The sequence below is a fragment of the Notolepis coatsorum genome (assembly GCF_963971535.1).
Source record: "Notolepis coatsorum genome assembly, chromosome: 3".
Taxonomy (NCBI): Eukaryota; Metazoa; Chordata; class Actinopteri; order Aulopiformes; family Paralepididae; genus Notolepis; species Notolepis coatsorum.
The window spans coordinates 4,672,275-4,744,363 of NC_140167.1; the positions used below are offsets into that span (position 1 = coordinate 4,672,275).

At 44.3% G+C, this 72,089-nt stretch overlaps 2 protein-coding genes across 3 annotated transcripts in view; both read left to right on the forward strand.

The window, feature by feature from the left end:
* The first annotated feature begins 16,446 nt into the window (after positions 1 to 16,446).
* Positions 16,447 to 49,618, forward strand: LOC311224482 (galactocerebrosidase). 2 transcript variants are annotated; one of them, XM_084309497.1, is made up of 17 exons: positions 16,447 to 16,552; positions 18,305 to 18,373; positions 19,900 to 19,963; positions 22,729 to 22,842; positions 23,874 to 24,013; positions 25,007 to 25,045; positions 26,180 to 26,307; positions 36,108 to 36,263; positions 37,157 to 37,281; positions 38,202 to 38,329; positions 38,917 to 39,006; positions 39,392 to 39,481; positions 40,706 to 40,850; positions 41,833 to 42,013; positions 43,000 to 43,163; positions 45,733 to 45,809; positions 47,745 to 49,618. In XM_084309497.1, exons 4-17 carry the CDS (start codon positions 22,749 to 22,751, stop codon positions 47,886 to 47,888), a joined length of 1,701 nt encoding a protein of 566 aa, XP_084165623.1. In that variant the 5' UTR covers positions 16,447 to 16,552; positions 18,305 to 18,373; positions 19,900 to 19,963; positions 22,729 to 22,748; the 3' UTR covers positions 47,889 to 49,618. The 2 variants fall into 2 exon arrangements, with proteins under 2 accessions (XP_084165623.1, XP_084165622.1); XM_084309496.1 differs by lacking the exon at positions 26,180 to 26,307 and adding an exon at positions 30,246 to 30,376.
* Positions 49,619 to 68,682: 19,064 nt separating this feature from the next.
* Positions 68,683 to 72,089, forward strand: part of ak7b (adenylate kinase 7b) — a gene marked incomplete at its 5' end in the record, with an annotated part of 46,076 nt that continues 42,669 nt past the window's right edge. The window contains 4 exons of the mRNA XM_084310340.1: positions 68,683 to 68,985; positions 69,109 to 69,279; positions 69,463 to 69,636; positions 70,107 to 70,328. Of these exons, the coding sequence (XP_084166466.1) occupies positions 68,683 to 68,985; positions 69,109 to 69,279; positions 69,463 to 69,636; positions 70,107 to 70,328 (870 nt within the window). The remainder of the gene's footprint in view (positions 68,986 to 69,108; positions 69,280 to 69,462; positions 69,637 to 70,106; positions 70,329 to 72,089) is intronic.

The window sequence follows — 72,089 nt, forward strand, 5'->3', positions numbered from 1 at the left end:
TTGGGCCAGATTGCTTGGTGTCTGTCCTGAAGCCCTGGTGTTTGTGGGCAGAGATTCATAGCTGGCAGAGGGGACTCTTATCTAGGTTCATCTCTTGGCTCTGAAGGGCTTTGTAGTGGTAGGAGTGTGGGTCACTTGATTGGAGGTGTGTATAAAATTTGATGGCTCGCTTTTGAATTTGAATAATTGGAGGGTATTGGCCAAGTTCTGCCCTGCATGCATTATTGGCAGTGTGTCTATGGTTTTTGCACAATTCTGCATGCAGTACTTCTAATGGATGTTTTTCACATTTTGGGACGTCTTGGTTAGTTAATTGACCCAACACTTCACTGCCATATAATATTATTGGATTTATTACAGAATTTAGAATTTTGAGCCAGGTCCTAATTGGGATGTCAATTGGAATTTTCCTTTTGATGGCATAAAAAGCCCTTCTTCCCTTCTCCTTCAGTTCATTCACAGCCATGTTGAAGTTACCATTATGATTTATTTTCAATCCCAAATATGGGTAACTTTTTGTGTTTTATAATATGTGTGTGCCTAATTTAAATGTATTTTGTGAACTCTGACAATCGTGTCTCCTTTGAAATACCATGACTTTAGGCTTCTTCAGGTTTACGTTCAGAGACCATGTGTGCAGGATGTCTAGGTTCTGTTGTAGACCCTCTTTAGTGGCTGACAGCAGAACCTGATCATCTGCATACATCACCAACAGGGCCGCCTCAGGGGGTGTGCGAGCAGTGCGGTCGCACAGGGCTTCGCGGGGAGGGGGGCCTCGCAAAAAAATAAAAATAAAAAAATAACCCATCACAGACCTAAAATCTAGTTTTGCTTACATGCTTATATATTTCACATTAGACACGTTTGTAGAATGTGTCTGACTTGTTCCGGGCTCTGCGGCTCTGCAGATATACTATTGGAGCTCTGCGGCTCTGCAGCAGATATACTATTGGTTTCAACGAGGGGAGGGGTTACAGGTACGGCGGGGGTGCATCTGACTATTTCCACGGGAGCGCTGTGCAGCATTGGAGCAGAAGAAATAACGCCACGTGCCGTAAGCTTATCAATACCAAGTATAGTGATTAGGTTATGCCAAGACGAAGAGGACGTTCGGCAGATGGACTGAAGATGAAAGTTGTTGCATGTTAGAAAGTTCAGTCAAAACTCTATTACTATTTCCACTCCCAAACGTGATCCGTGTCATTTTCCTGCAGGAGGCCTTCCTGATGGAGACCGAGGAGAGGCTGAGGTCGGAGGTCACCGAGCTGTGTCTCGCCAACGCAGGCCGCGCCGCCGCCGCCACGGCAACCGCGGAGGAGTTGGCGCCCGAGAAACCCACGGGGGAGGCCCCGGGGACGACCGCGCCGTGACATCACACTCCAACACACACACACACACACACATACACACACATACATACACACACACACACACACACACACACACACACGCACACATACATACACACACACACACACACACACACACACACACACATACACACACACACACATATACATACACAACCGCACTAAGAAAGCTGAGGACACTTGACACCCATTTACACCCTACACTCCCACAACACCCCCCCCCCCCCCCCCCCCCCCCCACACACACACACACACACACACACACACGTGTACTACCACAATGACACTGAGACCCTGTGTCCCAGCGTCCGTCCGCCCCCCCCCCCCCCTACCCCGCCAAATCTGGGGTAATAAAGCGCTCGCGGAGCTCCCTAATGAAACACCGCCCACCCGCCCCCCCCCAGCACCCATGTTTGTGTCATGTGTGTGCGTGTGTGAGAGTGTGTTTGTGTCATGTGTGTGCGCATGTGAGAGTGTGTGTGTCGTGTGTGTGTGTGAGAATGTGTGTGTGTCATTGTGTGTGCGCATGTGAGAGTGTGTGTGTCATGTGTGTGTGTGAGAATGTGTTTGTGTCGTTGTGTGTGAGAGTGTGTTTGTGTCGTTGTGTGAGAGTGTGTTTGTGTCGTTGTGTGTGAGAGTGTGTTTGTGTCGTTGTGTGTGAGAGTGTGTTTGTGTCGTTGTGTGTGAGAGTGTGTTTGTGTCGTTGTGTGTGAGAGTGTGTTTGTGTCGTTGTGTGTGAGAGTGTGTTTGTGTCGTTGTGTGTGAGAGTGTGTTTGTGTCGTTGTGTGAGAGTGTGTTTGTGTCGTTGTGTGTGAGAGTGTGTTTGTGTCGTTGTGTGTGAGAGTGTGTTTGTGTCGTTGTGTGTGAGAGTGTGTTTGTGTCGCTGTGTGTGAGTGTGTTTACATTTACATTTTCATTTAGTCATTTAGCTGACACTTTTATCCAAAGCTACTTACAAGTCACTGACTCACTCATTCCCTGCCTCACTCATTCACTCACTCACTCACTCACTCACTCACTCACTCACTCACTCACTCACTCACTCACTCACTCACTCACTCACTCACTCACTCACTCACTCACTCACTCACTCACTCACTCACTCACTCACGGTTGTGTCTTTCTTCTGAGGGCAAAAAGATGAACAGAAATTATATTGACTCTGCATAACATGGGACACGGACTGCCCTGCGTGAAAACAACTGGTACGGTTACCATCGGTAGTGTGATAGTAAAGGGTTAACCTGCTGTCGTGTGGCAGGGAAAGGGTTAACCTTCTGTGTATTGTCGCAGTGAAAGGGTTAACCGCTTGGTAGTACGGCAGTGGAACCCTTTCAGGTCCACCACGACCTCGTGCGAGAAATGTGTATTTTGAGAACCGCACCGACGACGACGTCACAGAGATGGGACTGTGAGGGAAGGCGTACTGAACGGGCTCCCCATGGAACCGCACAAATCCGCTTCAAGGCCCTCGACCTGGCATATCGTGTGGAACCGCTCCCGCCTACCTCCTCCGGTCAATGGTCTCTAACTACACACCCTCAAGACCCCTACGCTCTGCATCTTCTGGCCGCCTCACTCAGACCTACTCCTCCTATCCGAGCTCCAGGAGGGTCATCAAGGAGAAGCCGCCTATTCTCAGTCCTTGCCCCACAATGGTGGAACGAACTGCCCACCCCAGTTAGGACAGCCGACACCCGACCAATCTTTCACCGTCGAGTAGAGACTTCTTCAACCATTATCTGAAGAAAATAATCTAACCCTAACTAACCTTACTGTCATGCACTTGTCCTAATAAACTAACCTACACTGTAGCACTCAACACTTTGATGAACATTGTTACTCAGCTGATAGAGTTGTACCCTTCCTGGTGACTTGTCGTACAGAACTTGTAAGTCACTTTGGATGAAAGCTTTCGGCTAAATGACTAAATGTAAATGTAAATGAACCGGATAAGGACCCCGCAGAATTACTGTGAGGGAAGGCGTAAGAATGAATGAAGTTTATTTTTCGGTCTTGTTCACAGACAAATCAAACACACCCGTGTGGACTTACAAAAGGAAAAGACAAAAGAAAAGAAAATCACAAATGTACACATTCAAGGCGAGCTCACACACAAAATCCAAAATCAACGACTGAATAGGCTGAAGCACATGCTTATTTTTGCCTATCCTTTACAAATTCTTAAAAACTACATATATTTTAATATAAGAAAGAAAAACGTAAAATATGCTACAAGAAAAAAAATGTGAAAGAAAAAACAAATGTTTGATGTTTTACTCAAAACTGTACTCCTGAATTATTTTATCCTTTAAGGCTTTTTTAAATCTCCCCTGAGAAGTACACAACTTCAACTTAATGAAACGGGATGTTCAAGACAGGACTTTATATGTTGGGAGGGACTGGGTCTGAATATTAACCGAAGTTAAATGCCTGACTGGAGACCGATAGGGATGTCAGGCGTCTTTCTGTTGTCAAGGTCCAATATGGCAATTCAGTTTTAAATGAGAGGAGAGGGGAAGTGGGATTGTTTCATTACAAATGTATTAATGAAACAAAAAAGTAAATCAGTGATCATATTTTACTGGATGGAATGTGGTCGAATGGGTTTTTGTGAAACTTTTGAGAATGTTTTTTTGAATGTCATTTTTCACCTTGTGATCTTTTGTGACCTAATCTAAGACTCAACATGGTGATAGAGAGGAAATAAAGCCTCAAATAAACCTTGTTTTCACGTGTCAATCTTGTCAATTCAAGATATGTATGTGTCATATGTACAGACAATTCCACGTACAATACAAATCAGTGGTGGAAAATATTTTTAAGTACTGTAAGTACATTTTCAAGCTACTTGTACTTTTGTGTGAGTATTTAAATTGTAGGGAACTTTATACTTTTACTCTACTACATTTCAAGGGAAATATTGTACATTTATCTGAACCCATCAGTTACTAGTTACTTTGAAGAAAATGATTTTGCATAGAAAACATAATATATACAAAATAAGAAATGTATGAAGATTATATACTTTCACATTTGAAGCCTGTCAACTTCAAGAGGACGTAATCAGAGCGGCATCACTGGACCACATACCACTTTAACATAACCTTTAATCAGAGCAGCATAACTGGACCACATACCACTTTAACATCACCTTTAATCAGAGCAGCATCACTGGACCACATACCACTTTAATATAACCTTTAATCAGAGCAGCATAACTGGACCACATACCACTTTAACATGACCTTTAATCAGAGCAGCATAACTGGACCACACACCACTTTAACATAACCGTTAATCAGAGCAGCATAACTGGACCACATACCACTTTAACATAACCTTTAATCAGAGCAGCATCACTGGACCACATACCACTTTAACATAACCTTTAATCAGAGCAGCATAACTGGACCACATACCACTTTAACATGACCTTTAATCAGAGCAGCATCACTGGAACACATACCACTTTAACATCACCTTTAATCAGAGCAGCATAACTGGACCACATACCACTTTAACATGACCTTTAATCAGCAGCATCACTGGAACACATACCACTTTAACATCACCTTTAATCAGAGCAGCATCACTGGAACACATACCACTTTAACATAACCTTTAATCAGAGCAGCATCACTGGACCACATACCACTTTAACATCACCTTTAATCAGAGCAGCATAACTGGACCACATACCACTTTAACATCACCTTTAATCAGAGCAGCATAACTGGACCACATACCACTTTAACATCACCTTTAATCAGAGCAGCATCACTGGACCGCATACCACTTTAACATAACCTTTAATCAGAGCAGCATCACTGGACCGCATAGCACTTTAACATCACCTATAGAGGTCAATGGATACACAAACGTATGTGTACTTTTTTTTTTTACTTACAGTAAGTAGAATTTTAATGGAGGACTTTTACTTTTACCAGAGTACTCATTTATCTACTTAAGTAAAGGAACTGTGTACTTCTTCCACCACTGATGATAATCTGACTTTGCTAGTCCCCCCCTTCACACAGAATCACAAAATATAGACTTAAACTAGAATTCAAATATTAAAAGAAAATGTTGGTGCGGCCGGGTAGCGCAGTGGACTAAGCGTCTGTCTACCACCACAGAGACAGTGGGATCGAATCCGGCTGTGGTGCTTCCGGCTTGGCCGACCGTCCATACTAACACAATTGGCAGTGTCAGCGGGTGGGAAGCTGGCGTGGGTGATAGTCTCCGCCTTCCCAGACCGACGGTAGGGGGTAGAGTGCGCAACGACCAGGAAGGGGATTGGGAATTGCCATAACGACTAACATTGGGATGGGAGAAAAACGGAAAAAGAAGGGGGGAAAAGATCATTAAAAAGACATTTTTAAAAAGAAATTGTTCAAAAAAAGAAAATGTTGAATGGTAAAACATCTTTAAAAAGATAAATGAAGTAGAAAAAAATGATGTGTGACAGCACCAGCTATATCACTCTTCGAGACTCAAGGGGAGCTTCTATCCCCCCAGGAGCTTCTATCCCCCCAGGCCACCAGGAGCTTCTATCCCCCCAGGAGCTTCTATCCCCCCAGGAGCTTCTATCCCCCCAGGCCACCAGGAGCTTCTATCCCCCCAGGAGCTTCTATCCCCCCAGGAGATTCTATCCCCCCAGGAGCTTCTATCCCCCCAGGAGCTTCTATCCCCCCAGGAGCTTCTATCCCCCCAGGCCACCAGGAGCTTCTATCCCCCCAGGCCACCAGGAGCTTCTATCCCCCCAGGAGCTTCTATCCCCCCAGGCCACCAGGAGCTTCTATCCCCCCAGGAGCTTCTATCCCCCCAGGAGATTCTATCCCCCCAGGAGCTTCTATCCCCCCAGGCCACCAGGAGCTTCTATCCCCCCAGGAGCTTCTATCCCCCCAGGCCACCAGGAGCTTCTATCCCCCCAGGAGCTTCTATCCCCCCAGGCCACCAGGAGCTTCTATCCCCCCAGGAGCTTCTATCCCCCCAGGCCACCAGGAGCTTCTATCCCCCCAGGAGCTTCTATCCCCCCAGGCCACCAGTAGCTTCTATCCCACCAGGAGCTTCTATCCCCCCAGGAGCTTCTATCCCCCCAGGAGTTTCTATCCCCCCAGGAGCTTCTATCCCCCCAGGAGCTTCTATCCCCCCAGGCCACCAGGAGCTTCTATCCCCCCAGGAGCTTCTATCCCCCCAGGCCACCAGGAGCTTCTATCCCCCCAGGAGCTTCTATCCCCCCAGGAGCTTCTATCCCCCCAGGCCACCAGGAGCTTCTATCCCCCCAGGAGCTTCTATCCCCCAGGTCACCAGGAGCTTCTATCCCCCCAGGCCACCAGAAGCTTCTATCCCCCCAGGAGCTTCTATCCCCCCAGGAGCTTCTATCCCCCAGGCCACCAGGAGCTTCTATCCCCCCAGGAGCTTCTATCCCCCCAGGAGCTTCTATCCCCCCAGGCCACCAGGAGCTTCTATCCCCCCAGGAGCTTCTATCCCCCCAGGAGCTTCTATCCCCCCAGGAGCTTCTATCCCCCCAGGAGCTTCTATCCCCCCAGGAGCTTCTATCCCCCCAGGAGCTTCTATCCCCCCAGGCCACCAGGAGCTTCTATCCCCCCAGGAGCTTCTATCCCCCCAGGAGCTTCTATCCCCCCAGGAGCTTCTATCCCCCCCAGGAGCTTCTATCCCCCCAGGAGCTTCTATCCCCCCAGGAGATTCTATCCCCCCAGGAGCTTCTATCCCCCCAGGAGCTTCTATCCCCCCCAGGAGATTCTATCCCCCCAGGAGCTTCTATCCCCCCCAGGAGCTTCTATCCCCCCCAGGAGATTCTATCCCCCCAGGCCACCAGGAGCTTTTTTCTTTTTTGTCTTTGAGCATTAGGAAAAGCGCTATATAAATCTGATGTATTATTTCTTATTATTAGGAATGGTAATGTTATGTTTCTCATCTGGGTAAGAGTTTCTTATCTGGGTAAGAGTGCTCTCGACCACTCTTAGAATTTGATCTTGCCTGAGAGAAAAGCAACAATAAGAAAACATTGCTGAATCCCAGGTAAGAACAAAATAAGAGGAAATGCTAGTTAAGAACGAAATCTCTTCTTATATCGCTTCATGAATGAGGCCCAATGACTCTATGCAACACTATCCATCCATCTACATTCATTGCACACACATCCACAATGCACACACTCACTTTAACCCTGCAAGACCCGGATATATTTCTACTTGCAATTTTTTTCCCTCACCCTTTCAGATGGTGTTGTAGGAGTACTTTGGAGAGGAAAATATAGTGTTTTTTAAAAAATAAATCATTTTTGTAAGGTTGTATTGAACTGTTGGGTGTATCGGGTAGCAGAATTTCATATAGGCCATTTTTACTCACTGTCAGAATAACATGGCAAATGTATAATTCGCTAAAACAACTTAAGGGTTCATTTATATGGCTTATTATTTGGCCTCAGAACAGTGTACATTATGAATAACATTTGGCCTCAGAACAGTGTACATTGTGAATAACATTTGGCCTCAGAACAGTATACATTATGAATAATAACATCAATAAGCCATATTCTTTTTTACAATTGTGATTTTATTAAAAGAACAACAAAATGAAAAACAGTACAATAAATGTACTAAAGAAACCTAATTACAATACTGTCTGGCCAACTCTGATTTGCATTGCTAAAGGTATGCAAACAGCCCTCCACCCCAAGACCAATTCCTGACAATTCACACCTGCTCCTCAAAATGAAACAGGCACCCCCCTCTCATCCTCCAAGTGACTGCAAGTTCTCTAGTTTACCATTTACAATCATTTGCTTTTTAGCAGTGATAGTCTTTTGATTTGTAATTAATTATTCTAATTAGTCACATTTTAATCGCATAACCATTTTAGCCCTATAATCATATTTCAAATGGAATGTGTCCGGATGGCAGAATTCAGTACTGTATCTACAAAACCTTCTGTCTTAATCATCTTCCATTTAGATTTTTCAGGTCTGGTCAATTTTAGCATGGTGTTATTCACAGTCAAAGATTAAAAAAAAAACAGAACTTGATTCTTACCAGAATGAGAGAGGATGCAAGCTGTGCCTGGAGGAGTCTGAGTTTCAGGATGTCTTTCTCTGGGACCTTGAGAGCTTGTAGAGGAGCCAGGCGCTGATCACAGCGAGGGCGATGGTGTGCCAGAAGATGTACATGTACTGCCTGGTTTGGAAACAGCACGGCCCAGGACAGGACGTTCCACGGACGATGCTGTGAACATGGCTCTGCATTATGTCCTGGAACACCTGGACACTGCAGGGACCTACGCCAGGATTCTGTTGGTGGACTTCAGCTCGGCCTTCAACACCATCCTCCCGCACATCCTGGAGCACCAGATGTCCCTGCTGCAGGTGCCGGACTCTACCTGCAGGTGGATCACGGACTTCCTGACTAACAGGTCACAGCGGGTGAAGTTGGGAATCAACATCTCCGATCCCAAGTCCATCAGCACTGGCTCCCCACAGGGCTGTGTTCTGTCCCCACTACTATTCTCCCTGTACACCAACAGCTGCGTCTCTCTGCACCCCTCGGTCAAACTCCTGAAGGGGGGACGAGTCCGCCTACAGGAGGGAGATCGAGAGGCTACTGAGCTGGTGCAGCTGCAACAACCTGGACCTCAACGCCCAGAAAACAGTGGAGATGGTAGTGGACTTCAGGCGGAAGGCAGCCCCCCACCCCGATCACCCTGGGAGGCACCCCGGTGGCCTCTGTGGAGTCCTGCTGCTTCCTCTGCATGACACTCTCCCGGGACCTAAAATGGGAGCTGAACACCATCGCTCTCAATAAAAAGGCCCGGAAGAGGATGTACTTCCTACGTCAGCTGAGGATGTTCAGGCTGCCGAGGACCATGATGGTCCAGTTTTACACCGCCATCATCCAGTCCATCCTCACCCTCTCCATCATCACCTGGTTCCCTGCAGCCACGGTCAGAGACAAGGCCAAGCTGCAGCGGGTGATTCGCTCGGCGGAGAGGGTGATCGGCTGCCCCCTTCCCTCCCTCGAGTCCCTACCCTCCACCAGGGCCTTGAGGAGGGCGAGGAAGATCATGGCAGACCCCGCCCACCCGGGTCACAACCTCTTCAACATGCTCCCCCACGGCAGGCGGCTACGGCTGCCCAAGACACTAAAGTCCCGCCACAGACTGAGTTTCTTCCCCTCAGCAGCTCGCCTGGTAAACGAGTCAGGTGTCCCCCTGCTCCCCCCCCCCCCCTCTATGGCGAGCTGCTAGGGCTGGACTTCTGTACTTGAACCTTGTGTTGCACTGTATCCATGTCCCCAACCACCGCACTTTCACAGTCTTATTGTTGTCTCACTGTTCTGTCCTGTCTTGCACTTTACTTAAATTATTTATTTACTGTTGTATTGTTCTTAATTGTGAAAAAAGTATGCACTGTAATGTCAAAACACGTTCCAAGGTGCAATGAGGTATGAGTTGTAGTGCAAAGAGTCTTTACCAATAAATATAAAGTGTGTTAAAGTGGGTAAAGTGGGTGCTACAGTGAGTTGTTTATTTAAAGTGAGTGTGTGCGTGTGGATGTGTGTGCTGTGAGTGTATTTGATGGTTTGTTACATAGTGTTCTTGTCTGTAGTCAAAGGCACCCCTCCCCTTCTTCGTCAAGCTCTTCGAGGGTGCAGTTCGGTATAGGTGGAGCTGAGTGATTGGCTGAAATGTGAATGAATGGTTTTATTAGTAAGTTTGGCATATGGTACAGAAGCACGTATACAGAAGCAACACTAAAAGGATGACACAAAAGATAGGGCTTGTTTTCATTGTGGTCAATACCGGTCTTGCTGTTCCCACGTAGTGGAGCCTCTCTACCAGTAGAGGAGATGTGTGTGTGTGTGTGTGTGTGTGTGTGTGTGTGTGTGTGCGTGTGTGTGTGTGTGTGTGTGGGTGGGTGTGTGTGTGTGTGGGGGGGGTGTGTGTGTGTGTCTGCCTGTGTGTGTGTGTGTGTGTGTGTGTGTGCGTGCGTGCGTGCGTGTGTGTCTGTGTGTGTGTCTGTCTGGAGCCAACACAGGGCTTACTGTGGCCCATGTAGGTGAGCTGAGACTGCCACCTAGTGGCTCGACGCTGATATTGCATCGCTCCGGGACACAGACACATTCAGGAGGGAGCACAGGTCGCCACTGTCATTGGGCTTGTAGGTGAGCCGAGACTGCCACCTAGTGGCTCGACACTGATATTGACACGGACAGGGTTTATACATGGACCCAGCTCATAACTACCTGCCTCATCATAATAATAATATAATAAACTTTATTTGTATAGCACCTTTCATACAGAAACTGCAGCTCAAAGTGCTTCACAACAGAAAAAAGACTAAAGAAGCATAAAATGAGCACAAAGTGCAGACATATAAAATCACAGTTTTTCACATTAGGATCTAACATCCCAACAGGCCACCTTGTTTATGGTTTGATTCAGTTGTAAATAGACAATAATAAAAAGAGTAAGATAAAATAGACAGAGTAAAATAGTGCAATAGTGCAGTGCAATAAAATAGTAGAGTAGAATAGACATAAAATGAGCACATAAAGTGCAGACATGTACAAAAAAAATGTACAGTCCAATAAACATTTTCTGGATGACTGTTCAACAGTTTAAAGTCATCTTTACCTTCTCTGTTTGGTATCCACAGTTTTATACCCACTTTGACCCTTTGAACCTCCCACTCAGGGCAGACCTCCCTCTCAGGGTGCAGTTCTAGGCCTGGGTCCTACACGGTTTTAAAGCCTGACAGTCTCTCGTTTGATACCCACACAGTTGAATACCTGACAGTTTTGATCCTGTAATAAATAGTAATAGACAGAGTAAAATAGTACAGTGCAATAAAATAGTAGAATAGAATAGTAGATAGTAAAATTATGCAACAGTGCAGTGCAATAAAAAGTTACAGTTACTACAGAAGGTTAACATTTCACTACCACAATATAGACTAGAGGGTTCATCTTTCACTACCACACTACAGACGGTTAACCCTTTCACTACCACACTACAGCAGGTTAACCTTTAACTACCACACTACAGCAGGTTAACTTTTAACTACCACACTACAGACGGTTAACCCTTTCACTACCACACTACAGCAGGTTAACCTTTAACTACCACACTACAGACGGTTAACCCTTTCACTACCACACTACAGCAGGTTAACCTTTAACTACCACACTACAGCAGGTTAACCCTTTCACTACCTCACTAAAGAAGGTTAACCCTTTCACTACAGAAGGTTAACCCTTTCACTACCTTTCACTACCACACTATAGAAGGTTAACCTTTCACTACCACTACTATCCTTACATCCATCTCGAAAGTCATGGAAAAAATATTATACGAACAGGTCGAAAAGTACCTCGCGGAAAAAAATCTAATCTACGAATTCCAATCTGGCTTCAGAACATCCCACTCCACTGACACATGCCTCCTCTATTTAAACGACCACATCAAACAAGAGGTGGATGCGGGCAAATACTGCGGCATGGTCATGCTGGACCTACAAAAGGCCTTCGACACTGTCAATCACTCCATTCTGATTGACAAGCTAAAAGCAATTGGTTTTGATAGCCTATCAGTGAGCTGGATGCAATCCTACCTGGAGGGGAGAGAACAGATGGTAGAGGTAAACGGTAACCTACCCCCCCCCCCCCCCCCCCCCCCCTCCCAGTGAACTGTGGTGTTCCACAAGGAAGCATACTAGGACCGCTACTGTTTATGCAAATGACATGTCGTCAGCTTGTGACTGCAACTTGTTCCTGTTTGCAGACGACTCAGCCCTGCTGGTCCCTGACAAGAACAAGTTACAGGTTGAAAAAACCCTCAGCTCAGAACTCGGCAGAATCTGCACCTGGCTCGCTGATAACAAACTATCATTACACCTGGGTAAAACAGAGTCCATTCTCTTCGGATCAAATAACAAACTCAGCAAGACAGACTGCTTCTAAGTTACAGTGGGTGACAATATTGTCACAAGGAAAGATGAAATTACATACCTAGAGCCGTACTGTATTGTACCCATTCTGCAATCTGTTAAATAAAGTTTTCATTAATTCATTAATTCAGCCTAGGCTTCTAGCTATAGTACCTTCTACCATTATCTGAATAAAAAAAAAAAAAAAAAAAACAATAAAAAAATCTAACCCTAACTAACCGTACTGTCATGCACTTGTCCTAATAAACTAACCTACACTGTAGCACTCAACACTTTGATGAACATTGTTGCTCAGCTGATAGAGTTGTGCCCTTCCTGATGGCTTGTCGTACAGAACTTGTAAGTCGCTTTGGATAAAAGCGTCAGCTAAATGACTAAATGTAAATGTAAATGTACCTTGTCACTCCATAACAGTTAGCCTAGGCTTCTAGCTAGTACCTTGTCACTCCATAACAGTTAGCCTAGGCTTCTAGCTAGTACCTTGTCACTCCATAACAGTTAGCCTAGGCTTCTAGCTAGTACCTTGTCACTCCATAACAGTTAGCATATGCCTCTAGATAGTACCTTGTCACTCCACTCTAGACTAAGACTGAACTAAACAAGTATTTTTTAAACTGGTGATAAAGGAGATCACCTGAATAACACCGTATCAAAGGGAACATTTATATGAACATTTAGTCAGAACCTTAAGTGAGGTGGAGTCCAGTGTTCAATCTGGATGTGAACTGAGCTCCTTTGAGATCCTACTCTGAGCCCTGAGCTCCTCTTCATCATAAAACCACCCTACTCTGAGCCCCGAGCTCCTCTTCATCATAAAACCATCCTACTCTGAGCCCCGAGCTCCTCTTCATCATAAAACCACCCTACTCTGAGCCCCAAGCTCCTCTTCATCATAAAACCATCCTACTCTGAGCCCCGAGCTCCTCTTCATCATAAAACCACCCTACTCTGAGCCCCGAGCTCCTCTTCATCATAAAACCACCCTACTCTGAGCCCTGAGCTCCTCTTCATCATAAAACCACCCTACTCTGAGCCCCGAGCTCCTCTTCATCATAAAACCACCCTACTCTGAGCCCCGAGCTCCTCTTCATCATAAAACCACCCTACTCTGAGCCCCGAGCTCCTCTTCATCATAAAACCACCCTACTCTGAGCCCCGAGCTCCTCTTCATCATAAAACCACCCTACTCTGAGCCCCGAGCTCCTCTTCATCATAAAACCACCCTACTCTGAGCCCCGAGCTCCTCTTCATCATAAAACCATCCTAATCTGAGCTCCTCTTCATCATAAAACCACCCTACTCTGAGCCCTGAGCTCCTCTTCATCATAAAACCACCCTACTCTGAGCCCCGAGCTCCTCTTCATCATAAAACCATCCTAATCTGAGCTCCTCTTCATCATAAAACCAGAACTTAATCGGCGAGATAAAGTCCCTTTTTCAGCACATATACTCCCCATACGCAGATTGGAGTCTGAACGGCACGAGACGACGCGCAAATGAATGTTGAATGTTCCATCAGAGCGGTGGAGCTTGTGGTGGCTATAGACCACTGCACTTAAATATTTAGTCTACCTGGAGACCAGTGTTGCGTTGTTATTATGGACTGAGCCGGCACGCAGGATAATGACGCCGCGCGCACGCGCACACGCACGCGCGGCCCCGCGCGCATGCGCATATGTTCCCTCGCGCACAATAATACACTTTGTTTGTATAGCCTTTCATACAGAAACTGCAGCTCAAAGTGCTTCACAACAGAATTAAGACAGGCATAAAATGAGCACATAAAGTGCAGACATATAAAATCAGTTTTTCACATTAGGATCTAACATCCCAACAGGCAACCTTGTTTATGGTTTGATTCAGTTTTAATATAAATAATAAAAATAAAGAGAAGATTCATTAATTATCTACTCAGTCCCGAAGTTTGTGATGTAGATATGGAATGTCCCGGGTTGCTGCTGTTTGCAGAGTGTGTTGTTGTCCGGGGGTGAGTGGTGGTGGGTGGGGGGTTGAATCAAAACAGTTGTCAATTCGGAATTGACCAGTGGCGAATCCTTATGGAAGCCAACGGAAGCCATGCCTCCCTAATATTAAAATATGAATTAATATCAAATATGAAATATGAAAAAAAAAAATATATATATATATATATAATTTTTTTTCATATAGTTTACATTCTTTTTCATCTGTGCATCTGTGTTATAATTTTTTTTTTTTTTTTTTAAATGTCTCCCTCTTCTCCTTCTCACTCCCTCTAACACACTGTCAGCCTCACTATGCTCACTGCAGCAGGAGAGGAGGCAGATGGTAGGTCTCTTTCTCCAGGCTTCCAGCATTATAGAGTCCAAATCCGATCCTAGCCAATCAGATTCGAGCTGACTGCCACACCCTAAAAGTTTAAAACGGGGCTGTGAGAAGAATCATGAGTGTGGAATCCCCTCTGCACACCTCCCCTCTGCACTCTGAACATTGTATTAACCCGTAACTGTTTCCACGGGCCGAATATTGCCCCGATCCTCGCGAGATTAAATCCACGGGGACCTCTCGGCGTGCCGAAGCTTTTCCTAAATCACTTCCATCATCGAAAACGAGGGGAAAAGGTCGGCTCGCGACCCTGAAAATGTCGCGTGATTTTAAAAACGCTGTATTAAGTGAGCCTATTATGGGATCCACGCGAGCTTTCTATCGTGGAAACATCTGGGCGTCCCGCAACTTTTACTGATTCACATGTAGCCCCTAAAATGCTTAGAAAAGGAAAACAGAAAGCGTGGAATAAACTCGCCGAAACGGAAAAGTGTCCCACGGGCGCGCCGTGATTCCGATCCGTGTGAAAATATTCACGGCCATAGAGGAGACCGTGGGACACCTTTTTGCAACCGAATATGTGTCTCGAATTTGCTCCCACGCGGCGCGCAAAATCGCGCAAGGAAAAATTGGACCAAAAATTAACCAATGCTCCAGCAGTATTAATGACCCTGATGTAAACAAGACAAACGTCTTTCTCTGGTCTGCACTGTACCCATTCTGCAATCTGTTAAATAAATAAAAAGAACGTTTGACTGGCCGCCGAGCCATACTGTAGTGTACATGGTGACTGCTTGACTTTAAAAAAAAAAAGAAAAAAAAAATTATTAATAAAAATATTTAATAATTTTTTTTTAATAATCTTTTTTTGGCTTCCCCTGTTATTTTACCCACGCGACGCCACTGGAATTGACGGCTGTTTTGATTTGGCCCTTCGTTCGCCGTCGTTCACCTTTGGACGGCGGTGCACTCTGTGGGCAGCGGCAACTTGGGACGTTCCATATTTACATCACAAAGAGTCCCAGACTGGTTGAAGACACCAGCCTATAGCGGCTATTGTTATGATAATGCGAGGTAGCGCCGGGGCCCGGGAGGCAGGTAAACACAACGAGCCGAGTCGAGGGCAGCGCGTTCTCGCGAGCGCGTGCATGTGCGTGCACGCGCTTCTGCTCAAATCTTTAATACTCAGTGAGGTAGCTACCCCGTCCCATGAACAACGCATGCCTGCTGGAGACTCAATGAGGTAATTGTAGATGTCGCCATAAGACGCGTCTCTGGCCATTGAGTGGGATAATTTTTCCATTATCCTGTTTGGCTGAAAGGACACTGGCCACGGAAGCAGGCACAAGCTCCCCCCCTCTGATGGAACATTCAACATTCATTCGCACTGCGTCGCGCGCCGTTCAATCTGCGCATGCGTATGGGGAGTAGGTGCTGAAAAGGGGACGTTTAGCTCGGCCGATTTCGTTCCGATCGATTTGGAATGGGTCGCGCCGTGTTCAGGAGATTCAGGCGTATATAAAAGTCTATTGGATCATGTCTCCAGCACCCCCACAGCCGTAGCTGCAGCCACTTACATCAAGGCTCTCATCGACATTCATTCATTTGCTCCCCCGCTATCTCATCCGTGAGCTCAATGTAACGCGGAAGTGCAGTGGTGTCACGTGATATCATCAGAGGGCGTGGCCATCGGTGAACTCGTGATACTCCACCACGTGACACACACACGGCAACAGTGTGATCCCTCGTCACACACGGAGAAGAGATGATGGTCCCCGTGTTCCTGTGCTCCATGGCGCTGGGGTTGTTGGGGCTCCTGGACCCGTGCTCCTGTGAGGAATACGTGCTGGACGACCGGGTGGGACTGGGGAGGGTGTTCGACGGCATCGGAGGTCTGAGCGGCGGCGGGGTGAGTTGTAGTTGTAGTTGTAGCAAAACAGATCCCAGGTCTGTGTTTTTAAACGTGGGTCGCTTCCTGTTTCACAATTACATTGATTGATTGATTGAAAAGTTTATTAACAGATTGCAGAATGGGTACAGTACAGTACGGCTCAATACATACAATTGTTAAGGAGATGCAGACCAGAGAAAGACTTTCGTCTTGTTTACATTCAGGTCCCCCAACACTCATCAAAGTGTTGAGTGCTGTAGTAGGTTAGTTTATTAGGACAAGTGCATGACAGTAAGGTTAGTTACAATTAGTTTTTCTTTTCTTTTTTTACTCAAGTCGTGTTCAGTATTAATAATACAATCGACCAAATATATCAAGTTTGCTTTGATTTGTCACATATAAGGTAAATGTACATTACAGTGAAATGCTTGGTTCTGTATGAGCCTCCTGAGAATGTGCTTCAGATACAGTAACAAAAGTAAGGAAAAGAGGAATAAGTCCCAACACTATAATACAATATACAAACTAAAGTGCAACTAAGTACAACGAAGTAAACATGCAGATAATGAGGTACAAAATGCAGACAATGAGGTACAAAACATGAAAACAACAACAAAAACTAAGAAAAGGCCAAATTATGTATGTATGTATGTAGTGCAAATCTATAATAGATAAATATGATTTAGTGTTTCCAGTGTCTAAAAAGGGAGTGTTTTGTGCATGTGGATGTGTGTGTGCAATGAATGTTCCTTTAGTGAGTGAGTGAGTTTACACATGCTCATTTCTTTAGTCGGGTAGAGTTGACTTGATTTTATTTTATTTTATTAGACATTTAAAAAAAAATACAAGATTCCAGAAAAAACGCCAAGGATGCCACACAAAAGAGTCTAGACTTATTTCCATTGTGGTCCTTGGTCTCAGACAGACGAGCGATACAAAACATGACCACAAATAACAATTTGACAACATAGACATGAACATTTTAAATGCAGAACAAACCGTACTAGCCACAGACAACATTTTCATGCATTTTTAAATCTAGTTGTTGACATTGTCGAGGAGTAGGTGAGGACAGTAGGTGAGTTTACACCCAGTTGCTCCAGACACTGCTGTATATTCAGACAGATGTGGATACATATATATCCGGTAAATATAAATATATATACACTATTATTGTACATGGCTATCAATTGAGTAAATGACAGTGAAGACAGTAGATAGGTAATATTAGGTATACATTGAGTATAAGACTGTTTAGTTTAGGATCCCCATTAGTTGTTACACAACTAGGGCTGGGCAATTAATCGGAAAAAAATCGCGATCTCGATTCATAGACCTATGCAATCTCATTTCTAAGTTATGACGCTTTTTTTATTAAAAAAAAGTTGATTAAATTTTTTTTTTTACTTTTTACATAACTTTTTTAACGATTTTATTGAAAAAATAAGAATCGTGAGAGAATCGTGATCTCAATTCTTAGAGAGAAAAATAGTGATTCACATTTGAGCAAGAATCGCCCAGCCCTAATAACTAACAACTACTCTTCCTAGGGTCCTCTCAAAATAACATAACAACACATTCAAACATAAAATAATTGTACAATCAGAATAAAACAATACTCCCATGCACATTGTCCAAGCAACAACACCGAAACAAAGAATAATAATGACCGTAAAGATCTACAAGTCTACATGAATGAAGCTCCACAGAAGTGGAGAGGTCACAGAGGTCAAATTGTGTTTAATGTTTTACCTGTCCATTTCTTTTTAGGCCACGTCCCGCCTCCTGGTCAATTATGCAGAACCATATCGTAGCCAGATATTGGATTACCTCTTCAAGGTTTGCTGATTTCGCTTTTTGGGGGGTATATGAGAAGGCTGTACACTGACTGCTGACTACTGTACACTGACTGAAGACATTCAAGCTTATTCTACATCTCATTACAATGCTTTTTAGATTAGATTAAAATGTATTGTCATCCTACAGCACAAGTACAGCACAACGAAAAGAAGTTTGGCATCCAACCAGAGTGCAAATGTAACAGTAGTAGTAATATACAATGTACAGGCGATTAAACTGGATATACAATATATTAATTAGTACTACTGAGTAATAGTGCTAATCAGATGTATGTACAGAGTTGTAGTATTAATATGTACAGTGATACAGTGATGCATAAGACATTATGGTAGTAAGTCATACTGCCCAGCAGTGTAACTAGGTAAGGGAGAGTAGGTACGGGATATGTATAGATATCTAGTACAGATTATATGTAGGTTTGTACCGACAGATATATATACAGAATATATATATTAGGGCTGACCTTCGATTATTTTTTGTACATCACTTTGTTTAACTTTGTCAGTGCTTTAAAGTTTAAACCTTTTTAAATCTTAGACAAACAAAACACTTTGCTTTCATGAAATATTGTAAGCCGTCATTTGAGGCTTTATAAAAGCAGCACAATGAACACAAATCTGTCAGTGCCGAGTCCGACCTCATCTTAAATAACAAACAGTATTGCTTGTTGTAATTAACAAAGAGAGGCAGAGTTGATTTTGCAAAGAAAAAAAAAATCATTCTTTCTTTCATTTATTTTTCTTTTTTATAATCAAATTTAATTTTCATATTCGAATCCCATGCCCAATGAACGAAGCTTCGAAGTATTTAAGACAGCCCTAATAATATATATATATATATATATATATATATATATATATATATATATATATATATATATATATATATGCAGTAAATAAATGTGTATATTATATGGTATATACAGCACTATTGTACATGTTTAATGGGTTATATGTAGGGATGTCCGATATTATCGGCCTACCGATATTATCGGCCGATATCGGCATTAAAATGTGATATCCGAAAATATCGGTATCGGTTTTCAAAAAAAGAAAAAAAAAATCTTTTTTCTTTTACATTTCTATAACCTTTATTTACCCAGGCAAGCAAGTAAGAACAAATTATGATTTTATTTATTGTGAAAAGTATGCATAATGTTGTGTTAATTCCACAACAAGAGATATGTAATGTTAATTACCTGAAATTATTCCATTTTTTGGGGGGGAAACCCTGCATATATCGGTATCGGTTGATATCGGTTTATATCGGTATCGGAAATTAAGAGTTGGACAATATTGGTATATCGGTATCGGTAAAAAAGCCAATATCGAGCATCCCTAGTTATATGCAAGTGTATAAGTAGGTAGATAGAATATTTATATATGCAGGTACATTCAGACAAATATGGATATATACCGGTATATGCAGTAAATATATATATGTACTATGTGTATATACAGCACTATTGTACATGCTATCATTTTGCCCCATCTCTCCATCTTCAGCCCAACTTCGGAGCCTCCCTGCACATCCTGAAGGTGGAGATAGGTGGCGACGCACAAACCACTGGTGAGATCAAAGTCCTCTTTAACCCTTTCACTGCCACACTACAGAAGGTTAACCCTTTACTATCACACTACCGACGACGGTTACCACATTCTTGCAAGAAACTTGAACTTGAACTGCCGTGTGGCAGTGAAAGGGTTAACCTCCTGTGTATTGTCGCATTGAAAGGGTAATACAATAAATAAATTGGTTAGACTAGAAGTCTTTATTTGTCATGCAGTTTAACACACACGCGCGAGATGGGCGACCCACAGGAACACACGAGTCCAGTCCTTTCGATTAGCCCCACCGTTCATTGTAAACAATGATGCATGTAGTTACTGTGTGTTGTTGTAGCTACCGGTTAATTTGCGATTTTTTTATTAGTTTGTCATGACAAACCAATTACATAATCCAACATATGTGTAAAGAAACAACATATTCCAGTTAACGGTATATTTTCTTAACGATTCGTTACGGCGAAATCAATACTTCCATTTGTATAAATTGCGTTAAGCGGAGCTTAGTATTCCTGCCTGGCTGAGGAGCTTGTCGCAGCTCATGCGCATGGGCGCGCTCGGCCAATCAGAGCAACGCGGAAGGGCTTGTTGCTTGCCGAAAGGATACAAGCGGTCTGGAGACACTCACAGTCAGCTCATAATGTTAAATGGTGCATTTATATAGCTGCTTTTACGATTTGTTCCTCACATTTTACCCATTCACTCACTGATGGTTCAAGGTGCCAACTATCTTTAAAAGAAAAAGGAATAGCCTACGTACAGTATTATACCATATTATAATTAAAGGTGCTGTGAGTGGTATTTTAGAGTTCTCTCTCCTGTTTGGATAAAGTGGGAACGGGATACCAGAAAATGTATTTTGTGTTTACTGCAGAGCGGAGGGACTGAGGGACTAATACATCAGTGATGGCTGTCAGAATGTAGAGCTATTATTTTAACATGTAGACCACCTATTTCAACAAATAAATGCCACTTACAGCTAGGGATGTCCCGATCACATTTTTTTGCTCCCGATCCCGATCATGTGATTTTGAGTACCGGTATCTACCGATATCGATCTTTCCAGATCCTATCAAAAAAAAAGAATTATTACATTTCTTTAGCCCAATTTCTCACATACATTCACCCTGAATGTTGACGTTATCCAGGTGAAAAGTTAACTTCATTCAAGTGAGGCATTGCAATCCTTGACATAAATCATTTGATGTATAATTAAATCAAAGGAAATGCGTTTGGGTCTGAGAGTGTGGCTGGTCTGCCGTTCTGCAGCTGGATACTATTGGTTTGTTTTGGCAAAATTCTTCTGCTCTGTGTGACAATAAATAAATGAATGATGATATGCAATTTAAAACCAAAACTAAGGCCTCAGTATGAGTTTAAGACGTGAACATGGTCATGTTTGTTGAATAAAAAAAAGAATTGCTATTTTTTGCCGATCCCGATCTTCGGAAAATTACGTGATCGGCCCCGATCACGTGATCGGATCGGGACATCCCTACTTACAGCACCTTTTAACTACACAGAGTAGTAACTTATTATACTTTCTCCAGATCTGGTTTAGGCTACTTTCACTACCACACTAGTACTACAGAAGGTTAACCGTCTGTAGGCGTCTATATTTATCACAGCCGAAGAGTGCAAGAGCGCTTCCGCATTTTGCCCTGATTGGCCCCGGTAACGCCCTCCAAATGCCCATTTTCTTTTCCCCCGCTCAGACGCCCAAATGGAATACATGTATATTATCGCGATGCGATAACGTTATTTTCCTGTACATTGCAACGTTAACACAACGCAGCTGTCAACTGTACTTTACATATTATGGAATACATGTATATTATCGCGACACGATTCACTCGCAACGCCATAACGTTATTCGGGCATTCATAAAATGTATTGAATGAAATTGATTGAATGTTATTACCAGATTGCAGAATGGGTACAATACAGTACGGCTCAATACACACAATTGTTAAGGGGATGCAGACCAGAGAAAGACTTTCGTCTTGTTTACATCAGGGTCCCCCATTTTCAATTCATCATGACATTTATGTGATCGCCTGCTGCGTCCATCGCGTGTATATATATACCGTATTAGTATTAATAGCATATAGCAATAGCAATATATAGCAATAGCAATTAATGTGATTGACCAGCGTTAATGTGTGCTAATATGGCGTGTTAATATGTGATTGACCAGCGTTAATATGAACCAAAGGCTTTGGCTTTAATATGGCATATGGCGCGTTCTGGCATCTGTGATTAATGGGGGTCTGAACCGCGTCGAACCAAGCGGCGACCTCATGCGCATGCGCGGCGAGCACCTGGGCGAAGGAAAAGGAAATGCGCATTACCGTACTGGCGTATGGCGAAGGATGCGGAAGCGATCTTGCACTCTTCGGCTGTGATAAATATAGACGCCGTCTGTAGTGTCATAGTAAAGGGTTAATTCTTTATTCTGGCTCCTTGCACTCAATATAACTGTTTGTATTACAATCATATTCCAACTTAACTGAATGCACACGTGTGTGTGTGTGTGTGTGTGTGTAGACTACTGTACTATTACAGGTATTGAAATGAACAATGCAACTTCCTTATACGAAAAAAAAGAAAAAATTGCATAATAAAAAATCAATACTTGCCGTCCTTGTATCGATACAGTATCGCCACGCAGAGTATCGCGATACTATACTGTATCGATATTTCCCCCCCCACCACTATGAACTAGGCTAGCTTGGTTGACGGAGTTGCCGCCTTCCTCCTTCTCCTCAGATGGAACGGAGCCCTCTCACATGCACTACGAGAACGACGAGAACTTCTTCCGTGGCTACGAGTGGTGGCTGATGAAGGAGGCCAAGAAGAGGAACCCAAACATCACTCTGATAGGTGAGAGAGGCCGTATCACATTTTTTTATTTTTTTTTATCTACTTTTTCTCCCATTTTCTATTTTTCTCCCATCCCAATTTCGTATCGTCCAATTCTACCCTCCCCTGTCTCGAACGTTGTTAGGCCATGCCTCCCACTGGCCGGCTGCAATGTGGACTAAGCCTTACATCACGAGTCCCCTCCGGTACTCGAGGAAGCAGCAGTCACATCTTTTCACCTGCACAGCGCCATCTCTCAGCGTCGGGGGTCTGCGTTTGGAGGGCACGCCGCCCCCGTCGCTTCCTGATTCTGCTGCGCAGGCGCACCAACCGACCTGTAGGAGTCGCTGTCCACAACGTCCGATCCCCACCCATCAGCTTCCCACCCTCTAATACTGCCAATTGTATTAGTATGAACGACCAGCCAAGCTGATAGCAATGCGGAGAGCTGGGCTCGAACCCAGCGTCTCCTGCATTGGTGGTGAGCGCCTTGCCCACTGCACCACCTAGCTGCCACCGTATCACATCTTTACCACACATCTTAAAGGAAAACTCCCAACATTTTGGGAAATTAGCTTACCGTCTTCTCCAGAGAGAGACAAGAAGACCGATACCAGTCTCCTCTCTGTGCGTTGAGTAGAAAGCTATCTGGCTGCACATTAGCCTATCTTAGCACAATGAATGGAAGCGGACATGACTGGGTAGCCTAGGCATTGTCCAACTAACACCTCTCCCGAAGGCTACCCAGTCGGGTCCGCTTTTTTTTTTTTCTTTTTTTTTTTTACATTTATTTAACCTTTTATTTACCCAGGCAAGCAAGTAAGAACAAATTCTTATTTAATTTATTGTGAAAAGTATGCATGATGTTGTGTTAATTCCACGACAAGAGATATGTAATGTTAATTACCTGAAATGATTCCGCATATATCGGTATCGGAAATTAAGAGTTGGACAATATCGGTATATCGGATATCGGTAAAAAAGCCAATATCGAGCATCCCTAAAATAAACATTTGAAATGTGTGTGTGTGTGTGTGCGTGTGTGTGTGCAGGGTTGCCGTGGGCCTTCCCAGGCTGGGTAGGGCACGGGAAGAACTGGCCGTACGACTTCCCAGACATCACCGCGAACTACGTGGTGTCCTGGGTGATCGGCGCCAAGCAGTACCACGACCTGGACATCGACTACGTCGGGGTGCGTATGGATGTGGCATCTTAGTCCTGTTCCAGGCGTCTTCAGTAGAGGGGTGTAAAGGTCGACGTATCCGTACCGAACCGAACCGTTTCAGTGCGTACCGTACCGTACCGAACGGCTGTGTAGTGTAGGGCTGGGCAATTCATAGACCTATGCAATCTCATTTCTAAATTATGAAATTTTTATTTTTTATAAAGAAATAAATATAAATAAACAAATTATGAAATTTTTTCTTTTACTTTTTACTTTACTTTTGTAAATGATGACGATTATTTTTTATTTTTATTCAACAAACATGACCATGTTCACGTCTTAAACTTGGTTTTGGTTTTAAATTGCATATCATCATTAATTTATTTATTGTCACACAGAGCAGAAGAATTTTGCCAAAACAAACCAATAGTATCCAGCTGCAGAACGGCAGACCAGCCACACTCTCAGACCCAAACGCATTTCCTTTGATTTAATTATACATCAAATGATTTATGTCAAGGATTGCAATGCCTCGCTTGAATGAAGTTAACTTTTCACCTGGATAACGTCAACATTCAGGGTGAATGTAATGTGAGAAATTGGGATTAAAAAAATAAAAAATGTATTTGGGTCTGAGAGTGTGGCTGGTCTGCCGTTCTGCAGCTGGATACTATTGGTTTGTTTTGGCAAAATTCTTCTGCTCTGTGTGACAATAAATAAATGAATGATGATATGCAATTTAAAACCAAAACTAAGGCCTCAGTATGAGTTTAAGACGTGAACATGGTCATGTTTGTTGAATAAAAAAAAAATGTAAAAAAAAAAAAAAAGGCAGATTTTTTTTTTTTGATCCCGATCTTCGGAAAATCACGTGATCGGATCGGGACATCCCTAATGGTAACGCTGTACCATTGTTTTAGGGAAAGCCCTGCAAGTGTTGATGATGGTGAGTTGAACTAACTTTTACACACAAATAATTTTGCTTTATGACTGAAATGCACATTTTCGTCAAAAACCCAGATTTGGAACGAGCGGAACTTCGACAGCAAGTACATCAAGGTGAGACTAACCTCTTTGACCGTGGAATGTTCTTCTGCATCTGCATTCATAATAACACAAGACGGTATCCCTAACCCTTTGGTCTTTCTTAACTTGGAATCGGAGTGAAAAACAGCCGCCAACATTCGGTCTTTAATCCCACAAGAGATATGGACACGACCTCGTGAAATCAATAGCAAATGTAGTATGAAATACAAAGAAATTAGGGCTGGGACATTATCGCATTAATTGCGATTAATTAACTACAGAAAGAATTAAAGGTTTAAAAAAAATGTATGCATTTAATCCCATGATGATTTTTCTTTATTGTGTAAGAAGAATGTTTCCTTTCAAAGGAGACCAGACTCATGCATGTGCTATAAGTATAACGTATAATAAATCGCAAATGACTTTTTTTTTTCTTAGTCTGGTTTGTTCATACAGAATACTGAAAAAATAAGGGAAATTGAGATCAATCAAGAGTTTTTTTTCTTCCAATGGTCAACTGTTCTGGAATGTACTTGAAAGTACTGCGTTTTACTTTTACCTCGAAAGTGCTTGAGTTTACAAAAGGTCCTTTGCGCTATATATATATATATATATATATATATATATATATATATATATATTATTCCTAAAATTGCTGCACTTTGTTAAAAATTGCATTGATCTGTTGGTCTGTGTAGTAGCTAATACAGGATTTTGCTGCTTAAACGTATGTATAATGTATATCCATTGATTCACTCGTATACCAAAATGCACTTGAATTGAAAATGTTTGCTTTTCGCATCAAATAATGATATGCGATTAAAATGTGATTAATTTCGATTCATTACCCCTTTCACTGCCACACGACAGAAGGTTAACCCTTTACTATCACACACAACCGACCGCGATGCTCCATGATTAGCATCATTAGCTCCGCGGATAGTAAAGGGCTAACCTTCTGTATTGTCACAGTGAAAGGGTTAACCGGCTGTCGTGTGTGGCAGTGAAAGGGTTAATTAACTATAAAGTCTAGAATTAATTCGATAAATAAAAAAATTAATTGAGTCCCACCACTTAAAAAAATAAATAAAAAATACAACAAACCGGTGCAATAGTCGCCCTGGCGGCAGCTGGGTTCGCCTGAGAGCATGTCCTTTGTCGCCAAAGGTGCTCCGGAACACGTTGGACAAAGTGGGCTACACGGACGTTGGCATCATTGCGGCGGACGGGAACTGGGACGTCTCCAACGCTATGGCCGGCGACCCCTACCTCAACGACGCGGTGCAGGTGGTGGGGTGAGTAGGGGGGTGAGACAAGTACAAGGCCACAAGTAAACAGGTGGTCTAGGGCTGGGCGATTAATTGATTTTCGATTAATTCAAATGAATGATCTAGGATGACGATGATCGATTACATTTTTTTTTATAATAATTTTATTTACCTATTTGACAAAAAGTGATTATTAATCCCAATAGGGCAATTCATTCTTGTCTGATGATCAAGAGGCAAGCTTTATTTGTTTTAAGTGAATTTTGGTGAAAAAGCAATTATTGCACTATTAATCCCAATAGGGACATTCATCTTTGTTTGATCAATAGTAACCTTTTATATATATATATTATATATATATTTTTTTTAAGTGAAGATTGGTGAAAGTTAGGTTTGCACTTCAATCCCAATAGGGAAATAAATCTTGCTTTGATACATTTTTCGTGTCAAATTAAAACAAAGGTTATTTGAATGATTTCCTAGGCGTTTCTAGTTTTCGTGATTTACCCGGTGGCTACAACAACACACAGTGACTACATGCGTGTTGTTGTAGCCACCGGGTAAATCGCGATTTTTTTATTAGTTTGTCATGACAAACCAATTACATAATCCAACATATGTGTAAAGGCACAACATATTCCAGTTAACGGTAAACATTTTTAATGATTCGTTACGGCGCAATCAATACTTCCATGCGTTCGGGACCTCCATGTTTTGGGGGTATTCATCAGAAAAATCGGATCCGGGATTCGGCTCCCATCAGTCGGGCAAGAACTGCGGGTTTTCAGCCTCTCTCCTCTCTCCTGGAGCTTAAGGGGGAGCTTAGTATTCCTGCCTCTGAGGAGCGCGTCGCACGCTCGGCCAATCAGAGCAACGCGGAAGCGCAAGTTGGTTGCCTAAAGTGTTCACGCGGGGGGAGACATCGAATCCTTGTGTCGCAGATGCCATCAGGTTGTTATATGATTAATCGAATAATAAAAGAAAATCGATAGAATAAGCAATAAACTAATCGGTGGGGGGGGGGGGGGGGGGGGGGGGCATCATTCGGTTAATCGATAAAAATAAGCGTTTACATGCAGCCCTACTTGAAAACAACGCTTGTGATAGGAGGGTTCCAGAAAAGCAACAGTTGTAATTGGAGGCTCAAGAAAAGGGGGCGGGTGCTTTTGAGGTAGGTCAATTGAATGGACCAATCACCTGCTAGTAAAGGGTTAACTGTGATAGTAAAGGGTTAACCGTCCATAGTGTGGTAGTGAAAGGTTAACCTGCTGTCGCATGGCGGTGAAAGGGTTAACCGTTTGTTAGCATGGCAGTGAAATTAACCGTTTGTTAGCATGGCAGTGAAAGGGTTAAAGGTGAATCGGGTTCTTGGATTACTGATTCATATAACACGTGAGTTTGTCAGAGGAAAGCAACAGTTGCGATTGGAGGCTCAAGAAAAGGGGGCGGTGCTTTTGAGGTAGGTCATTTGAATGGACCAATCACCTGCTCCGGCGTCATTAAAGGTGAATCAGGTTCTTGGATTACTGATTCATATAACACACGTGATGCAGGGTAGGCAGAATCCTCACCTGGGTCTCTGTGGGTTGCCTTTTCACAAGTTGTTGATCTCATTTTGAGTCATAATGTTCAAGCAAAGATTGTAAATAATACTGTAGCACTGGCTTTTCTAGCATGCAAACGGATTATTTTAATGAACTGGAAAGAACGCAAACCGAACTGCTTCAGTATGGAGAACTGGCGCAAGGACTTCATGGACTTGCTATCGATGGAACAGGCTGCTCTCTCTCTTCAAGAGAGTGATAGGCCCGATGGCCTTCAAGGTCCCCTGAACTTTATTAGATCACTATCTGGAATATGTTTGTGCACTGAACTAGGGCTGGGCGATATAACGATAACGATAAATATCGCGATATATTTTAATAATTGATATCGAATATCGAAATAAAAAAAAATCGAAAAATCGTTTTTTTTTTTTTTTTTTTTTTTTTACCTGCAACAGGGCAGTTTTAAAACCAGAGACAGTGGACAGACTTGTCTTTCTTGCCTGCAACTTAAAGTAAGGGCTTTGCTTGTCCAAATGACAATACTGACCAAATTCAGATTTCTTTTTCTCTTGTCCATTTATTTTGTTTGCTTTCTAATTTAAAATACAGTTTGAAACCGTCTGTACACAGTAGGCTATGTGTGCTAGCAGAGCTAGTCTCCAGTCGCGAGTCACGGTGCACATGTGTGGTGGTTTGTCCACCAAAAAAGCGCCAAAAGATCGAAAATAAACTAGCAGAGCCAGAACTGTTCAACTCCTCTGGAGCCACAGCCAGCAGAGAAGCCGGTTTACTTTAGCTTTTAAACCAGCTGCAGCCTGAGAACTGGAGTGTGATGGGATGTAACACTAAAGATGGCGGCAATGACAAAGAATTGCTGCAAAATAAACATACATCTGTTGTTAAAAAAAAAAAAATGTTTTTTTTTTTTTTTTTTTTTTTTTTATACTTATAACAATTCGATAATTATCGATATCGAGAAATAAAATAAAATTATCATATCGTTATCGCGATATGATTTTTTTCCATATCGCCCAGCCCTACACTGAACCTTTGTAACACTCTGCAACCCCCCCCCTCGCCCCTTGTTGTTATTGTTATTATTATCATTTCTTGTCTTGTTTTGTCGTGTATGTATTGTCTTGTTTGAGAAAAATAAAAAACTTTAAATATCAAAAAAAAAAAAATGTTCAAACCTCGATTGGGCAATAAATAAGACATTCTGATCATTTATGACAAGTGGTTCTCAAACTACGGGTCGCGACCCAAATTGGGGTCGCAGGTAGGTGAATTGGAAAGTAAAAAAAAATTCAAATAAAAGAAAATAAATATATTTTGGCTAAATATGCCTCGTTTTATAAATGTGTATTGATAACATAGTGCTGTAATTACATTTTCTAATAAATATGCATGATCAAGTTCAACAACGTGTGCTTTTATGTTGATATTCCTTAATTCCACGTAGAAATTACGCAATATATTGAGTGTGGGGTCCCCAAAAAAGAAAATCCTAAATAAAATGGGCTCACGGTATGAAAAAGTTTGAGAACCCCTGATTTACGAAACGCATTTTGCTTTGTTGGATCACTTGTGGAGCGCTCTCGGTGTTGGTGGCTGTTTTTCCATCGGTGGCTGTTGAGAGTCAGAGGCGATCGTTCAATAATAAACTAACAGGATGGACTGTGACTGAGCATGACAGTGTCGTCATCACTAGGGCTGTACCCAATGTCATTTGTTTACATTCAAAGCTTCTATTGTAGTTTTCGAATGAAGCTTCTCTCTCTCTCGCTCTCTCTCCACCTCTCTCTCTCCCCCCCAATCTCCCCCCCCCCCTCTCTCTCCCCCCCCTCTCTCTCTCTAAATAAACCTCTTGATTCTCTCTCTCGCTCTCTCCCCCCTCTCTCTCCCCCCCTCTCTCTCTCCCCCCTCTCTCCTCTCTCTCTCCCCCTCTCTCTCTTTCTCTCTCTCTCTCCCCCGCTCTCTCCCCCTCTCTCTCCACCTCTCTCTCTCCCCCTCCTCTCTTCCCTCTCTCTCGCTCTCCCCCCTCTCTCTCGCTCTCCACCCCTCTCTCTCCTCTCTCTCCCCCCCTCTCTCTCCCTCTCTCTCTCTCTCCCCTCTCTCTCTCTCTCTCTCCCCCTCTCTCTCTCCCCCCTCTCTCTCTCCCCTCTCTTTCTGTATCTCTCTCTCCCCCCTCTCTCTCTCTCCCCTCTCTCCCCTCTCTCTCTGTATCTCTCTCTCCCCCCTCTCTCTCTCCCCTCTCTCCCCCCCCCTCTCTCTCTCTCTCCCCCCTCTCTCTCTCCCCCCCTCTCTCTCTCTCTCTCTCTCCCCTCTCTCTCCCCCCCCTCTCCCCTCTCTCTCTCTCCCCTCCCCCCCCCTCTCTCTCTCCCCTCTCCCCCCTCTCTCCCCCCCCCTCTATGCTAGCTGCTGCGCTACACTCTGGATAAGAGTGGCCTGCAGAGGGTCAGGATCATAGCCAGTGATAACCTGTGGGAACCCATCACCTTCTCCCTGCTGCTCGACCACGAGCTCAGCAGGGCTGTAGACGTTATAGGGTAGGAGCCCCCCCCCCCCCCCCCCCAAGGAACTGTGTCTCCATTGTGTAGTAGGGATGCCCCGATCGATCGGCCAGCCATCGGTATCGGCCGATATTCACGAAAATAGCTGGATCAAGTATCGGTTAAAAAAATGATTTTTTTTTTTTTTTTATATATAATATAATAAGAAATAAAATAAGAAATAACTTCAGTACATTTATGTCTGTGTTAATTTGTTACATTTAGTTTCACTAAGTTAGGAAAGTAATGTTTTAAGTCGAGCCTAAAAGAGTGATCCCAGTCTCTTCCACACAGTGAGGCATACAGTTTATTAATTGAACAATGGGTATTTACATTTAGTCATTTAGCTGACTTAGTTCTGTACGACAAGTCATCAGGAAGGGCACAACTCAGCTGAGTAACAATGTTGGTGCTACAGTGTAGGTTAGTATATTATAGGACATGACATTAAGTGCATGTCAGTAAGGTTATTTAGGGTTAGATAATCTTAAAAAAATTGTTTTATCTATAACAAAACCAAAAACGATCGGTATGGCTCATAGAAGATCGGCGATTGGTATCGGTGGCAAAAAACGTGATCGGGGCATCCCTAGTTGTGATGCACCGCTTGTTTCCATTGTGAAGCATGGCTTGTGTCTGCGCTAGGCTTGGGCGGTATCATTTTTTCCATACCTTTCTGACATCACACCGCACTATGATGGTATGACTTAAAATATAAATAAAAATAAAATAAATAAATTATAATAACGATTTTCCGGGAGTAAACACTTGATATCTTAATCATAACCATAGTTGCAAGACGTTATAATGAAAAGGTCTCGTTATCTTTTTTCTTTTTTTATTAGACACCGACTATCTTTTATTTTTTAACAGTTTTTATTCAGAGAGTATATATCCACAGTGATACAGTATATTCACATGTCACATGCTCTTTGTTTCTTTTCTTTTTTCTTAAACATGGATATCGAATATCTCTCCCTCCCCACCCCACCCTAAATAAGAAAAAAAGGAAAAGAAAATACACATACAAAATAAAAATAAACAAATGGATGCAAAATAGAAGATTAGAATCCAATTTTAAGGTCTCGTTATCTTGCATCGTTTCTACATAAGCACACGTTAATTTACATCCACAACATAACTGTGGTATCTTAAGATGCAAGACGCTTATATTGAAACGCTTTGACATTAGGGCCATTCTTTCAACCTAAACGTGCACTTTCTTCAACCTAGAACCTAAACGTGCACGCGGTTCGAACCTAAACGTGCACATGCAGATACAATCTGCCGTTTGATACGGCGCGGCGCACTTCTCATTACGTCGCCACACAATCCCATTCTACTTCCCCAATCCTCAGTGAACCCGGAAATACCGTCATCTAAAATCTAAAATGGCCGCACGTAAACTCGAATTCCTTAGCGACCCGTGTTACCAACGTAAACAGAGAGTGCACAGCGCGCACATACGAGACACACGGATATGAAACGAAATACGGAACAAATAACGTACAACGGAGGCTGAAATGAGACCAACGTGACTCGCGACGGTACACATACAGACGCACAAAATGTTATCGGCATTGATTAACTGATAATCAAAACCCAGCCGAAGCCGTTAACCCTTTCACTGCGACGATACGGAAAGTTAACCCTTTCACTGTCGCACGACAAAGGGTTAACCTTTTCACTACCACACACTACAGAAGGTTAGTGTGATAGTAAAGGGTTAACCTTCTGTAGTGTGGTAGTGAAAGGGTTTATAAACCCCTGTACCGAATCACCGAAGCCAATACGCACACACACACAGTCGAACTGGAACGGTTTACCAACCATACACTCCCGGCATTCACAACTCGGGACAATTATCCATACGAACGTCCCACGCTCTAAGAAAAGATATTCCGCACCCTCATACGTTTCATCTTTCATACGCTTAACCATACCCAAACAACGTGTTCCCGAGTCCACGTTCACGCACGTGAATCCGTACTCTCAAAAACGTTAGAAAAACGCATCCGAGGGCGGTCAGGTGGCGTAGCGGAGATTGCGTTTGTCACCAACGCCGGAGACGCTGGATTCGCCTGTTCGAATCCAGCTCCCGGCGTGTCAGCAGCTTGGCTGGCCGTTCACACTAATACAATTGGCTGTATTAGAGGGTGGGAAAGCTGGCGGGGTGGGTCCTGGTTGTTGTAAACAGCGACTCCTACAGTTCGGTCGGGGCGCCTGCTCAGCGCGGATAGGATCTAAGGGGGGTAGTGTGATCCTTCCACACGTTACACCCTCTCAGTGAGAGTCCGCACTGCCAGGTGAAAAGAAGCGGTTGATTGGCTAGACGTGTGTCGGAGGAAGCACGTGGTAGCCTCCACTCTCCCAGACCGACTGTGGGGGGTAAGTGCGCAACGACCAGGAAGGGGATTGGGAATTGGCATAACGACTAACATTGGGATGGGAGAAAATCGGAGGAAAAAGGAGGGGGAAAAAGATCAATAAAAAAAATAAAAACGCATCCGATACCATAGTCCACAATCATCCGATGTCTGGAAGTTAAAACACACTGTAACCGGCCAAAAGCCACGGTCCATCCGACCTTAATAAACGGACGGCCACCGGTCCATTATAACGGCGTTCTATAACGTCGCGTCGTAGCGCACAGTCGCACACTCTGTGACGTCACGCTCGCTGCGACGATCCCATCTAGAAAGAGACTCATCTGTATTTTTGACCGTATCGAAAATCATGCCGTCGGGATTTCTAAATACCCTGGTATACCGTAACACCGCCCAAGCCTCTGCTGTGATGCATGGCTTGTGTCTCTGCTGTGATGCATCATGGCTTGTGTCTCTGCTGTGATGCATCATGGCTTGTGTCTCTGCTGTGATGCATCATGGCTTGTGTCTCTGCTGTGATGCATGGCTTGTGTCTCTGCTGTGATGCATGGCTTGTGTGTCTGCTGTGATGCATGGCTTGTGTGTCTGCTGTGATGCATGGCTTGTGTGTCTTTGCTGTGATGCATGGCTTGTGTGTCTCTGCTGTGATGCATCATGGCTTGTGTCTCTGCTGTGATGCATCATGGCTTGTTGTGTCTCTGCTGTGATGCATCATGGTTTGTGTCTCTGCTGTGATGCATGGCTTGTGTCTCCGCTGTGATGCATCATGGCTTGTTGTGTCTCTGCTGTGATGCATCATGGCTTGTGTCTCTGCTGTGATGCATGGCTTGTGTGTCTCTGCTGTGATGCATGGCTTGTGTGTCTCTGCTGTGATGCATGGCTTGTGTGTCTCTGCTGTGATGCATGGCTTGTGTGTCTCTGCTGTGATGCATGGCATGTCTTTTTGAGATGCGCGTCACTAACCAAATTTTTTTTTTTTTATATAATTTTTTATTTTTATTTTTGATGTTCACATTTGATTACATTTACACGCTGAATCTGTTTTTTTTTTAATCTACGTTCACACTCCAAGCAAAAATGGCTTTATTTTTATTTTTATCATATGCGACTCGGATCTGATTATTTCATGACAGTGTGAACAGGTTAACCTTCTGTATTGTCGCAGTGAAAGGGTTAACCTTCTGTGTTGTCACAGTGAAAAGGTTAACCTTCTGTATTGTCGCAGCATAATGGTTAACCTTCTGTAGTGTGGTTGTGAAAGGGTTAACCTTCTGTATTGTCGCAGCGAAATGGTTAACCTTCTGTATTGTGGCAGTGAAAGGGTTAACCTTCTGTAGTGTGGTAGTGAAAGGGTTAACCTTCTGTATTGTCACAGTGAAAGGGTTAACATTCTGTATTGTCGCAGTGAAATGGTTAACCTTCTGTAGTGTGGTTGTGAAAGGGTTAACCTTCTGTAGTGTGGTAGTGAAAGGGTTAACTGTTTGGTAGCCTTAAAGGAAAACTCCAACATTTTGGGAAATTCGCTTATTTGCCATCTACCCTGGAGTTAGACAAGAAGATGCATACCTTTTTCTTCTCTGTGCATGCAGTAGGAGTAGGAAGACGTTGGGAACTAGGCTAATGGACCAGTTTATAAAAAGATATTTAAAATGTTTATTAGCAACGTCGAGCTTTCAAACCCTAGCGTTTGTCTGTCCGAAACCCTCGTGCAACTGTGAGTACCTTTGGAATGTCTCTGATACCTGTACGAGGAGCATTTTGATAGAGAAAAGCGAGACGGACTTAATTGTAGGATTTTTACATGGTGGCATAAGGGACTGTGTATTCACTCGCTGCATCACAGTCACGCAAATATAGAGAATGTATATATTGTGTGTGTGTATATATATTAGGGATGTCCAATATTATCGGCCTACCGATATTGGCATTAAAATGTAATATCGGAAATGATCGGTATCTGTTTCCAAAAAAAAATAAAAATCTTTTATTTTATTAAATTTTTTTAACATTTATTTAACCTTTATTTACCCAGGCAAGCGAGTAAGAACAAATTCTTATTTTATTTAGTCACACTACCTTTCTCCAGATCCTACCCTCGCTGTGCAGGCACCCCGACCGAACTGTAGGGGTCGCTGTCCACAACGCCCAGGACCCACCCACGGCTTCCCTCCCCCTAACTCAGCCAAACGAGTTAGTATAGCGATCAGCCCGAGCCAAGGCAATGCTGACTCTCCGGGAGTCGTGACCGCAGCTTCTTGCATTGGTGACGAGCACAATCTCCGCTATGCCACCTGACCGCCCCATGTACTGTTAATTACCTGAAATGATTCCGTTTTTTGGGGGGGAGAAACCCTGCATATATCGGTATCGGAAATTAAGAGTTGGACAATATCGGTATATCGGATATCGGTAAAAAAAAGCCAACATCGAACATCCCTAATATATAATACTCTTATCAACATGAGAGTCAACAAATGCTTGCTTTATGCAGCCATTCAACACAAAAGGATGACCCTCATGCATTGCAAATTTGCATCAAATTCAAAACAGAGTGATGCACAAAATAACTTAAAAGAGAATAATAATTGGGGCGGTCAGGTGGCGTAACAGAGATTGCGTTCGTCACCAACCCCGGAGCGGCTGGATTCGCCTGTTCGAATCCAGCTCACAGCTCCGGGGTTGTCACCAGCTTGGCTGGCCGTTCACACTAATACAATTGGCTGTATTAGAGGGTGGGAGAAGCTGGCGGGCTGGGTCCTGGTCGTTGTAAACAGCGACTCCTACAGTTCGGTCGGGGCGCCTGCTCAGCGCGGATAGGATCTAAGGGGGGTAGTGTGATCCTTCCACACGCTACACCCTCTCAGTGAGAGTCCACGCTGCCAGGTGAAAAGAAGCGGTTGATTGGCTGGACGTGTGTCGGAGGAAGCACGTGGTAGCCTCCACTCTCCCAGACCGACTGTGGGGGGTAAGTGCGCAGCGACCAGGAAGGGGATTGGGAATTGGTATAACGACTAACATTGGGATGGGAGAAAATCGGAGGAAAAAGGAGGGGGAAAAAGATCAATAAAAAAATAAAGCAAATAATAATTTAAAACAATGAATAAAGTGTGCATGAAATAATAGGGGAAAGAAAACGATTTGCGATTAATCACGAGTTAACTATGGACAATCATGCGATTAATCAGATTAAATATTTTAATCTATTGACGGCACTAATATTTATAATATGTGTGTGTGTGTGTGTGCTCGCCTGTGTGTGTGTGTGTGTGTGTGTGTGTGTGTGTGTGTGTGTACTCGCCTGTGTGTGTGTGTGTGTGTGTGTGTGTGTGTGTGTGTGTCAGGGCCCACTACCCCGGCACCACCACGGTGCTGGAGGCGTTGAAGAGCCAGAAGAAGCTGTGGTCCTCAGAAGACTACAGCACCTTCAACGACGAGGTGGGGGGCGGCTGCTGGGCGCGCATCCTCAACCAGAACTACGTCAACGGACGCATGACCTGGTGGGTGAAGCTGCAGAGAGGGAGGGAGGGAGGGAGGGAGGGAGGGGGAGAGAGAGAGGGAGGGAGGGGGAGAGAGAGAGGGAGGGAGGGAGGCAGGGAGAGGGAGAGGGGGAGGGAGGGAGGGAGAGGCAGAGAGAGGGAGAGAGGGAGGCAGGGGGAGAGAGGGAGAGAGGGAGAGAGAGAGGGAGGGAGGGAGAGGCAGAGAGGGAGAGAGAGAGGTAGAGAGAGGGAAGCAGGGGGGGAAGAGGGAGAGGCAGAGAGAGAGGCAGAGAGAGAGAGAGGGAGGGAGGCAGGGGGAGAGAGAAGGAGGCAGGGGGAGAGAGAGAGAGGCAGAGAGAGAGGTAGAGAGAGAGAGGGAGGCAGGGGGAGAGAGGCAGAGAGAGAGAGGCAGAGAGAGATAGAGGGAGGGAGGCAGGGGGAGAGAGAGACATGGATGCAGAGAGAACATGTTGGGTTCTCCAGCACCATATCTAAAAACATGTTGGGTTCTCCAGCACCATATCTTAAAACATGTTGGGTTCTCCAGCACCATATCTAAAAACATGTTGGGTTCTCCAGCACCATATCTAAAACATGTTGGGTTCTCCAGCACCATATCTAAACACATGTTGGGTTCTCCAGCACCATATCTAAAAACATGTTGGGTTCTCCAGCACCATATCTAAAAACATGTTGGGTTCTCCAGCAACATATCTAAAAACATGTTGGGTTCTCCAGCACCATATCTAACAACATGTTGGGTTCTCCAGCACCATATCTAAAACATGACCATATCTAAAACATGTTGGGTTCTCCAGCACCATATCTAAAAACATGTTGGGTTCTCCAGCAACATATCTAAAAACATGTTGGGTTCTCCAGCACCATATCTAAAAACATGTTGGGTTCTCCAGCACCATATCGTGGAACCTGGTCGCCAGCTACTACGAGGAGCTGCCGTTTGGTCGAGACGGGCTGATGACTGCGGAGGAGCCGTGGAGCGGACATTACGCTGTGGAGTCGCCCATCTGGATCACAGGCACGTTACCCCTTTTACTTTCACACTACAGACGGTTAACCTTTCACTACCACACCACAGAAGGTTAACCTTTCACTACCACACCACAGAAGGTTAACCTTTCACTACCACACTACAGACGGTTAACCTTTCACTACCACACTACAGAAGGTTAACCCTTTCACTACCACACTACAGAAGGTTAACCCTTTCACTAGCACACTACAGACGGTTAAACCTTTCACTACCACACTACAGAAGGTTAAGCTTTCACTACCACACTACAGAAGGTTAACCTTTCACTACCACACTACAGAAGGTTAACCTTTCACTACCACACTACAGAATGTTAACCTTTCACTACCACACTACAGAAGGTTAACCTTTCACTACCACACTACAGAATGTTAACCTTTCACTACCACACTACAGAAGGTTAACATTTCACTACCACACTACAGAATGTTAACCTTTCACTACCACACTACAGACGGTTAACCCTTTCACTACCACACTACAGACGGTTAACCCTTTCACTACCACACTACAGACGGTTAACCCTTTCACTACCACACTACAGACGGTTAAACCTTTCACTGTCACACTACAGACGGTTAAACCTTTCACTACCACACTGCAGACGGTTAAACCTTTCACTACCACACTACAGACGGTTAACCCTTTCACTACCACACTACAGACGGTTAAACCTTTCACTACCACACTACAGACGGTTAACCTTTCACTATCACACTACAGACGGTTAACCTTTCACTACCACACTACAGACGGTTAACCCTTTCACTACCACACTACAGACGGTTAAACCTTTCACTTTACACTAGTAATTTTTGGGGCCTACCACCCTTTCCTAGGGGAAACACTGAATATTACAATGTTGTACCGCTGTAATGTAAACTGTATCTGTCTCCTGATCACAGCCCACACCACCCAGTTCGCCCAGCCGGGATGGACCTACCTGCAGACGGTCGGCCATCTAGCGCACGGCGGGAGTTATGTCGCCCTGACCGACGGCCAGGGACACCTCACTGTTGTCATAGAAACCATGGCAAGTATTTCCTAATAAGGTTCCTGTGTCATAAAAAAAAATATATATATGTTAGGGCTGACCCCTATTAATCGATTAGTCAACTAATCGGTCGAAAGGAGCCGTAGTCGACTGGCCAACCTCTTAGTCGAATATAATAAAAAAAAAAAAAAAAAAAAAAAAAAAATTGTATCATTCTTTCCAAAAGAAAAGAGGCCTATAAGCGTGGCTAACGCTAATGGCACGCATACCAGAGGATAACTGCCTACGGAAACAAGCACAGAGGCACTGAAAGAGGATTTCATACTTTATACATATGCATGAGTCTGGTCTCCTTTTGAAAGGTAACAATTAAATGCATAATTTTTCTTTACTTTTAATTCTTTCTGTTGTTAATTAGCCTAAATTAATGCGATAAAGTCCCAGCCCTAATATATATATATACATACAGTACACTATTATTACTGTATACAACAGGCAGTTCTTTACTTTTCGACTGTCTCGCTTCATGGTGCTTTTGAAATCAGCGGCAGCCTGTGTAGCTTAGACGTGGCGATAACAGTGAAATCGCATACGGGCTAAAAAAAATTTCTCTCCTCTCCTCACAGACTCACGCGCATTCAGTTTGCATACGACCTCCGCTCCCCGCATACAACGTCACATCCCAGAATGCAACATTCCAACTGAAGGGATCCTTCGTAAGTACCACTGTGATGATCACACGTTTTACTGTCTGTTCTATTTTATTATTTTTAGCCTATTTTTAAACTGAATCAAACCACACTTTTTTATTCTATCTAATCTATTCTATTTTATTATTTGTATTACTGAAAAACTGTGATTTACCTTACCTTGCTACCGCTCTATCTTTTTGTATTTAATTTTATATGCTCGCTTATGTCTGTATTTTTTTTTTACTGTTGTGAAGCACTTTGAACTGCAATTTCTATATGAAAAGTGCTATACAAATAAAGTAATTATTATTATTATTATTATTATTATTATCGTCAGACGAGGCTAACGTGAACGATTGACGCAGTTATTTTTTTACGCAATCGTTCGCGTTTTTTTTGTTGTTCCCAGGCCTCCGTCAAGGGGCTCCAGGTGTGGCGGTCACGGTTCGACTTCAAGACAAAGAAGCCGACCTTCTTCGAGAAACTACCTCCACTGAAGGTGAGGCAGACTCGTGACAGAAATGGCTTGTTCCTCGATAGAGTTTTGGGAGAGTCCGTAACACAATAGACGGTGGTGATTTTGGTACTTTACTTGCGTACAATTCTGAGCTACTTGTACTTTATGTGAGTATTTTCATTTTAGGGAACTTTATACTTTTACTCCACTACATTTCAAAGGATAATTTTACTTTAGATACTTAACCTCTTAAGCCCTGGCCATATTACTTATACGTAAGATTTCAAAGCCGGTTGCACTATGTGTTTTAATGACGCCACGTGCACGCGCGCATAAATGTTCCGTCGCATACGCACAATGCCTAACGAATGGAATGTAACACATTTCATTCACAAGTTTTGTGTGAATGTATCTGAGAACGGATTTGAACACACCTGACGACCTGCGCTATTGTTATGCAAAGTAGCCAAGTGGGTACTTAGCGAGTTGGCGCATTAGTCGAGTGCAGCACATTCCTGTGTGCATGCGCGTGCACATCCGTGCATGTGCATGCTTCTGCTTCTGCTCACAGAGCCGGTTGCACGGCGTGCAACCCCGTCCCATGAGCAACGCACCCATGGGCTTGAGTAAATTGTAATGAACCAAAGGAGAATAATCTTTTTTATTATTTTTTATTATCTTTGACGGTGAATAACACCGTCATATTAACATTGACCAGACGTGAAAATATTGGCCACTGAGCTCATTCAGCACCTTCTTGAGATCAAGTGTACAAAATCTAAGCAAATTAATAAAAGGCAGATGATTTACAGGGGGTTTTGTAGATGCAATACAGAATTTTGCCATCCGGACACATGCAATTTGAAATTTGACCCGTAAGACATAATCACGAAAAACTATGTAAAAGAAATTATTTCACGTCAGACGGCTCCAAGTTTTACAGGGGCTGGCGTGAGCTGGGTAGTGTAGTTTTATAAAATTCGAAAGCCCATTGAAAGCCCTGGTTTCGGCTACGCCATTTCCTCGCGCCAATATCAGCCGTTTCCGACTGAATGGGTTGAGATTTCTACAAACTCATATGTATTCATATAACACTTAAAATCATTGGTAAACAAACGTAGTGCTGAAAATACTGAAAAAATAAAATTCCACAAACCAGAGGAGTACCTTGTATCGCTTTGTTTGATATCAGTAATGGGCACCTATTTTTTACTAGCACAATTTTGTGAGTTTTGACGTCTCTTTGGTTCCTTGGGCCCTGGACAGCTCCTGGACGGCTCCTTCACGCTGAGCCTGCAAGTGGACGAGGTGTACACCTTGACCACCGTCTCCACGGGACAGAAGGGAAGCTACCCGGAACCCCCGCCTTCCGCTCGCTTCCCCAAGGTCTACAAGGACGACTTCGATGTCGGTACGTACTGTGAGGCAGAATTTCATTGGGTACACAAACGGTCAATCGTTTTCAGCGTCGGTGGTGGTGATTCGGTGAGGTGGTCACTTTTTCTAAACTGACGCTCGTTGGCTGTTTTGGTCTCATAATAACCCGAGATTGGAAGCGCGTAATGGGCCAAGCGGTGTGTCAATCAAATGGTGGCCATTTTTTGCTTTCAGCCGATGTGTTGGTTGAGAGGCAATAACACACGTCGACGCGATTTTCATCATTTTGGCTCTGTACACCAGCACAATAATAATAATAATTAGTGGTGGGACTCGATACTTTTTTTTAATCTAATTAATTCGAGACTTTATAGTTAATTAATCTAAATTAATCACATTTACTCGCATATCAATATTTGATGCGAAAAGCAACATTTTTCAATTCAAATAAATGTTGGTAACATTATACATACGTTTAAGCAGAAAAATCCTTTATTAGCTACTACACAGACCAACAGATCAATGCAATTTTTAACAAATTTAACATCTCTGTCTCTCTCTTTCTCTCTCTCTCTCTTTCTTTCTCTCTCTGTCTCTCTCTCTGCCTCTGTCTCTCTCTATCTGCCTCTCTCCCTCTCCCTCCCCCCTCTGTTTCTCTTTCTCTCTCTCTGTCTGTCTCTCTGCCTCTCTCTCTCTGTCTCTCTCTCTATCTCTCTCTTTCTTCCTCTCTCTGTCCCTCTCCCTCCCCCCTCTCTCTCTCTCTCTCTCTCTCCTCTCCCCTCCCCCCATCTTTCTCTCTCTCTCTCTCTCTCTCTCTCTCTCTCTCTCTCTCTCTCTCTCTCTCTCTCTCTCTTCTCCTCTCTCTCTCTCCCTCTCCTCTCTCTCTCTCTCTCTCTCTCTCTCTCTCTCTCTCTCTCTCTCTCTCTCTCTCCTCTCTCTCTCTCTCTCTCCCCCCCCTCTCTCTCTCTCTCTCTCTCTCTCTCTGCCTCTCTCCCCCTCCCCCTCTCTCTCTCCAGCCAACCCCCCCTTCACGGAGGCCCCTGACTTCGCCGACCAGACGGGTGTGTTTGAGTACCACATCAACCTGACGGACCCGGGCCCCCACGTCCTCACCCTGCGCCAGGTGCTCACCGAGAGGCCCGTCACCTGGGCGGCGGACGCGGACCAGACCATCAGCGTCATCGGGGACTACAGATGGTGGGGCGCGCGGACCGCGGGATTAACCTTCTGTAGTGTGGTAGTGAAAGGGTTAAAAAGGCCCCGTGGAACCAAAATGTTCAAAGGGTTAATTAACCCTTTGTTCGTGTGGCAGTGAAAAATGGTTAACCTTCTGTGTTGTCGCAGTGAAAAGGGTTAACCGTTTGGTAGTGCGGTAGTGAAAGGGTTAAAGCCTAGCTTAGAACTCCGGGGGAGTTTCATCCATTTACTACGGATGGGCATCGGTTTTGGAATATCGTTGAATTATAAAAAGAAAATACAGCTTTATATAGTTTATGCGAATACCGCTTTGTCTTAAAAACTACATTTCCCTTTGTTTTTACCGGCAACTACACTCTGTAGTGTATTACGAGGGGACCCTATTCGTAGCGGCCATCCTGATGTCCTGGTTGGCGCTCGGTTGGGTGCGGGAAATCCTCGTCTCTGACGCGCAATTAGAAAAAACTTAATGTCCAGTCGCTGTCACCTGCCGGTGGGTGAAGTTCCCATTTAATTGAAGTATTTAACACAATACATGGTTGATGAGCCAAACAATAGTTTCTACATAATGCTGTTAATAAGAAGATCTTTTATTTTTAGAGCATTAACTCTTTGGAATAACCTGCCTCAAAACCTCTGCTGCATTTACATTAGAGTCACTTTAAAAAATAATCTTAAATAGTTTTTAACACTGTAAAGTATTTTATTTTGTTTTTTTTGTTTTCTGTTTCTTTGCTTGCATGTAATTTTAGCCATCTTAATTGTTAGTTTAATTATGCATTGTGTGTTGAGTACTGACTTTTAATAATTTAGTTTTTGCAATAATAATTGTTTTTGTATGTTTTGGCTCTTTTGTATGTTTTTTTTGTGTGGACCCCAGGAAGACTAGCTGGTTGCCATGGCACCAGCTAATGGGGATCCGTAATAAAAATCAAATCAAATCTACCGACTGACCTCTGACCTCTGCCGACCTCTCGTCGCCTCAGGGAGAACTTGACCGTCACGTGTGACGTCTTCATGGAGACGGTGAAGACGGGTGGTGTGTTCGTCGCGGCCAGGGTGGACCGGGGAGGACAGTCGGTCCGCGGCGCCAAGGGCGTCTTCTTCTGGGTGTTCGCAGACGGCACCTACAAGGTCACCAACGACATCGGTCAGTAGATGGGGTCGCACAACACACATTTCTACCAAAGGTAGCCGCATTTCTGGCAGACGCTCTCTGATTGGCCGACGACAGTTTCTACACTGGTTAAGCTTAGGCACTCTTTCGAAGTTGGTTAAGGTTAGAGTTTGTCTTAGAGCATGGCGATAGAACGCCAGGTAGTTTGCAGGCTGTTTGACGTGGAAATGGGCAAAGACACAGCTTGTCACGCTATTGGGCGCACATGTCACATGACCAGAAACGTCTGCCAGAAATGCGGCTATGGAAAGTATAGACGCGCACGACACACCGACACTAGACGCAGGGTTCGCACGAGGTCCTTGAAGTGCTTAAAGTGCTTGATAATTCATTTTTTTTCTTTTTAAGTCGAGGCCTGGAATTCATTGAAAACGGACCACTTTTTAACAAGGCGCTTTAAAGTCCTTGGAATTCAAATCAACCATTCGCATTGAAAGTTTTGTTCATCCATGACTGTGATGCACGCCAACGAGGTTTGGCCGAGTGAATCCACAGTCCCTTGCTCCTCAATATAGGAAACCACCCTATTTTAACTCTGAAGAACTGGTCCGACGCGAAACGTTCGTTATACAAGTATCGCAGATAAATGTCAAAGGTACTCACAGTTGCCACGAGGGTCTTCAATGGTTTGAAAGCTCGGCGTTGCTAATAAACATTTAAAAAAAATATATAAACTTGTAAACATCACAGAGACGGCAGTGCGGCTCTGCAGATATACCCTACTCCTCATTGCGGCGTTCGGGGGAGAGCAGCCGTACGCTCTTCGCTGTTTACACGTTTATAAAAAATATTTAAAATGTTTATTAGCAACGCCGAGCTTTCAAACCATTGCGATTCTCTGTCCAAGACCCTCGTGCAACTGTGAGTACCTTTGAATTTTCTTTGCGATACTTGTGTAACGAACGTTACGTTACGAAGAGTAAATCTAGGTTGGTTTCCTATTGAGGAGCAAGGGACTGTGAACACGGCCAAACCTTGTTGGCGTGCATCACAGTCACCTGTGCCGTCCACTGGCTTTTCCCTACATCGCGGAGCAGAGAGCATCCAATCCAACTAGCCTTTTCTCGTCAAGGAGCTCGGTGAAGTTTTTTCTTTTCTTCAATAGCCTACACACTGTTCTGGTCTGATTTCCCCCCGAAAGCGTTGTTCGTTAACGTTGGGTCCAATTGTCACGTGTCGTAAAGAAAATGTTAAAATCGTCATTCTGAAGAGCAATGTGTTTATAATAAACGAATGATGCAAAAATCCAGACGGCGTCTTTTGTTGAGAAAACATTACGCACGCAGTCACGCACACCAAAATGCGCGATTTTAATGTAGCCTAATCCATCCGCTTGTGCAAGGCGAAGCTGTAGGCTAATAGGCCCATTTAATTGTTGTATTATTCCTTTATTTTCAAATCGTTTTCAGTCCAAAATATAATACTACGCTGTAACATATGTTTTTAGGCTACATCATTAAATGCACCTGCCTGTCGTTCATGCATTGAAAATAGATATGGGCGTTTTTTTTTTTTATCATAATGTCCGACAAACGGTGGACTTCTCTCCGGCAGTTTAAAATCCTAGCACGACCCCTGCGGTGTGTTACTTTGTGTGCGTTAGTAGTGTGTGTTACTAAATGTATGTCTGTCTGCCTGTTTGCATGCCCACTGTACATGTTGCTGACGTTTCATCGTCCCTGTCTTGCCTTGTTCCGTCTCAGCATTTTTCCCTGTATTCTTCCATCCCATTCTGTATTTTCCACACTTTGCCGATAGCAAATTGTGTATTTTAATAGCCTTAACCACTTTTACCTATGCTGATATATTCATATAATGTACTGTTTTTTTTAATTATGCTCTTACGATGTCTAAAATGTCGCTTTCTATGCTGTTTTTAACCCGGCATTTAACATCTTGCCTAGGGACTGCGGTTGAAAACTAGCTACCCAGCTAACACTGGCATAAGTGGGGGTACTCTGTCTCATTTCTGTTGTGCACTCATTACTGTTGTGCAATAATGTGCACTGTCCCTATTCAAATAAACGTAATTGATCGAAAATAAATAACAATAGGCCTCCGGTTAAATTGGTTATTTTGATTTGATTTGATTTGATTTGAAAACCTTTATTTATCCCCGATGGGAGATTCAGATGTCCATCACAGCATAACAGCCATTTAAAAACATTTAATAGAAACAGTTAATACATAACACACGTGTTGAGAACAAAGATGGACAAATACATAGGGCTAAAAAGAAGAGCTAAAATAGAACTAAGAGTGGTGAATGGAAGAAAAGAAAAAGAAACAAGTTCAATCGTGATGTTAATTAATTCATTAGTTACAGTCCACAACCCAGCTCCTCCAGTCCACGGCAGTTGGCCCGTCCTGGCCCTGCCTGGTTGTGGGGCCAGATTGCCACCGGCACAAAGGACTGCCTGTGTGGTATGTCGGGGGCGGGGGGGGGGGGGGAATAAGTCTGTGGCTAAACGTGGACCGCACTGCGGTCAGCTCATCATGGAGTATATCACTGCTTACTTTTGTCCACGTCTTTCCTCCACAGCTCGTCAGACGGTGCTTGCCGAGGGGCAGTCTGGCACCAGAGCGTATGGGTGGCACACCTTAACGCTCACCGTACAGGTATATACGCTCAGCGCTCACTCACGGGGCCCAGTCCTCAAGCTTAGGGAGGTCAAAATGGAGGTTCTGATGTAGCCAAAAAGGGGGAGCTCCGCCCCCACCATGGCATGATTCGGAACGCAGTTTCGTCTCCTTCCGTTTTCAAGGCCACTTCCCTCACAAAAAGTCCCAGACGGTGCGTTCAATTGGTAGAACAAACTGCCACTCAAACTGTAGCCCAACCCGCTGTGCTCACATGATGGTGTTTGTCGGTTGATGATTTGTTTGGCGAAATGCCGTCAGCATTTTTCATTCAAATGGACACTCCCCCTTTAACCCTTTCACTGCCGCACTACCAAACGGTTGAACCCTTTCACTGCGACAATACGGAAGGTCACTGCCACACGACAGCAGGTTAACCGTCGGTAGTGTGATAGTAAAAGGGTTAACCTTCTGTAGTGTGGCAGTGAAAGGGATAAATAGGAGCCAACAACGAGGTTCTTGCATCCAAATGTTGCCCCAAGTCAACACAGGAAATATTGTACTTTTTACTCCATTACATTTATCTCTGAACCCATCAGTTACTGATTGATTGATTGATATTTTTAATTTTTGTGTCTTACATACAGATGTACAGTATGCCCAGCCCATATGGGCTTACAAGACACATACACAATAAGTATATACTATACTTAACAATAAGTATATAGACCAAGATGGCCACAAAAAAGAAAACGAAAGAAAACATAACACGCTGTAAACAATGCACTTCAAAGAAACAAGAGGAATTCATGTAAAAATGATATAGGATATAATGTGTTTTGTCTCAAGTGCCATGCTTTCTCCAAAATTCCTGCTAAACTGAAAAAATCTCTAGACTCCACACAAAGAAAACTCAACATACAACTCTCAGACTGCAAAAACCAATCAGAATTTACACATTTAACTTTTCTCTCTCTCTCTGTCTCTCTTTCTTTCTTTCTTTCCTCTCTTTTTCTGTTTTCCAGGGCCAGTATGCTTCTTATTGTCTCTCTCTCGTTGTCTCTCTCTCTCTCTCTTGTTGTCTCTCTCTCCCGTTGTCTCTCTCTCTCTCTCGTTGTCTCTCTCTCTCTCGTTGTCTCTCTCTCTCTCTCTCTCTCTCTCTCTCTCTCTCTCTCTCTCTCTCTCTCTCTCTCTCTCTCTCTCTCTCTCTCTCTCTCTCTCTCTCTCTCTCTCTCTCTCTCTCTCCAGGGCCAGTATGTTTCTTATTGGTTGTCTCTCTCTCTCTCTCTCTCTCTCTCTCTCTCTCTCTCTCTCTCTCCCAGGGCCAGTATGTTTCTTATTGGTTGTCTCTCTCTCTGTCTCTCTCCCAGGGCCAGTATGTTTCTTATTGGTTGTCTCTCTCTCTCTCTCTCTCTCTCCCAGGGCCAGTATGTTTCTTATTGGTTGTCTCTCTCTCTCTCTCTCCCAGGGCCAGTATGTTTCTTATTGGTTGTCTCTCTCTCTCTCTCTCTCTCTCTCCCAGGGCCAGTATGTTTCTTATTGGTTGTCTCTCTCTCTCTCTCTCCCAGGGCCAGTATGTTTATTATTGGTTGTCTCTCTCTCTCTCCCAGGGCCAGTATGTTTCTTATTGGTTGTCTCTCTCTCTCTCTCTCTCTCTCTCTCTCTCTCTCTCTCTCTCCCAGGGCCAGTATGTTTCTTATTGGTTGTCTCTCTCTCTCTCCCAGGGCCAGTATGTTTCTTATTGGTTGTCTCTCTCTCTCTCTCTCTCTCTCTCTCTCTCTCTCTCTCCCAGGGCCAGTATGTTTCTTATTGGTTGTCTCTCTCTCTCTCTCTCTCTCTCCCAGGGCCAGTATGTTTCTTATTGGTTGTCTCTCTCTCTCTCTCCAGGGCCAGTATGTTTCTTATTGGTTGTCTCTCTCTCTCTCTCTCCAGGGCCAGTATGTTTCTTATTGGTTGTCTCTCTCTCTCTCCCAGGGCCAGTATGCGTCCGGCTTGCTGAACGGATATCCACTGTGGAAGAACGCAGCGGTGTTGTCGCCGCAGCATGGCTGGGCGGCCATCGGTACACAGTCGTTTGAACTGGCCCAGTTTGACAACTTCGCTGTGGAGGCGAAATGATTCACCAGTGTGACCGTGTCTTAGTTTTAGTTATGCTGTGAATTGATTAATTTATTGACTTCTAATGTCTCTCTGAACCCTTGAATGTGATTTTCTTTTTTGTATTCTTTTTTCAATTGCCAAAGATAATGATTGATCTTTTTTTGGGGGTATTATTATTAAAGGGAATGGCTTGTAGCCTAAATGCAGGTTCTATAAAAAGAAGGCTATGGCGCGTTCTTTTATTTATAGGCGCTATAGATAGCATTCAGCCACTAGATGTCGCACTAGAGCAGCAGCGTGTCATTATTCCAATCAGGTGCCTTCCACATGGGGAAACGGGAAGTAGGGAGGCTATACAGTGGTGGAAAGTAACTAAGTATTTTTACTCCAAGTACTGTACTTCAGTACAATTTCAAGCATCTTGTACTTTATGTGAGCATTTTCATTTTAGGGAACTTTATACTTTCACTCCACTACATTTCAAAGGAAATATTGTACTTTTTAGTCCATTACATTTATCTGAACCAGTTACTAGTTACTTTGAAGAAAAGGATTTTGCATAAAACATGGCAAAACGTTGTTTTGTATGATTTATATACTATCACATTTGAAGCCTGTCAACTTCAAGAGGACGTAATCAGAGCAGCATAACTGGACCACATACCACTTTAACACAACCTTTAATCAGAGCAGCATAACTGGACCACATACCACTTTAACATAACCTTTAATCAGAGCAGCATAACTGGACCACATACCACTTTAACATGACCTTTAATCAGAGCAGCATAACTGGACCACATACCACTTTAACATAACCTTTAATCAGAGCAGCATAACTGGACCACATACCACTTTAACATAACCTTTAATCAGAGCAGCATAACTGGACCACATACCACTTTAACATAACCTTTAATCAGAGCAGCATCACTGGACCACATACCACTTTAACATGACCTTTAATCAGAGCAGCATCACTGGACCACATACCACTTTAACATAACCTTTAATCAGAGCAGCATAACTGGACCACATACCACTTTAACATGACCTTTAATCAGAGCAGCATAACTGGACCACATACCACTTTAACATAACCTGTAGAGGTCAATGGTTCGAGGATTGCATGCTCCAAAGCACTGGAATACACAAACGTCTTGAAGAATGCATACTTTTACTTTAGATACTTAAGTACATTCAATAGCAAATACTTCTCTACTTTTACTTGAGGAGAATTTGAAGTAAAGGAACTGTGTACTTCTTCCACCACTGGATACTTCCACACAACATGTGTGCCATGGATCAACAGGGGCTCAGGAGCTAGCGCAGTCGTCTGGTAATCCGGAGGTTCCCGGTTCGATTCCCGCTCCTCCCGGGTCAGCGTGTCGAAGTGTCCTTGAGCAAGACACTTAACCCCCTAATTGCTCCTGATGAGCAGGTCGGCACCTTGCATGGTCGCCTCTGCCATCGGTGTGTGAGTGAGTGAGTGAATGGGTAAACATGTGAGGAACAAATTGTAAAGCGCTTTGGATAAAAAGCGCTATATAAATGCAGCCATTATAGCCATTTACAAAATGTAAACAACATTAATTTTTTTTACTGATGCATTCATTAAAGGTGACATGCATTATAAATGTCATTTTTCAGTCTCTAGCATTGTATTATAGTAATAGGAGTTAGTATCAATGTGTTTTAGTGTCTAAATACCATATTGGCGGATTGCTCTGATTCAGCTCAGATAATTTCCTGCTCCATTTGAAGGCCTGATTGACGTCCGGCCTGAGTTTTGACGTCAGGGACCTGCCGCGCGGCACACACCCGCAAACGGGAGATTGAAAGAAAGAAAAAAAGGAAGAGAGAGGGAGGCCCCCCCCCCCCACAAGCTGCCGCGCGGCACACCCAAGAGGGAGAGAAAGGAAGAGAGAGGGGGCCTTGTCAATAACGGCCTGTCTTTTTTTCTCTCTCTCTCTCTCTCTCTCTCTCTCCCCCACCCCCCCCTCTCTCTCTATCTCTCTGTCTACCAGTCGCAGACTGTGTGGACTGACTGTCACTCAAAGTGCTTATGGGCGGAGCCAGGCCATAACAGCCTGAAATCTTGAAGCTGAAAAATGATGGTTTTGAGTACTTGATTAGAAATATAATTTTTTTTTTTAAAAACCTTACAGATGTCTTCAATAGACTAACAGGAATTGTGTAAAGTTGCCCAAATAGTGCTAGGAATAGCAACGCATGTCCCCTTTAAAGCTGTGATCTGATTGTACACCTTCTTGCGTGGCGATACCTCTGATTACCGTCGCTGCCTGGGCTCAGCAGTGTAAGTTACATATTACTGCTCACAACCCTCCAGGCGTTGCAGTTCATATCTCGGTCGTGGTACGACCTGGTCTTTCAAACGAGGTTTGTCAGAAACTGCCAGAATTAGCTTCTCCGTTATCGATTGGTTTGTTTCGCCGTCGATTTCCCTTCAGATACCTCCGATATGTAATAATAAAAAAAAAAGTGTGGCTTAAAAAAAGCATTCAGAAAGGTCTCCAGTGTGATCACAGCCTAATTAATCATTTGAGGGGAAAAGCAAAGCTTTTATTATGGATCTTTTTTTTATTTTTAAAATGTATTGTGATCATGCAGCACAAGTACACTACAATGGAAATGGTATTGGCATCCAACCAGAGTGCAAATGTAACAGCAAAGTGTAATAGCAATATACAATGTACAGGCAGGGCCGCCTGGGAGAAATGCGAGGCCCTGTGCGAGATTTAAACGCTCCCCCCCCCCATAAAGGTAAAAATAAAAATGTATATAATATATATATATTTTTTTTTTTATACAGTCAACATATTCTTAAATAATAGCGCTGCCCGAGGCTGGGCATACAGTCAACATATTCTTAAATAATAGCGCTGCCCGAGGCTGGGCATGATACAGTCCACATATAGAGAGAGAGATAGAGACCTACAAAGAGCCCCTTTTGTCAACTCATAATGAAACTGGCTGACATCTCACACTCTGACATCACAAACCCTAGCCAGCCTCAGAAGATTAGACCTAACCAAATTATAACCAAAGAAAAAGATAAATACATTACGTATTGGAATCAACTCACACCACAACACAAATTAGAAACATATTTGGCCCTAAACAGACAGTATACTGTGGCAGACTACCTCAGCACAGTAACTGATAAGAATCTAAGAAATAATCTGACAAGTTACAGACTGAGTGACCATGGTTTGGCGATAGAGAAGGGCAGACACAGACAGACCTGGCTGCCCAGAGAGGAGAGGCTGTGCTGTCTTTGTGATGAGGGAGCCGTAGAGACTGAACTACACTTCCTAACACAATGTGAAAATTACAGAGATATTGGGGAGGAATTCTTTCCAAAAATTGAAATAATTTCCCCAGAATTCCAAAGTATGACAGAAGTGCAGAAATTGCCATTCCTCCTGGGGGAACAGAAAGAATGTGCAGTTTTAGCTGTGCAGCACGAGAGAGACACACACCACGGCGGGTGGGTGTAGCACGAGAGAGACAGAGAGACACACACCACGGCGGGTGGGTGTAGCACGAGAGAGACAGAGAGACACACACCACGGCGGGTGGGTGCAGCACCAGAGAGACAGAGACCACAGCGGGAACAGAATAGATTGCTTGAAAAACTCACCCTAACGCAGATTCAATGGCAAAGTTGGAAGGAGACGACGTCGACGCATTTTCCTACCGTGGAGATGAAAAGTACCAGTCCCATCCATGATATTGTCCGCCCGGAACAGCACTCGATAACGTAGCTAGCTAACGCTAGTTAGCTAGCATTAGCTAACGCTAGCGTTAGCTAACGCTAGTTACCTGTCCCTGCCTTTAGCTAATTGCTACTAGCCGACATAGCTATAGCCTCACTGAAGGTTCTAACACGCAACAACTTTCATCTTCAGTCCATCTGCCGAACGTCCTCTTCGTCTTGGCATAACCTAATCATACTTGGTATTGATAACAAGCTTATGGCACACGGTGTTATTTCTTCTGCTCCATGCTGCTTTTCAAAAGACATCCACTCGCTCCTCTGGATGCGTGTAGCTTTATGCCAAGCAAGCAGTGCAAAAATTTACCGTAGTGGCGTGCAGTAATGCGCCTTTCATTTTCCGCCGCCCAGCGCCCAGGTCGCGCGGAAATAGGCTGTCTATTGCCATTCTCTTTGACAAACTCTAACCTTAACCAGCTCCTTAACAGCGCCTAAACTTAACCGTTCTAACCTTAACCAACTCCGAAACAATGCCTAACCTTAACCTTAACCTTAACCATGCCTAACCTTAACCATAGAAATTATATTGCCATTCTCTTTGACAAACTCTAACCTTAACCAGCTCCTTAACAGCGCCTAAACTTAACCGTTCTAACCTTAACCAACTCCGAAACAATGCCTAACCTTAACCTTAACCTTAACCATGCCTAACCTTAACCGGCGAAAGAATACACGTTAAAAAAAAATCACGTTAAAAAATATTTTCGATGGGATTCGAACTCGCCAGCAAACGAGCCATAGGATCCACAGCCATGTGGCCTTGCCAATTGAGCTATTTCTAGATACTGGATAAGGGGCGGTGACTTATATATATTGAGCTCCGCTCGTGTCGAACCAAGGCGGGATCTCATGCGCATGCGCGGGCACCTCGCGCGAGCACGCCGGCGCACGCACGCACCTGAGCGAGCACGCCGCCGCCGGTGCACGCACGGTAGCATTTGTCTAAGCGGGGCCTGAAAAGAAGGGCGCTTTACCGCACTAGCGTGCGGTGACGAATGCGGAAGCATTTTTGCACTGCTTGCTTGGCATAAAGGAAAACGCCCTCTGGATAGCGCTGAATAGAGCCTATACCTGGCTGTACCCCCTCGTGGATCCGGTCTTCTTCACATCTCTCTACCGACTACCAGACCGACGCCAACCAGCTCGGCTCCCCCTAGTGTTAGTCCTCCAACGATGCTTTGCACAAAAGAAAAACCCAGAGCCGCAGAGCCCGGAACACTATTCTACAAACGTGTCTATCTGCAGAGCAGCAGAGCCCGGAACACTATTCTACAAACGTCTAATGTGAAATATATAAGCATGTAAGCAAAACTAGATTTTAGGTCTGTGATGAAAAAGGGCCTCGCGGGAAGGGGGGCCTCGCAAAAAAAAAAATAATAATAATAATTATTTATTTATTTTTTTCGAGGCCCCCCTTCCCGCGAGGCCCTGTGCGACCGCACTGCCCGCACACCCCCTGAGGCGGCCCTGCACACCACATCCCCATCCAATACACACCCCCTGATAAAGCACGTCATGACCGAAGGAAAACACAAACTTTTTTTTGTGCCAAGGACCTCAAATTGATACACGTTAGTCTGTGGACCCCCGTTTGATAAGCTTCTGTCTCTGGGACCCCATCTGAGAAGATGTTTGGTTGTTGGATATATTTAATTCCAGAATTACTAGTTCTCTCTGTAATTTAACTACATTTTACTGGGACCCCCCCTGGAACCACTTGAGGACCACTGGAGGTCCCTGGGCCTCAGGTTGAGAACCACTGCTAAAGTACACCTCCCTCCATAAAACACACAAGCCAAGCTACCCTGGAAATGACATGCTGTTTATTGTCAAACGAACACAGGGGGGAAAACTTGAAACGCTAGTTGGCTTCTAAAATATCACCTATGATCATTTGTAGCGTTTGATTTGACCTACTTTGAGTACCAGTAGTATAAAATAGTATTACCTAAGTGGTCGAGTAGAGATAAGTATACTAAATTGACGGAATTATCAAATAGCTAAACTTTCTGGCACCTATGTGTATTATGTGGCTGGTCTTTGTGCACCAAGCAGGCTACAACATTGCCGTTTATCTGAGGGAAGCTGTGATTGGAGGATCAAGAAGAGGGCAGGTTTCAAATGCTATCTGACCCAGGTCTGGATATAGTATGCTGTGTGTTGTGATGTCATGTTCATGGTCGCAGCGTGGAGGTTGAGCTGAAGTTTGAATTAGCTACCACCATTCTTTTGCATCCTTCTTTACAAGCCTTGACAATCACTTCACTTTATGACCACAATGCAATGTTAAAGGAAATTATGTTAAAGACTTATATTTGTATGTTTATAATATTTGGACAATATGTTTTATAATTCAGCATAAATAATAATTTCAAAAAAACTAAAGTTTAAATATTGTATGTCCTAGTTGTTAATAGATACCATTATTTAATTTAAACCTCACTTCTTCTCTCCATTGATGTGGTAAGTTTTCCTTTTTGAACTTCAAAGTAATGTAAGGCTGTGTCCAGTGGTGGAAGGTAACTAAGTATTTTTTACTCAAGTACTGTACTTAAGTACATTTTCGAGCTACTTGTACATTATGTGAGTATTTAAATTTTAGGGACCTTTATACTTTTACTCCGCTACATTTCAAGGGAAATATTGTACTTTTTACTCCACTACATTTATCAGTTACTAGTTACTAGTTTTGCATAGAAAACATAAGATAATCTTCATACATTTCTTATTTTTTATATATTGTGTTTTCTATACTTTCACACTTAAAGCCTGTCAACTTCAAGAGGACATAATCAGAGCAGCATAACTGGACCACATACCACTTTAACACAACCTATACATTTACATTTAGTCATTTAGCTGACGCTTTTATCCAAAGCGACTTACAAGTTCTGTACGACAAGTCAGCAGGAAGGGCACAACTCTATCAGCTGAGTAACAATGTTCATCAAAGTGTTGCATGTTACAGTGTAGGTTAGTTTATTAGGACAAGTGCATGACAGTAAGGTTAGTTAGATTTATTTTTATTTTTGATTGATCAGATAATGGTTGAAGAAGTGCGTCTTTAGTCGACGGCGAAAGATTGGACAGGTTTCGGCTGTCCTAACTGCGGTGGGTAGTTCATTCCACCATTGTGGGGCAAGGACTGAGAAAAGGCAGGTTCTCCTTGATGACCCTCCCGGAGCTCAGATAGGAGTAGGTCTGGGACGACCAGACCCATATGGAGGTCAATGGATACACAAACGTCATGTAGAATGTGTACGTTTACTTTAGATACTTAAGTACATTCAATAGCAAATACTTCTCTACTTTTACTTAAGTAGAATTTGAATGGAGGACTTTTACTTTTACCAGAATACTAATTTATCTGAGTATTTCTACTTTTACTTAAGTAAAGGAACTGTGAACTTCTTCCACCACTGGCTGTGTCCAATGCTGTCGGACACCAGAATAAGGTCTATAATAGTTTGGGTTGTGGTTGTGACTCTCGTGGGATCTCTTATTATCTGAAGAAGATCAAACATTCTGCAGAAATTAACAAAGGCTTTAAAGATTGCAGTGTCTTTCTTGATAATGTCCGTGTTCAGATCTCCTAGAATGATAACTTCTGCCTTAGCAAAACCTTCACCGTTTGAACATACCTCTTCTAGTAGCTCATAAAAATGGTTTTGGTTGGGTGGACGATAACACGCTCCCAATAAAATAGGCTTACTCCTGGGAAGAGTAATATCCAACCACACCGCCTCAATCAACTCATTATTTAGGTCCGTTCTTACATTAAAAACCAAATCTGCCTTAACAAAAAACACAGACACCACCGCCTTTGCGGTTCCTATCTTTCCTAACAACAATAACATTTTCTATTTCAATTTCGGAGTCTGTTATTGAGTCATCCAGCCAGGTTTCACTGCAGCAGATTATAGATACTTTACTCTGACTGGAGATAATCCGGAGTTCATGAAGCTTGGGGAGAAGACTTCGAGTATTTATCTGTAGAAAATGAAGGCCCTTGGATTTGCAAAGCGGGTCTAGGATATTGGTGACAGACGGAGAATCACTGATGACAGGCGGGTTCAAAGGGGAGCCTGTGGGCCTGACGATACAGACACCCTCCCTTTGATCTCCCGGCGCGTGGGGTCCATACATGTTTGTTGCTAGGCACATAGGACCCTGTTGATATCAGTAATCAAATGTATTTTCTAAACCATTTGGAGCTGGGCTTGTCAGCTGGGAGGCCACCAGAGTGTGATTTCGACAGCGCTGTGGAGGAGGTATGGGTGGGGGGCATATCGCTTTCTGGGGCAGGGTTGGTGGCTGCGGGGCCTTGCGTTTGATAAGGGGGGGGGGGGTGATATGGGCGCGACCTCGGCAGATAGGAGTTGTTTGTCTGTTGTTTGGGAAACTTGTGTTCCGACCTTGTGCGGAGGCACACCAAGCGTGTAGAACACATTGGAGTAGAACAGTTTTGCACCTTGCTTGTTCAGGTGGATTCCATCTGCAAAAAGGTGTCTGCGATCCCAGAAAAACTTGAAATTGTCAATAAAATCAATAGATTCATTGATACATGTGGTTGAAAGCCATTTGCTCAGTGCAGAAAGTCTGCTGAAACGCTCATCTCCACCTCTCATAGGTGGCATTGGACCACTGATGCACACATCCATGTTCAGGGAGCTGAGTGTGCTAAATAAAGCAGTGAAATGCCGTTTTAGGATTTCTGACTTTTTATCTTCTGTGTCACATGTACCGATGTGCAAGATCAGGGTTTTCACTGTTGGGTGTGCAGCGACAAGATCCAAAATTCTGTCATCCATATCAGAGACTGTGTCTTTGGGAAAGACATAGTACTTTTGCCTTCCTCTTTCCTATGCATTTTACATCATTTACAGCTGCGTCACCCACAATCAAAAACTCAGGCAATTCAGGCACAGTCATCTGCCTTTCTGAGATGGTTCTTCTTACCATTCTGGGTGAGTTGTTGGATAGTCTTCTGGGGTCTTCTAGAAGCTGCACTGTTAACCAGCTCGGTGAGACGCTGTCTCTGTTATCTTTGGCAGTTGACCACTGTAGGGGGTGGAAGAAGTGCTGAGTCGGAGTGGTAGTGCAGGCCAGCCAGTCCTATTGGTGCAGAGTGGTAGTGCAGGCCAGCCAGTCCTATTGGTGGAGAGTGGTAGTGCAGGCCAGCCAGTCCTATTGGTAATGTGAGGACTCAGAGAGGTAGTGCAGGCCAGCCAGTCCTATTGGTGATGTGAGGACTCAGAGTGGTAGTGCAGGCCAGCCAGTCCTATTGGTGATGTGAGGACTCAGAGTGGTAGTGCAGGCCAGCCAGTCCTATTGGTAATGTGAGGACTCAGAGTGGTAGTGCAGGCCAGCCAGTCATATTGGTGATGTGAGGACTCAGAGTGGTAGTGCAGGCCAGCCAGTCCTATTGGTAATGTGAGGACTCAGAGTGGTAGTGCAGGCCAGCCAGTCATATTGGTGATGTGAGGACTCAGAGTGGTAGTGCAGGCCAGCCGGTCCTATTGGTAATGTGAGGACTCAGAGTGGTAGTGCAGGCCAGCCGGTCCTATTGGTAATGTGAGGACTCAGAGTGGTAGTGCAGGCCAGCCGGTCCTATTGGTAATGTGAGGACTCAGAGTGGTAGTGCAGGCCAGCCGGTCCTATTGGTAATGTGAGGCTCAGAGGAGTGGTAGTGCAGGCCAGCCAGTCCTATTGGTAATGTGAGGACTCAGAGTGGTAGTGCAGGCCAGCCAGTCCTATTGGTAATGTGAGGCTCAGAGGAGTGGTAGTGCAGGCCAGCCAGTCCTATTGGTAATGTGAGGACTCAGAGTGGTAGTGCAGGCCAGCCAGTCATATTGGTAATGTGAGGCTCAGAGGAGTGGTAGTGCAGGCCAGCCAGTCCTATTGGTAATGTGAGGACTCAGAGTGGTAGTGCAGGCCAGCCGGTCCTATTGGTAATGTGAGGACTCAGAGTGGTAGTGCAGGCCAGCCGGTCCTATTGGTAATGTGAGGACTCAGAGTGGTAGTGCAGGCCAGCCAGTCCTATTGGTAATGTGAGGACTCAGAGTGGTAGTGCAGGCCAGCCAGTCCTATTGGTAATGTGAGGACTCAGAGTGGTAGTGCAGGCCAGCCAGTCCTATTGGTAATGTGAGGCTCAGAGTCGGAGTGCAGGCCAGCCAGTCATATTGGTGATGTGAGGACTCAGAGTGGTAGTGCAGGCCAGCCAGTCCTATTGGTGCAGAGTGGTAGTGCAGGCCAGCCAGTCATATTGGTGATGTGAGGCTCAGAGTGGTAGTGCAGGCCAGCCAGTCCTATTGGTGATGTGAGGACTCAGAGGAGTGGTAGTGCAGGCCAGCCAGTCATATTGGTGATGTGAGGACTCAGAGGAGTGGTAGTGCAGGCCAGCCAGTCATATTGGTGCAGAGTGGTAGTGCAGGCCAGCCAGTCCTATTGGTGATGTGAGGCTCAGAGTGGTAGTGCAGGCCAGCCAGTCATATTGGTGGAGAGTGGTAGTGCAGGCCAGCCAGTCCTATTGGTGCAGAGTGGTAGTGCAGGCCAGCCAGTCCTATTGGTGCAGAGTGGTAGTGCAGGCCAGCCAGTCCTATTGGTGCAGAGTGGTAGTGCAGGCCAGCCAGTCCTATTGGTAATGTGAGGGCTCAGAGTTCTGCCTGTTGTTCTTTCTTTCAGGTTAACCCTTTCACTGCCACAATACACAGCAGGTTAACCCTTTCACTGCCACAATACACAGCAGGTTAACCCTTTCACTGCCACAATACACAGCAGGTTGACCCTTTCACTGTGGCAATACACAGCAGGTTAACCCTTTCACTGTGACAATACACAGCAGGTTAACCCTTTCACTGTGACAATACACAGCAGGCTAACCCTTTCACTGTGACAATACACAGCATGTTAACCCTTTCACTGTGACAATACACAGCAGGTTAACCCTTTCACTGCCACAATACACAGCAGGTTGACCCTTTCACTGTGGCAATACACAGCAGGTTAACCCTTTCACTGTGACAATACACAGCAGGTTAACCCTTTCACTGTGACAATACACAGCATGTTAACCCTTTCACTGTGACAATACACAGCAGGTTAACCCTTTCACTGTGACAATACACAGCAGGTTAACCCTTTCACTGTGACAATACACAGCAGGTTAACCCTTTCATTGTGACAATACACAGCAGGTTAACCCTTTCACTGCGACAATAACAGCAGGTTAACCCTTTCACTCCCACACAACAGCAGGTTAACCCTTTCACTGCCACACAACAGCAGGTTAACCCTTTCACTGCAGCACTACCAAACGGTTAACACTTTCACTGCCACAATACACAGAAGGTTAACCCTTTCACTGCCACACGACAGCAGGTTAACCCTTTCACTGCCACACTACAGAAGGTTAACCCTTTACTATCACACTACTGACGGTGAAAGGGTTAATAAAACATGCTATGATCCCAGAGCAGGTGATGATAGGCTGCTACACTGATCCCAGAGCAGCTGATGATAGACTACACTGATCCCAGAGCAGGTGATGATAGGCTGCTACACTGATCCCAGAGCAAATCAAATCAAAAGCCCTGGGTAGACAAATCCGTCCGTGAGGCTCTGAAAGTGCGCACATCAGCATACAACACCGGGCTGGTGACAGGCAACATGGAAGAACACAAGATGGCAAGATACAACGTCAGGAGAGCAGTAATAGAGGCAAAACGGCGTTACAGGGATAAAGTTGAACTCCAGTTTGAACAGGCTGACTCTAGAGGCATGTGGCAGGGCCTCAGAACAATGACAGACTACAAAGGAACCCCCCTCAAACTGAACAGTGACATCTCCTTAGCAAATGATCTCAACTCCTTCTATGCGAGGTTTGAGGCTGTGAATAACAACACCAGCCTACAAACCACGGCAATGGGGGGGGGGGGGGTCTGCTGATGGAGACTCAGTGTTCAGGGTAACAGAGCATGAGGTGAGACGGATCTTTAAAAAAGTGGATATCAGGAAGGCAGCAGGACCGGACGGCATCCCCGGCCGCGTCCTAAAAGTCTGTGCCGACCAACTGGCCCCGGTATTCACTGACATCTTCAACCTGTCCTTGGAACAGGCCGTCATCCCCACCTGTCTGAAGAAGTCCACCATCATCCCTGTACCCAAAAAATCTACGCCCGCTTGCCTCAACGACTACCGCCCTGTAGCCCTCACCTCCATAGCCATGAAGTGCTTTGAGAAGCTGGTGAAGGGCTACATCTGTTCCTCCCTCCCCATCAACCTGGACCCTCTGCAATTTGCATATCGCCCCAACAGGTCCACGGAGGACGCCATAGCCCATGTGCTGCACACAGCAGCATCACATCTGGACAAGAGGAAGGGGAACTATGTGAGAATGCTGTTCATCGACTACAGCTCAGCATTCAATACCATAGTCCCCTCCAAACTCATAGCCAAGCTCAGGGACCTGGGCTTGAACTATGACCTGTGCCAGTGGGTCCTGGACTTCCTGACGGGCAGACCCCAGGTGGTAAGAGCCGGCAACTGCACCTCCTCATCCATCACGCTCAACATAGGGGCCCCCCAGGGCTGTGTTCTGAGCCCCCTCCTCTACTCCCTGTACACACATGACTGCGTAGCACAGCGGAACAACAACACCATCATCAAATTTGCTGATGACACCGTAGTGGTGGGCCTGATCTCTGCCAACGACGAAAGGGCCTACCTGGAAGAGGTAGAGAACCTGTCACAGTGGTGTCAGGAGAACTGCCTCTCCCTGAACGTCAGCAAAACAAAAGAGATGATTGTGGACTTCAGGAGGTCGGGGGTCAAGGACTACAGCCCCCTCAGCATCGACGGGGCACCAGTTGAGAGAGTGAACAGTTTCAAGTACCTCGGAGCCCACATATCCGAGGACTTGACATGGACCACACACATTGACAGTGTTGTGAAGAAGGCACGACAACGCCTCTACTTCCTCAGGCGCCTAAGGAAGTTCCAAGTCAGTCAGAAGATCCTTAGGAACTTCTACTCATGTACAATAGAGAGCATCCTGACCGGCAACATCACCTCCTGGTTTGGGAATAGCACTGCACAAGACCGTAGCAGACTACAAAGAGTGACACGTTCAGCCGAACGCACAATTAGAGGGGGGCTTCCCACCCTCCAGAACATTTACAACAAGCGGTGCAAGGGGAAGGCTAAGAGAATTATTAAGGACTCGAGCCACCCGAACAACTGCCTCTTTGAACTGCTGCCGTCAGGCAAGCGATACCGGAGTCTTATGGCGAGCACAGAAAGACTCAGAAGGAGCTTCTATCCCCAGGCCATCAGGCTGCTAAACGAACAATAATCGCTAAACGAACAATAATCACTATGCAACAACCATCAAATGCACACAGCACACACACCCACACGCACACACACACCCACTCAAACAAACAACACACTGCAGCACCCACTCTCCACACTTTAGATCACACAAACACACTTACACTTTATATTTATTGATAAAGGATTTGCACTACAACTCGTACACCTACTGTGAACTGTACCTAAACTGCACCTCGTCCATTTATGCCTTGCACTATATAGTATTGTATATTAGTACACTGCACAGTATTGTATATTGTATGGTAACTACGTCTACGAACATTGTACATATGTCTAAACTGAACACTGTGACCTCTTTTTTTTTCTTCTAATTTTTACTATGTTTTTATTTCATACTTATCTTGTCATGCACAGTCTCTGGAGCGCAACAGTAAGAAGCATTTTGTACAAAAGTATTCTGTACTTCTGTATGACAAATATTAAAGAAACTTGAAACTTGAAACTTGATAGACTACACTGATCCCAGAGCAGCTGATGATAGACTACACTGATCCCAGAGCAGCTGATGATAGACTACACTGATCCCAGAGCAGCTGATGATAGACTACACTGATCCCAGAGCAGCTGATGATAGACTACACTGATCCCAGAGCAGCTGATGATAGACTACACTGATCCCAGAGCAGCTGATGATAGACTACACTGATCCCAGAGCAGCTGATGATAGACTGCTACACTGATCCCAGAGCAGCTGATGATATACTACACTGATCCCAGAGCAGCTGATGATAGACTACACTGATCCCAGAGCAGCTGATGATAGACTACACCGTCGGTAGTGTGATAGTAAAGGGTTAACCTTCTACAGTGTGGCAGTGAAAGGGTTAACCTTCTGTGTATTGTCGCAGTGAAAGGGTTAACCGTTTGGTAGTGCGGCAGTGAAAGGGTTCATTTTGAATTTTTGTATTCATTTTGAATTTAAATAACATTTATAGCATTAAAAAAAAAGCACTCTTGCTGAAATAATTCATTCATCCATTCATTCATTAATTGGTGGGACTGCCGCCAGCGAGCTGGGAGGTACATTTGGCAGCACTTGTACCAGTCAGGGTGGACTGGAGATCAATTCAATATGTAACCAGAAATGGCCATTTACTTGCCAATAATAAAACATCCGTGCTCATTTACTTGTCAGTGGGTTGAATATGGATAGGACAACCTTTTCATGCCAATGGTTTTTCAGTATTTGAATTTGAAATAATTTCCAAGAAATGTTTTCTGAATTCATTGATTTTGAAGGTGAGTGGATCCCAGCCCCCTGTACAAGCTGCCCTTAATGATAGATGCTGATTTTGTGGACCCACAGAATGTTTGTTTTATTTATTTTTTATACCCAAATGTGCCTGTATGCTCTCAGTCTGGCCTTTCACTCTGGCATTTACCCTCTGACCTTTACCCTCTGACCTTTACCATCTCTCCCAATTCACTGACTCTGGAGCAGCTCCAGACTTTATGCTTGATGACATCACAAAGTATATTAATAATATATTATAAATAAATAATAGATACATTTGAGATTTTGGGGGCGAGAGTTGCTCATGTTCACTATCATCGTTGGTCTTAAACCTCTGCTCTGTTGTTCTATTAAGTGTTAAATAAAGTTAATATTATTATTAAACCAGTTATACAAACTATAACTTCACTCACACACCTCGACCTTCCAGACGGGGTGGAGGCACTGGCCTCATGACATCTCCTTCATGGGCTACAAACGTAACACCACTCCCAGAACTGTCACTCTCCTCTCTCGAATATCATGCAGTATCTGTCTCTAATCCTTTCAATCTCACCATTGTTACACTCTACCGCCCTCCAGGTACACTCGATCACTTCACAGATGAGCTGGACATGCTTCTTAGCTCCTTACCGGAAGATGGTACCCCTCTCCTTCTATTGGGCGACTTCAACCTGCCTGACTCATCTCAGTCAGTCATAGTAGTCTCCCTCCTACAATCGTTTGACCTGACTCCCACTGCCATGCCTCCCACCCACAAAGCAGGCAACTCCTTGGATCTCATATTTTCCCGTAACTCCAGCATCATTAACACCACGGTAACTCCCCTACATGTATCTGACCATTCCTTCATATCCTTCTCACTAACTCTCATGCTTAACCGAAAGGTCTTCACCCCAACTCAAACAGTCTCACTCAGACGCAACCTGCCCTCCCTATCCCCCTCCACCCTCTCCTCTGACATACTATCCGCTCTACCTTTGAGTGACACCTTCTCTGCTCTCTCCACAGAGATGGCAACCTCCACCCTCCTTTCAGCCCTTGCAACCTCCTTCAACAAGCTCTGTCCCCTCGTTGAGAAACCTGCCCGCCGTTCCCCACCCAGTCCATGGCTGACAGATCCAGTGAGAGAACAAAGACAGGTCCTGAGAGCAGCTGAAAGGAAGTATAGAAAGTCACGCCTCACTGCTGACATCGACACATATCACAACCTCTTGTTAACATTCTCCAAAACCATCACTAATGCCAAAGCTTCTTTCTTCCACCATAGGATCGAGGCCTCTGCCAAGAATCTTCGCAAACTGCATGCTACCATGTCCTCCCTCCTCACTCCCCCCCCACCCCCCCCTCCCTCATCTTTCTCTGCCGAAGACTTTGCGATCTTCTTTGAGGAAAAAGTGGAGAACATCCGCAGCTCCTTCTCCCAACCCCCACCCATTCCAAATGCTGAATCGAGAACCTCATCCTTCACTCTGTCATCTTTCTCTCCCATTACAGAAGCAGAGACCCTGACACTGGTAACGTCGAACCGTCCGACTACTTGCCAGCTGGACCAGCTACCCTCCCCACTCCTCCAGACCATAGCACCAGACATCCTCCCATTCCTAACTGCAACCATCAACTCCTCACTCAACTCGGGGGTGGTCCCCACCTCCCTAAAACAAGCCAGAGTCACGCCGCTCATAAAAAAACCAACCCTGAACCCTACCGTCATAGGCAACTACCGTCCTGTCTCTCTTCTCTCCTTCCTTTCAAAAACACTTGAACGTGCTGTATCCAACCAACTTACTGCTTATCTCTTACAGAATGACCTCCTAGACCCTAATCAGTCAGGCTTCAGGACTGGTCACTCCACAGAGACAGCCCTCATTGCGGTCACAGAGGCACTTCACTTAGCAAAAGCGAAAGGCCTCTCCTCTGTCCTGATTCTCCTAGATCTATCTGCAGCCTTCGACACAGTCAACCACCAGATCCTCCTTGCGGCCCTCGCAGGAATGGGAGTGGCTGGCTCTGCGCTGACATGGCTGTCATCATACCTCAATGACCGCTCCTACCAAGTGTCATGGAGAGGGACCCTGTCGGCCACCCGCCCCCTGCGGACGGGTGTCCCCCAGGGCTCGGTTTTAGGACCCCTTCTCTTCTCCCTCTACACTAAATCACTGGGTAACATTATCACGTCTCATGGCTTCTCCTACCATTGTTATGCCGACGATACTCAACTCTTCCTCTCCTTCCCTCCCTCAGATATCCACGTCTCTGAGCGGATCTCGGCCTGTCTGTCCGACATCTCCGCCTGGATGACGTCTAACCACCTCAAACTGAACCTAAGCAAAACAGAATTGCTCCACCTGCCGGCCAAATCCTCCCCCCTAACCGACCTTTCAATCACAGTCGAGAATGCAGCTGTGACTGCGTCCCCGACCGCCAAGAACCTTGGTGTTGTCCTCGACGACCAGTTGAACTTCTCTGCTCACATCGCAGCGACGACCAGAACCTGCCGATTCCTCCTGAGCAACGTCAGAAGGATCCGCCCCTTCCTGACAAAAGAAGCCACCCAACTCCTCGTCCAATCAACAGTCATCTCCCGCCTCGACTACTGCAATGCACTGCTCGCTGGCCTCCCGGCCACTGCCACTAAGCCTCTTCAACTCATTCAGAACGCAGCGGCCCGCCTGATCTCAAACCTACCGAAGTCGGCCCATGTCACCCCACTTCTTAGGGACCTGCACTGGCTCCCCATTGCTGCACGAATCCGCTTCAAGGCCCTCGACCTAGCATACCGGGCGGCAAAGGGAACCGCTCCCGCCTACCTCCGGTCAATGGTCTCTAACTACACACCCTCAAGACCCCTACGCTCTGCATCTTCTGGCCGCCTCAGACCTACTCCTATCCAAGCTCCGGGAGGGTCATCAAAGAGAAGTCGCCTATTCTCAGTCCTTGCCCCACAATGGTGGAATGAACTACCCACCCCAGTTAGGACAGCCGAATCACGTCCAATCTTTCGCCGTCGACTAAAGACGCACTTCTTCAACCATTATCTGAACTAAAAAAAAATACAAAAAAAAATACAAAAAAAAATGTAACCTAACCCTAACTAACCGTACTGTCATGCACTTGTCCTAATAAACTAACCTACACTGTAGCACTCAACACTTTGATGAACATTGTTGCTCAGCTGATAGAGTTGTGCCCTTCCTGATGGCTTGTCGTACAGAACTTGTAAGTCGCTTTGGATAAAAGCGTCAGCTAAATGACTAAATGTAAATGTAAATGTAAATATCATATATGAATTCTGAAAATGGGTGTAGTTCCTTTTTTCTAAATCAGAGCGATGGACTGCTCTGTTGTATGTTAGAGCGATGCTCTGTTGTATGTTAGAGCGACGGACTGCTCTGTTGTATGTTAGAGCGACGGACTGCTCTGTTGTATGTTAGAGCGACGGACTGCTCTGTTGTATGTTAGAGCGACGGACTGCTCTGTTGTATGTTAGAGCGACGGACTGCTCTGTTGTATGTTAGAGCGACGGACTGCTCTGTTGTATGTTAGAGCGACGGACTGCTCTGTTATATGTTAGAGCGACGGACTGCTCTGTTGTATGTTAGAGCGACGGACTGCTCTGTTGTATGTTAGAGCGACGGACTGCTCTGTTGTATGTTAGAGCGATGCTCTGTTGTATGTTAGAGCGACGGACTGCTCTGTTGTATGTTAGAGCGATGCTCTGTTGTATGTTAGAGCGACGGACTGCTCTGTTGTATGTTAGAGCGATGCTCTGTTGTATGTTAGAGCGATGCTCTGTTGTATCTTAGAGCGACGGACTGCTCTGTTTTATGTTAGAGCGATGCTCTGTTGTATGTTAGAACTTTGTAAAGAAACTCAAAGTACTAAGAGCGATACACTGCTCTGTTGTTATATATTTTTTATTGAACAATCTTATCACACTTTTTTACTGTCCGTTCTATCTTATTATCTTTAGCCTATTTTAAACTGAATCAAACCGCACTTTTTTACTCTATCTAATCTATTCTATTTTATTATTTGTATTGCTGAAGAACTGTGATTTGCCTAACCTTGCTACCTCGCTATCTCTTTGTATTTTATGCTCGCTTATGCCTGTATTTTTTACTGTTGTGAAGCACTTTGAACTGCAACCTCTGTATGAAAAGTGCTATACAAATAAAGTTATTATTATTAAATGAAAATGGACTGCTTCTACCCTGTGCGGCTGCACTCTCTGGTTCCCAAAATTCAGATCAAACTGTAAAACTAAACGTTGCCGATCAGATCCAGCAATTGCACATCTTATTTTTCAACTGAAATGTTATCAAACATAATTTTAGTAAAAAACCTTTTAGGTGGAGAAAGTCATCATCATCAAACCTTTATTTGAATAGGCAGGTTAATTAAGTTAAGTTCTTATTTTCAATAACGGCCTATTTGGGGGTAAAAAGCCCCCTAGGGGAAAGGGGATGGGGGATAAAATTAAATAAATAAAAATAAAACAGAAAGGAACATTATTAAAAAGGCAGGACGGGGCGCCCCCCAGTGGCGAACCACACAACGCGCTGAGTCGCAGCACGGCCGACCCGGGTTCGGTTCCCGGACCCGTCGTTATTTGCCGAATGTCTTCCCCCCACTCTGTCTCCCGTTCCTCCTCTCTCTCTCTCTACTGGACTGCCCAGTAGTAAAAAAAAAAAAAAAAAAAAAACGATAAACGCAAATAAAAAGGCAGGACATACATACAGAACAACAACTGCACTGAACAACAACAACTGGCGGACAACAGAACAATAGTGGCAGCATGGTGTTAGCTCACGGAGAAGCAGCTACATGAGTGCTCTATTGCAGGGGTTCCCAAACTTTTCAGGCCGCGACCCCCAAATAACGGTGTCAGAGAGCCGCAAGCCCCACTATTATAGGAGGTAACAAAAACATTTCAATTATTTTTTTAATAAATGGAAATGTATGGTTGAAAAATGCACACGTTCAAACGCACACACACTAATAAGCATTGGAGGCTTTTAACCAGGGCCGGACTGGGGAAGTCATTCAGGCCAGGAAATATAGTGCAAAATATAGCCCCAGTCAGCCCACTTTTTAAGCGGGGGGTCTGGGGGTCCTCCACCAGGAAATGTCTTGTTACAAAGACTTAATTTCCTACATTCTGGTGCAGGGATTTTTTTATTTGTACCCTTTAAATGCCAGTGTTTGTGATGGCATCACAAATTATTGTTAAAAAACAGGCTAGTATGATTAGCAACAACACTGATTTTGATGGATTTTCTGTTTTTTTGTAATGTCAGATTGAAAATAATACAATCTTTTATTCAACTTCAGCCCTGATCATAACACCACATATTCATTTTATAATTCTAACCCTTTAAATGCCAGTGTGTGTGATGGCATATATTTGCAATATATCAAATGCAAAGTAGATTTTTCTGGGGTGGATTATTACAGGCTAGCATGTGTCAACGATTAGCAAAAAAAAAAAATTGTAAGGGTCCCGCCTCCACCAATCACATGCGGCTCCCTTTGTGTGTGTGTGTGAGAGCAAGAGAGAGAGAGATAGTTCTCCAACTTGTGTGAGTTGCAGTGATCTCCTGGTTGTTCCCCACCTAGGTTATCTAACTATTGCGCTGCTGCAACTAGAAACACTGGCCTGGCCTGCTTCTAAGTTCAGTGGCCTGACTGCATACATTTTTTGTTTTTGTTTTTTGGAAATCATCTGGCGACCCCCCGCGGCGGCTCGCGACCCTCCTGGGGGTCACGACCCCGACTTTGGGAACCCCTGCTCTAGGGAGTTTGTTAAAGTTGTGTGTGTGTGTGTGTTTTGTTGTGGGAAATTGTTTGTTGTGTTAAAGGACAAAAACGATGAGCCGTTTGTATAAATCATTCTGAGTCGTTATTAAAAATAGAAACATAGTTTATTTCATCTGTGGCCACAAAATGAAAGTTCAGTTTACAGTCAGAGACAACATGTGTTCACACACTGAATCTGACTAGTTGAGTGACCAAGAGAAATACACGTAACATTAGAACAGATATGACTGAAAGTATCAAATGGCCCAGTTAGGAGAATCAACCTTGGCTAGGCGGTGATGTTCACGATGTTCCTAACTGGAATGTTAAACAACCTTGCTAGGAGAGGAATAGATTAGATATGTGCTAATCAATGTTCCTGTCTCCCTAATAAACTGGTTTAGATCCTGATGTGTGAGTTCCTCTTTGGTGAGCTTGTTTTGAGAACACAGACACCACAAAAGACACCCCCCCCCCTTCTCAAAGTCAACTGGTATTAGTATAAGAGGAGGTGGCCCACAAGCAGAAGCAGAACCCAAACCACAGAGACACACATCGTATACTTTCCACTGATGGGATCCGGCAAAATGTTGAAGACCGCTTTCTGGTTCTTCTTTGTGTTCCTTGGATATGTGTCCATTGAACATGTGGAATCTGCAGGCTTAAAGCAGAGACTTACAGTCCTTGAAGATGCCTTGATAGAACTGACCAACCAGCTGGAGGTGAATGAAGATGCCAGCAAGGAAGAATTGCTCATCCAGAAACAGGAAATCAACCAGCTGAAGGTGAATGAAGATGCCAGCAAGAAAGAAATCAACCAGCTGAAGGAGAATGAAGATGCCACCCAGAAAGAACTGCTCATCCAGAAACAGGAAATCAACCAGCTGAAGGTGAATGAAGATGCGAGCAAGAAGGAAATCAACCAGCTGAAGGTGAATGAAGATGCCAGCAAGAAAGAAATCAACCAGCTGAAGGTGAATGAAGATACCACCAAGAAAGAACTGCTCATCCAGAAACAGGAAATCAACCAGCTGAAGGTGAATGAAGATGCGAGCAAGAAAGAAATCAACCAGCTGAAGGTGAATGAAGATGCCAGCAAGAAAGAAATCAACCAGCTGAAGGTGAATGAAGATACCACCAAGAAAGAACTGCTCATCCAGAAACAGGAAATCAACCAGCTGAAGGTGAATGAAGATGCGAGCAAGAAGGAAATCAACCAGCTGAAGGTGAATGAAGATGCCAGCAAGAAAGAAATCAACCAGCTGAAGGTGAATGAAGATACCACCAAGAAAGAACTGCTCATCCAGAAACAGGAAATCAACCAGCTGAAGGTGAATGAAGGTGCCAGCAAGAAGGAAATCAACCAGCTGAAGGTGAATGAAGATGCCACCCAGAAAGAGCTGCTCATCCAGAAACAGGAAATAAACCAGCTGAAGGTGAATGAAGATGCCAGCAAGAAAGAAATCAACCAGCTGAAGGAGAATGAAGATGCCACCCAGAAAGAACTGCTCATCCAGAAACAGGAAATCAACCAGCTGAAGGTGAATGAAGATGCGAGCAAGAAGGAAATCAACCAGCTGAAGGTGAATGAAGATGCCAGCAAGAAAGAAATCAACCAGCTGAAGGTGAATGAAGATACCACCAAGAAAGAACTGCTCATCCAGAAACAGGAAATCAACCAGCTAGGAGAGGAATAGATTAGATATGTGCTAATCAATGTTCCTGTCTCCCTAATAAACTGGTTTAGATCCTGATGTGTGAGTTCCTCTTTGGTGAGCTTGTTTTGAGAACACAGACACCACAAAAGACACCCCCCCCCCTTCTCAAAGTCAACTGGTATTAGTATAAGAGGAGGTGGCCCACAAGCAGAAGCAGAACCCAAACCACAGAGACACACATCGTATACTTTCCACTGATGGGATCCGGCAAAATGTTGAAGACCGCTTTCTGGTTCTTCTTTGTGTTCCTTGGATATGTGTCCATTGAACATGTGGAATCTGCAGGCTTAAAGCAGAGACTTACAGTCCTTGAAGATGCCTTGATAGAACTGACCAACCAGCTGGAGGTGAATGAAGATGCCAGCAAGGAAGAATTGCTCATCCAGAAACAGGAAATCAACCAGCTGAAGGTGAATGAAGATGCCAGCAAGAAAGAAATCAACCAGCTGAAGGAGAATGAAGATGCCACCCAGAAAGAACTGCTCATCCAGAAACAGGAAATCAACCAGCTGAAGGTGAATGAAGATGCGAGCAAGAAGGAAATCAACCAGCTGAAGGTGAATGAAGATGCCAGCAAGAAAGAAATCAACCAGCTGAAGGTGAATGAAGATACCACCAAGAAAGAACTGCTCATCCAGAAACAGGAAATCAACCAGCTGAAGGTGAATATCCAGCCGCCAACCCACATTTCCCCCCCTCCTCCTTCTCCTAACTAGAACCCCCCCTCCCTCCTTGATACGCCAGATACAACCCCTCCCCCCTCAAAGAACACCACCCTCCAATCCCGACCTGAGCCAAGCCTACCCAGAATGCCCCTCTCTCTCTCTCCTATAAAGAGCCACGCCTGACTGGACTCTGGAGCTCACCTGGGGACACATCAGCTGGTGTCCCGGGTTCGGTCATCCAGGCCTTAGCTCTGAATAAACCTTTGTTTTATCAACTCTACCTGACGGTCTACCTTCATTGATCAGGTTCAATTCCATTATGAGCTGTCATCTGCTGTTGGCTAGATCAGTGGTTCCCAAAGTCGGGGTCGCGACCCAAAGGTGGGCCGCGAACAGCCACGGGTGGGCCGCGAGATGATTTTAAAAAAATTAAACATTTTTATTTTATTTTTTGTCAGGCCACTGAACTTAGAAGCAGGCCAGGACAGTGTTTCTAGTTGTATTCTAAATTTCTATTCTATTGTATTCTAAAATGTGACTATATGGTTTTATATTAACTTAATAAATAAACAAAAACGAAAAATCTACTTATTTCAACGAACATTTCAAACTAAATAACAGATTATGCACATAAAACGCTGAAAACAACCGAAGCAACAATAGTATTTTAATGAGGCTATTATTATTATCATTATTATTTTGCAACAAGTTAGCCCTCTCATAAATAGCACATATAAATGAATAACTACCTTGAACTAACTTAATAGGATTGAAGTGATATTTGGCTTAAAAAATCGGTCGCCTGGCAAAAAAAATAAGAAAAAAAAAGCCTGACGATGTGCATTGGGCTGCGGCTCTCTGACGCCTTATTTTCTGGGCCCTGGCCTGAAAAGTTTGGGAACCCCTGGGCTAGATGGACCATAGTTTAAATGCATTGGGTTTGGTCTTTTCGTAGGTCTTTCTTGGTATAAATAGATTATACAAAACTATCTTTCTTGGTATTGTGACGAGCCTGGTGGCGTTCAGACTCTGAGCCTGACTGAGTTGGTCTCCCATGGGGACTTCAAGCGGTTGGGTCCGGACTGGTATCTGTGGTGGGGTGAAATACAGAGCCTCCTGGGACGCCCATTTTTTTTTAAAGTTTTTTTTTCTTCAAAACTTTGTTTATTGACGTTTTTTCGTTGCAATATGAGATGAGCACAAGGTCAAACTGTAGACATATATGCCAGACGTATTGCACATATCTACATATAAGTAGTCAAAATATAGGTCTGTTGAATGTAGACAATATACATATTGCACAAAGCTACATATAATTAGTCAAAATATAGGTCTGTTGGATAAACAATATACCTATTGCACAAAGCTACGTATAAGTAGTCAAAGTATAGGTCTATTGAATATATAGACTAAAGCGAGTACACCACAAAATAAATATAGATATTGTTTCGGACATACAGTCAATTTAACAGATATGTACACTCAGGACAAGGACTGTACAGCAGAAATAGAGGAATGGAACACATTTTTCTTTTTTAAAGTGAGAAGGTAGACATCAGGTTATATTTGCACAGATAGGTCAATCGACTGGACAGTGCTAGGCTAGGAGTG

Coding starts and splice junctions, on each gene's coding strand:
- LOC311224482 (XM_084309496.1), top strand. CDS start 22,749: ATGCACTACGAGAACGACGAGAACTTCTTCCGTGGCTACGAGTGGTGG. Junction 36,264..37,156: donor GTCAACGGACGCATGACCTG/GTGGGTGAAGCT, acceptor TGGGTTCTCCAG/CACCATATCGTGGAACCTGG. Junction 42,014..42,999: donor GTCATCGGGGACTACAGATG/GTGGGGCGCGCG, acceptor TCGTCGCCTCAG/GGAGAACTTGACCGTCACGT.